Genomic DNA, 72089 nt, shown 5'->3' with positions numbered 1-72089 from the left:
TCTATTTCAATTCTTGTAAAGGTTTTTTACATCTCATAAATTAGTTGGCCCAGGAGTTCCAATTTCTGTTACCAGCCACACTATTTGAATTGACCGAATCGCAATAACCTAAGGTGATCGGTCATTTCATCTCAAATAATAACACAGAAGAAGAAGGGAGTCTTGTCAATATCCCCATTTATTAGGCAATACCTCAATCGCTCAAAAGATCAGAAACTAATGGACCTGACTTAAGACTGTTGCTGTTCTGGGTAAATTACATAAATCTCCAATAACTTAACAACTACTCAGTCCGTGCTCCAAGTCTGCCTAGATTCCTTTGAAATAAATATTCTCCTTGAATTTATTAGTTGGTTCCAAGGCAGACCGCTCAGATTCTCATGAGATTTTATTGCGTTTTGGACTTCAGTTTTTTCTACTCCTATACTTTTCCCTTTGACTGCGTATGATTTTTGTGGGTCATGGTCCTCATGGAGTTCATTTTACTTACTAGTACTAGATAAGAGTTGACTAACATGGATAAATTTAAGCTGAAAGGAAATTTATTTTTTATTTTTGCATGAATTTGTGCAGGTTGTCCGGGAATTGCAGTATTCAAAAAGTGGCGTTACGGTGAAAACGGAGGATGGTTGCGTTTACGAAGCCAATTACGTGATTCTGTCTGTTAGCATTGGTGTTCTCCAAAGCGACCTACTCTCCTTCAATCCACCCTTACCCGTACGTCTACTCTTTATTCTACTGTTCTCCTTTCCTTTTTGCCTCCACTCCCACGAGCCCCGAGTAATCAAGCATACCTAAGTAAAACTAGAAATGTTTTAAAGAGTTTTTCTAATGAAAAAAAAAACTATCTCTTTAAGAACACTTTCAACTTATATCTAAACAGATCCGTAGCTGTGTTCTGGTATATTATACTACTACATAGTAAATTTATAATATAAAATTATGTGGAACTTAGTAATTGGTCTAAAATATGTGGACGTGTTGTGCATCTCACTGATCTTTCTAAGGGCATTAATTTCAGAATCAAGGTCATTCTATTCTATAATAACGCATTTACTTGCTACCAACATGGTGGAAATGGAATCTCTAGTGTGTGGTTCTATCTATACGGGTCCCTACAGTAGTAGTAGTTTCCCTTCTTTTAACAGGTTGTGACCCCACAGTCTTAAATATCATTGGTTGGGAATGTAAAGAAAATATAGAGATAGCTAGTTTCGTATTAAATTGAGCTCTCTGGTTGATGACGCCAGAAGAAGTTTTTCGAGGTGTCTTCATATGTAGAAAACAGGGATCGCATGATCCACGGTATCAATGATCCACAGTCTCATCGTTGGTGGTCTATTAACCCTCTTGGTTAGGTCAACACGTGGAAAGAGAACACCAACTTGCATATGTAGTTGTGAATTCAAATAGCGCGCAGTCTTGTGTTGTCTTTAGAAAGATGCTACTTAATCTTTTAGTGGTTTGGAAATTATTGCATTCAAACTAAATAAAAAAGTTAATTCAAGCTATAGTTAATTAGCATGAATAAATGGCTATGTGGAACAGTTAGCTGTAACCTGATGAATAGAGCTTTACTTTTAAAATGGAAAGGAAAGGTTTAAAGTTAACTAAGTGGGGTAGGTGACACCATAGAAAACGTTAGTGGATTTTAACTTTGTTGCATATGCATATGGATTTTAGAAGCCTATGGATGGACTAATGCACTGTGTACTAGAAAATTGTAGTCTAACCTAAACCTCTCAAGTCTAACCTATGAGCATCTTGTGTGTTGTACAGCTAGACCAAGTCTTTATATGGGCGATTCTTTATTACTATAATCTTTCCCAACTTCAACACAAGATGAAGTTCTGAAAACATATGTATAGTACAACTTCTGAGAGTTCTATACCTATCATACGATACTGACTTTAATTTATCAGAGTTGATGATGTCTTAAGGACTCACTATTTTGTAAATTTAAATGTTGAACACGTAATGTATTTGATCAAACTGTGATTACCAGTGATGTGAGGTCATCAAATTAAATTATTAAGGGAAACTATGATTGAGGTACTTTGCCTTTTCCGTATACTACTTAGGTGGGCTTTAGTCGTCTAAACGTCCCCTCAGTTCTGTTTTTTTATTAGTTTATCAATTTTGTCTTCGTGAGCTAAATCTTGTCTGATTCAATATGTCCATGCTGAATAAAATAATGAAACAGAGATGGAAATTGGAAGCCATCGAGAAATGCGATGTGATGGTGTACACTAAAATCTTTCTGAAGTTTCCGTATAAGTTCTGGCCGAGTGGACCCGAAAAGGAATTCTTCATCTATGCTCACGAGCGGAGAGGCTACTACACATTTTGGCAGGTCTTTTTTAATTTTTCATTAATGGTTGTCTGTTCATTTCCCCTAATGTTTTTTCTACTAAGTTGTCTCTTTTGCTTTCTGTTTCTGTTTTGTTTCTATTCTCGACAAAGCTTGTAGTGTTTTCCATCTACTAATTAGGGTGAACATAGAACCAGCTCTATTATAAGCCAAATTCTGTGGGAAATTATTTATTATCTTAATGACAAAGACAATTAGAATCCGCTATCAATTTAATTTCCCGTGAAAGTACTAGCCTCTTACCTAACCTTCGGGACCAGGTTGAGCTTACGTGTCTACTTTGATATGATTTGAAGAGTATACACCAAATAAAATAGAGTGCCATTGGCATTCTGAGGATTTAAATAATACCTTCTTGTTATTATTTATGCGTTGTGCATGTGGGTCACATGGTTGATCTTAATCTCTAAACTTCTGGTTTATCTCTATTTACGATAAAATAACTTATGTTATCATACTTGTTATTAGGCCTACAAAATTATGTGTTTTGTTTTTATCCCCTTTCTGTGGTGAAACACTCTGGTCAATCATTAAATATTTGTAAAATAACAATCCCCTGAAAATGTCCAGTATCCTCACGTTCTATGAAATCAATGATTTTTGCATAAAACCCAGTGCTCTGGATTTCATCAATCTCATTAGCAAGCTCCACTTGAACTTCATAACGAGTTTATTTGCAATTAGCTTTCAACACCGTCTACTCTTGTCGCAATTCAACATAATAGACTTGATTGATAAAAAAACTAATCTTTTGTTTGATATGGAAAAATAGCTTTGCTTATATATTTCCCCCTTCCTTGATTTACGCAAGGTGGCTTAGGTGCATGTTTATTCACTTTTATTTTATGTTGTAATTTTGACCTTTATTACGTGCTCATGATAATAAACTTTTGCTTCTGCTATTTCCATTTGTCTTATTCGGTCATATTGATTATATCTTCTCAGGGAGAACAAAGAGATTAATATCTTTATCACTGTTAAATAATATTATATGGCTCATCATCTTTCTACGGATGTTTCTAATGTTAGTATTCTCTTGGAGTCATCTGTTATGAGTTTCGTATTGGGGACTACATCGGCTATGATGGGTTTCTTTCTCATATAGAATATAATGACATATTTCAAACTGTATTGTAGTATTATAATAGGCAAAAATTGAATTATACAATGGAGGATTTGGACACTATTGAACTTTAATACACGATATCTGTTCTATTCTTGTCAATATTAAAATCCTGTGCAATGATGCATTGATTTTGGATCTGAACTTCTATGATAAGTGAAAATAATTGAAGTCAGGATCAGAATATTTTTTAAATGACCTTGGGGATTGAATTGTCTAGTCTGTTTGCTAACCTGTCCATATCTTATTCTGAATCAGAATAGTTGTCTAGTTTGTAAGTTCATTCATCCAAATCTTTTTAGTTTATGTGTTGATTTGCTTAATTATGACCAGCACATGGAGAACGCCTATCCTGGCTCCAATATCCTAGTCGTAACATTGACTAACGAAGAATCAAAACGTGTGGAAGCTCAACCTGATGAAGAGACCTTGAGAGAAGCTATGGCAGTGCTTAGGGATATGTTTGGATCCGGCATCCCCAATGCCATTGATATACTCGTTCCTCGCTGGTGGAATAACAGGTTTCAGCGTGGCAGCTACAGCAACTACCCCATCATTTCCAATCATAAACTTTTTCATAATATTAAGGTTTGCTTTTCAAGTTCAACTTCTATATATTTTGTAAATGTGTCACAGTTCCTTTTTAATCTATTCTGTTTAAATATATCAATCGATGCTATATATTTGTCTTTTATATTTTTTTCTCTCTTCAATTCATTTACTTTTCTTTGTATTCTACACTACCTTGCATGAAAAACAAAACAATAGATGACGTGGAGCTTACAACTAGCTATTATAATTTATTGTCTCTCCTAACTATAATTCAATGCCAAGGAATTGTCTTTCTATTTTCTTTTTACTGAATCAGATAGCAATCCTACAGATTAATCCTACTCGATATATTGTGAATTGTGAGTGTCATTAACCCGATGAATCATATTTCCTTGACACTAACAAATTCATTTATTTGGCCTTAAATTTTGTATGAGTTTTTTTTAGTTTCATTCCAGAACCCCAAAAGAAAAAAGGTGTTCTGGGGAGTTATTATATACCTAATTTTCTTTCTTAACATAATTTATTGATTAATAAATTTTAAATAGAAAGTTTTTATCAAAATTTACATCGATAATGCTTTGGAAATCGTAGTAAAAACACATTAATGACGTATTTTAATGAATTTATTTATTTTGATTTTTCTATCTGTGATACATGAAGTTGATGTCATTTTGTTTTCTGGTATCCCTGCTCATTGCTGAACATGGAAGCAGAATCCAACAAAGCTTATCCTTTATATTTAATTTTTGAACTTTTGAACATTACAGATGGTGTTTGTGCCTTGTAGGGTAGAGATCCTGAGCTGTATTTTGTCCCTTATGTTATTTGTCTCTCTTGATATACTGCAGGCCCCAGTAGGTCGCATTTTCTTCACTGGAGAGCACACTAGTGAAAGATTTAATGGCTACGTACACGGTGGATACCTCTCAGGTATCGACACCAGCAAAGCGTTGCTAGAAGAAATGAGGAAGGAAAAAGAAAGAAAAAGTGAGAGCCAAAGTCTGTTGTTAGAGCCCTTGCTGGCACTGACAGAATCTTTAACAATGTCCAAAGCAGAAACTGTGTCCAATATCCACAAGTGTGATATTCCCACACAATTATACCTCAGTGGCAAGCTTGGGATACCAGAGGCCATTTTGTAACACATTGCAACTCTACACAGTCGCCTTCAACATGATGCATGCTTTATCAGAATCCTGCAGGTCAGAATGCCTCTAAATCTTAACATTTATATACAAATTATATTAACATAAAACAATTTTTAAAAATGGTTTATATTGCATTAACTTATAATAAAAATTATTTTATTTTTCTTAGGAATGTGTATGTAAAAGTTTAATCTAAACATGTCTCAAGACTGATTCAAGTCCATGATGCTGCTGCCACGGTTAATGTATATCCCACTGAGTGAAGTGTGAAGGTGAGGGGAAGAAGTGTTCCACACTACGCAGATGTTTCATTAGTGATGAAGTTTTTATGGTTTTGATCTTTGAAGGGAATTAATTAATTTCATTGGTATAAATTACGATTACTTTGTTCTTTATAGTCAGAAAGAAGCAAGATTACATTGTAAGCATAGTAACGGCTGATATGAGGATCCTAATTTTTTACTAGTTAATCATATCCATTAAATTGTATTGCCATGCAAAATTCATTATTGTCTGTGCATCAGTAATTATATTCACACTCAATTTTCTTTAAATTTTTGTCTGATACTTCTTAGTTTATCATTATTTTAAACCTTCTGTGTATAAGGTTGAGGAGTTTTTTTTTTTCTTAAAAAGCGTTATTAAAAAGGTTATTATGGACCATGTTAAGATGCTGTTACTATTTTTACTACCAAAGAAACTACACTGCAGAAATATAGTGAAGAAAGGTACAAGACAATTCCTAATTTTATAAGAATAATCCTACATATAGTGCTACAGGAGGATTGCACTAACAAGGCCATAACACACGGTCCATTAACAAAAACAATAAAATTCCTATTCTAAGATCAAATCTTGGCTGATTCTCCCTGAACCATATTAATATCAATTCAATAAGCACCATGCAATTTTCATTTTGTTTTTAATTTGTCTTTTAATGATTTAAAAATTTTGCCTTCCAAATCCGTAAATCAAATCATAAAGTTTCATATATACAAATTCGAGATTAATTTGTCACTTAATTTTGTTATCCAAAAATTTATTTGGACAACATAAATAACCTTTCAGATGTCAAAATTAGTAAGCAAACATAAATAAATTACCTATGGATCTTCAATACTATTTATAGCACATCATTTTGGATATGAAAATTTAGAACTCATAACTCACTTCCAGATATGGTCATTCTTTGAAATTTAGTACGAGAATGACTTTCTGAATATCGAATCTGGAATATATAACAATCACTTGCAAATTTCTGCATCTGTAAGAAAAATAAAATCAAAGATGACGTTGAATTTTAAATTTTGTGTTGTGTGCATGTTTTAAATGATATTATGGAAAATGATATTACGGAAGAGAAATTACCTAAAATCTTTTGTCCATACTAGTGTATATGAAAATTTTATGGCTTTTGCTTTCTGCACCCGTTAAATTTGAACCTGCACTCCATTACTGTTATGAAATAATAAAAACGGTCTCGCCAATTTTTAAATAAGAAATATGTTTTCCATCTCTTCTCTGTGTTTTTCCATTTTCATTGTTCCGGTGGTACCTGTGTTGTTTGATTGTGTCCATTTTTACTGGCTTTATAGTATCCTTGAGTTTGGGTTGTGATTTTGGTTACATTCTAGGTGGTTTCCCATGGTGATTCATAGATATTTGACACATAGTTAGGGGAGTTTCTTTTTTCACCCTTACATTCTTTAAAATACTGAAATTATCCTTTTACAATTTTATGAGATTCCGAAATAAGGGTTATGTAAGCAAAATGTGTTTTCAGAATAGGAATTCCATAAGAAAAGAGTGTTTTCAGAATAGAAAATTCGAGAGATAAAAAATTATTTTGAAATATCTTTTTCAAAATATAATTTTTTGATAAAAAAATCACTACCAAGGTTTTAACTATCAATTATTTAGATTCTAAATTTGGTAGCAAAAGTTTTGATCGTAAATTAGATACCAATTTAAAAATTATTTAATAATAATAGAAACTAATTTAGAAATATTTATTTATTTATTTTTAAAATAATTTCTAATTTAGTCAATATAAAATCTAATTATTTTTTGTCTTTAAAATTGGTTTTTATTTAAATATTTTCTTGTAGTAGTGACAATTTACATTATGATTTTCTTTGCACTTATCTTATTATTATGAAGTGAAATGTGTTTTTCATTCTCTAGTTTTTGCATGTTTTGATTTTCCTTTCTAATTTTTCTTTGTACTAGTTGAGATTCATTGACCATTAAAATTGAGTTTAATACATATTCACGAGATTTGATTATTGAGATTCAATGGTTAGTGATTCCTTATTATGTTTCTTTTATTTGCATAGAATAAAATATTATTTCTATTCGTTTCTATTATCCAATCATGTTGAATTGATCTACATGTGTTGAATTAGTCGAGAGATTGAGTGAAAAAAGTTTCATACCTATATATAGAGCTATCAAAACAAGTAAACGAATCAAGTCGACTCAACTTATCTTTTGACGAGTCTTAAAAATGACAATTGCTTCTTGCACCATAGCAATGCACCCAATTATAGTCGAAAAGACGAAAATACCTTTAAAAGATGGAGTACATATAAAATTATATTCTGGAACTCATTTTCTGGAATACAATAATCTTTCTCAGATAAATTTTTCTATAATGTATTATTTTTAATTCTGGATTTTTTTATCCGAAATGGGATTTTGATTTTTGTTTTTGGATTTTTATATCCATAACACAATAATCTCTTTCAGATCTACTTTTCTGTAATGCATTATTTTCAATTCCAAATTTCATTTCCGAAATAAAGGGTATTTTTGAATTTTTTAAATTGTGTTGAGTGCAGGTTCAAAAATGTTGGGTGCAGAAAGCAATTTCCCTTAAAAATGTTGGCTTACCTATTAATCCACTTAGTAAATGGGCTAAGTCCAGTCAACTTAACCCACCTTTTGATGAGTAATAAAAGATTAAATACATTGACGCACTTGATTTAAAATAAATAAATAACGTTATACAATAATATAAGTTATATTTAAATAAAAATTTCTCATTAAAATTATATATAATTTTCTAAAAATTTACTTTAAATTTATATTTTATATATTATGAAAATCATAAAAATAATTTAACTAAATTATATAAAATTCTATTGTAGTTACATAGTTACTTTTTACACTATAACCAAATTTATATGAGATTTTAAAATTACAATTAACATCTTTAAAATATTTAAATAATTATTATTTAGTTTAAACATTGTAGTAAATAATATAATTTAAATTTATGTGCCACGACAATTATAAGTTGCAGTGAAAAAAAAGACACTATGTGTTTTATATTTTTTTTAAGAAAAACAAAATTAAGAATGGTAGCTATATAAAAAATAGTAGATAATTTATATTGTGTTGTTGAAATATTTGAGTTACAATTATTTTTAATATAAAATAATTTATTTTATTTTTTAATTTCAAAATATAGTTAAACGTAAAACAACAATATAAATTAATGGTCCAAATCTTATAGATTATAGATAAATATGTTAAATAAACAAATATGATATATTATTATATAATTTAATATTAAAATTATGAAAAATATTTTTTTATAGTTATTTTTTCTTCAAATGTTATTTTTCTTTATTTTTTCTTCAACTCGGGTTTAGGGTTCAACTATGAAGTTGGCTAAAGATTGTGATTTTATGGGTTTTCTTGGTTCGTATGTCATCTTAAGATAATTTGATCATCCAGTTGATCATTTGTTTAGTAAGATCGGAGTTGATTTTTTCTTTTTGATTATTGGATAGTTGGTTTTGACAATTATGGGATAATTATAAAAGTATATTCCCTTTCTTTGGGTGAGGGTAGTTACTAGAGTCAGGTTAGCTTTTCAATCATTTGATATCAGGTTTCAACTTCTTTTAGAATTTGACTAATGAAGTACACCAATCTCATTTCCTTGTTCATCTCTTGTACAAATGTTGTGCTAATGAGTTTTTATAAGACTGAGAGATATACAATGACATGCTTTATTGGGAACAATTTTGGATAATTAGGGAAAAAGCAAAAAAAGTCTTTCATTTTTGCAAATATGTCTTTTCATTGGGGCTCCAATGGAATCTAGAGGCATTTTTCAGTAATTGAATGATTAGTTTCTTCTTCTTAGTAAATTTCGGTAAAAGTTGAGATACTGCAATGCTTCTTCCCATGAGTTTTGCACCTATTTCAGGCTTTTAGGGTTTTTCATCTCAATGATAACTTAACAATTGTTGGGATTTGTCTCTACCCCTCAATGAGTGAGCATGCAATCAAGGAACTTTCTACCTTTCACCCTGAATACACACTTTTCTCTATGTTATTTCTTTTAAGCGTGGAAAATACTTCATTGTGGTCCTCCACATGTCAGAAGCAAGATTTGAACTTCACATCCATGTCGTCGACACATACTTTGTCATTTCGTTCAATAACCCTTTAAGACCTTGTCCATTAGTTTTTGGTATGTTGCTTCGACGTTTTTTAGGCCAAAAGGCATGACCTCATAAAAGTAATTAGCATTATCCATCATAAAAATCGTCTTCTCCTTGTCTCTTAGATGCATGTGAATTTGTCATATCAAGAGTATGCATCAATAAAGTTTAAAATATTGTGCCCTACTACCCATGGACAAGTTGGTCTATGTTTGGTAAAGGATAAATATCCTTTGGACACATCTTTTTAAGGTTGGTGTAATATATGCACATTCTCCATTTATCATTTGCTTTCTTTACAATGACTACATTTGCAAGCCACGCGTATTGAGCTTCCTAGATGAATCTAACTTCGAGTAACTTAGTTTCTGCCTTGGCTACACTTTATTTTTCTTCTCCCAATTTTCTCTTCTTTTGTGACCTAGCTTCGTTGTAGATTGAGAATTTATGTGTGATAATATCGGGGTTGGCTCCCGACATATCAATCACCATATAATGGAAGGCCACCATTGAGCTTGGGTTTTAGATATTCAAAGCATGTTCCCGAACCTCTCTAGACTCTCCTTTCTCTTGTTAGATGTTGATGAGAGCAATCAACGCTAGATGGTATGACCAACTTGTTCCAAACCGCATTCTAGATTTGGTTACTAAGATTTCAAAGCAGTCGATAGAGAATGGTGGAAGACGGGTAAATCAGCTCAACGTTGCCCCTTTTAGAGATGTAGGGGAAACATGACTATGCACCATGTCATCCAAAGTGTAAAGGCCCATTTGGGTCACATATACATTAACATATTCATCGAAGTCGATTGTTTCATCATATTGGTCGATACTTAAACCTTTTCAATTAAGAGCAAGTTTGAAGTTCATTATTATGTCAATGAAAGAGTGTCGTCGAGCACCTCCCAATATTACTAAAGTGGTCGCCATGTGTGAAATTGTGATTTGCCTCCAATGTATGAGTTACCATAGTTGGGGGTGCTCGAGGTCGTGGGGACATATTTTTAGTCATCGATTTTTTGTATTTTTCCTCCTAGGGTTTTGACAAGTGAGTCCCTTCTAATCTCCTTGATTTCTTCTACATTCCTTTGCTTTATTTCGGTCATTTCCTTATAAAGAGCCAAAAGTAGAATCATGTGTTCGGTCTTGGTTACTCTTGCGTGTGCAGATCTTTGGTTGTTAGTCATATTCCTTGTAGTAGATACCATCAAATTCTTCATTATTCTTTCTTCCCTATCCCATGATTGGTGCCAATTTTTCTTGTAGGGATCGAGAATGTGTCTTTGTCTCTACCTTGTTGATTTAATTGTCCTACTTTTTGATTCCTTCTTAGGTCTCAGTCAAAATGGGGAGTACCTGCAAAATATTTTTTGACGCTCAAGTCAGTATTCAATGGTTAGACTATTTAATGCTATTGAAAACTTAAATTTTACTTGATAGTGTCAACCTATTTATAGAAGTGGATGAGGATATTGTTTGAAGTGTGTTGGATTAACATGACTTTCAAGATTAATTTTAGAAGTGGATGAAGATACAAATTGATTAGTGTATTTAATTTGTTTTAATTATTTTTATTTATTTATCGTTTTAGGTTTCCCACATATATTCGACAAGGTTTTCTAAAATCATTCTAAACTTATTGTTTCTTATATGATTTATCAAAATGATTTCGACCAAACATTATTTCGGTCATATTAATATGTTAATCACATACAATACAAATATTATATGTAAAAAAAAGAGAGGATATATCTTATTTTGTTTAATCTATATTTTTCTTCAAATAAAAAAATTAATTATATTATAATAACAATAATAACATAGGTAGCCAAATAACATTAGATTAATATATTAATGTGGATAAAGATTAAATATAGATGTAGACAATGTAGTTACATTTGTTGTTTAAATAATTATTTTTGTTTATTTGTGTGCGTGTCGACAATACCCACAGAGACCAATGTCAACGTAGTACCCATTTGGGTGTCTAAACCAAAAACCATGGCATAGGTATCAACACATTTTCCTTTGTCTTTGTGGGAAGAAGAAAAAATGTTGAAGTTGGGATTTGTGTTTCTGATTCTGATTCTTATCCCTTCACTGCCGGTGGCACTGTCTAAGTATGGAGTCATGGAGCCTTTGCTTCAACGCTTGGACTCCAAAAGGGCAGCTTCATCGGTGCAAGAAGCCGCAGCCGTTGGTCTTCTCAAAAGACTGCTTCCTACCCATTTGTCCAGTTTTGAGTTCAAAATAGTGTCCAAGGTCTTTTTCCTATGACCCTTTTATCTTTGTTAGTCTGCCAACTTGTTAGAGTCTGCATTTGCTCTCATTTTTTATGATTGAATGTTAGAATGTGATTTTTACAATTTTCAGGATGTCTGTGGCGGAGACAGTTGTTTTCTAATAAACAATCACAAGAAATCAAGCCAGAATGAGCCCGAGATTGTGTATGTGAGGAGAAATTTATGCTTAAGATTATGAGTGATTAATGTTGTTTTTTGTTCCTCCTGAGTTCCAAGTTTTTTAAACATTATGAGGTGGTTGTATTTCTTTTATTTACAAGTTGCAACTTGGTTTGATTCTTCTTTCTCTTTTCATTTCGTATATTTAAACTTGATTTTCATGTTATAATGCTAATGGGGTTCTTGATTTGTTCTACCTGTGGTAAAATTTCCTGCATTGTAATCATCTGCTCATGGATATGAACATTTAGTCTGTTTTGCTGTACTTCAATATTAATCTGATACTGTCATGTATTTGTATATTTGTCAGCATTAGAGGAACCACTGCTGTTGAGATTGCATCTGGTCTCCATTGGTATCTTAAGTATTGGTGCGGTGCTCATGTCTCATGGGATAAGACAGGTGGCATTCAGACAACTTCAGTCCCTGAACCAGGGTCACTACCCCGTTTAAAAGATGAGGGTGTGAAGATTAAACGCCCTGTTCCATGGAATTATTACCAAAATGTTGTTACCTCTAGTTGTGAGTATCAAAATCAACTTTCTGAGGACCAAGACATTTCTCTCATTTCCATTCTGAGAATTTGAATTGATGTAGTTGAGTAGCTAACAAGTGGCAATGTTTAAAACTTTGTTTCCAAAAAGGGTGATGATGATCTTGTTAGTCAGTTGTTCCAAAAGGGGATGAAGTTTGAGAAAAAGAGATAGAGAGGAGGACAAGAAATTCTGTTATTGTGTGAAAATGAATTCAACCCACCTACAACTGAATTGCAACATGTATTTATATCTCAAGATCTAAGTAACTGACAATTTTCAGTTGGTTGAAAGAAAAACACAAGCTACTTCTATACAAGAAAGTAAAATAAAAAGGAGGAAAACTATACCTCAACACTTGCAAAAAATAAAATTAGGTACGTTCTGAAGATCAGATCGGTAGCCTAACATATTTGTGCTAAAGAAAAATGCTGTTGAAGTTCCTATCAAGATTTATAAAAATCAGAAGGAAGTTTTAAGGTAATGCTAGATTCCCTTAGACATATAAATAACCATCTTATATTTCCTCCGATTGGTAAATGTAAGACTGTTAAGTTGGATGAGTTGGTCTTCCCATGTTTACCTTACAAATCCATTTGTGTGTAGCAAATATTGGATTTTCAACTGACATTATTTCCTCATATTAAGGCCGAATGTGCCTTTACAAGCAAAGATCAGAAGCTGACTATTCTTCTTGGTTCTTTGCAGATTCATATGTTTGGTGGGACTGGGAAAGGTGGGAAAAAGAGGTAGACTGGATGGCACTTCAGGGGGTGAACCTACCCTTGGCATTTACTGGGCAGGAAACAATTTGGCAAAAGGTTTTTAAGGTGAAGTGCTATTTACATGCTTGTTTGGAAACAATCTGGATACAGCTGGGTTTAAGAAAATGAACCCCTTAGTTTGAGGGTATTAACTGAGCCAAAGATGCTATATAAAGCTTTTTTCCCAATCAGATAGTATTTACTCATTAAATCATTTTGTACCTAGATACATGTTACCGTATTAGAAATTCAGTTTTTTTATTCAAATTATTATTAGTGATATCAGTTTTTTTGTTGCTTTTTTCCCAACCTCTCATTCTAACTTTTGCTGCATTGCATCAAGTATGATTTGTTGCTTGTTTTCATTTCGGTTTTGTTACTGTGATTGATTATGCGATATGTGCTTAAGCTTAGATGAATTATAGAGAACGGGTGTTTATTTGGCATGTCCTTAAGCATATGTTGTTGAAAATGATAAAACTGGACCAGAAATAGATTAATAGTATAGTGTTATAATGGAATTCTGCACCTTATGTACGAGGTAAGTCGGTACAGAGAATAGTAGAAACTCTCTTTTCACTTACTCTAAACCTAACATAAAAGAAAACTTCTGATAACCCAGACACTTTGGGAGGCCTGTATAAAATCAGTTCAGTAAATAATATTTGGTAAAGTTCTAGAAGTTTAAAGAGCAATGCTTACCAGCATCACATGTCCGGGGTAAAGTGGTACTCTTAGCTGCTTTGCTTGCTCTGCTCTTGGACTTTTTTCTTCCTTTACTATTAATGTTTTTCATACTTACTATTGTTACTATTATTGTTGTTAATGAGGGAGTATACCTGCTGTATAACATATAGGAATTATATGAAGCGGTGTGGGAAAACATGGCCACATTGAGATACACATGACTCTTAACACTATGTAATTATTGGAATCTTTACCTGATCGCCTACAAAAATTTAGATGCATTGCTTGAATCTTGTTGATATCATTTATTCTCATCAGAATAACTAATTATTATTTTGACCTCTTTTAATAGTTATTTGACTAGTGTCTTCTAATTGTAGGATTTTAACATTACTTCAGTCGACTTGAATAATTTCTTCGGTGGACCTGCTTTCCTTGCTTGGGCTCGCATGGGAAACTTACATGGGTAGGTGAAAACAGTATGTAAACCCCATCGTTGGTTTTCAATTGTATAGAAGCCTAGGAAATGGTCTAGCAAATTTAGTTGTTTTGAGTTTCATATTCATTTTTCATTCATATTTCATGTTGCAAAAAGGAGGACGCCCCTGCTGAAATTTTTATACATTGAAAAATATTAAGAAAATTATAATGGTTGGAGAAAAATTAACAAAAAGAAGTTATTGTTTGGTGGTACAGTTTCAAAATCATTGGAAGTTTGCAGACCTTGTTTCTGTTGTTCTTAAACTCAAGGTCTGGTGGGATTGCCTAGGTAGACTTGTTCTGCATCCATGTCACCATCAAGAAATGCTTTCTTCTAATGCGACAAATACCGAATACCCAATAGAGGAATGTTGAAGATCCCACATCGACTAGAAATAAGGTCAAATTATAATATATAAGTGAGGTGTGCCGATTTTGTGAGGTTGAGTTAGACATAAACCCATTTGCTAATATGGTTCAGAGCCTATCCTAGTCAAGTTTTTTGGGGCTATTATGCCACTGTTAGTAGAAATAAGTTGTTAGTTTTTGTACAACTGTCAGTTTTACAAAACAATAGCTAAATGTATCTAGATGTGTTTACAAGTAGCTGATATATGTACTCCTAATATTATATGTGTGAATGAAACTAAAAAAATTCTCAGTTCAATTCAGTTTCTCTTAGATGGCATCTAGAGTTTTTCTCAATGATCCATCTTCATCTCATGCGATCGTCTTCGATTAGAGTTCTGTGATTGTTTTTTTATTCGATGTTTTGTGATCATCCTTGTTGATTGCGGTTTTGTCAATTGTTCTTTGCTTTGCATCTTGAGCATTTTTTCTTCACAATTTGCTTGCTTCTGCGATTGTCAATTGTTCTTTGGTTCTTCATTTGTTCTCGTGATTCTGCAATTGTCTCTAATTTGTGGTTCTGTGGTCGTTGTTCTTGGTTTCGTCAATTGTTCCCTACTTTTTCATTCTCATGGTTCTATGATCGATTTTGATTCAATGTTATGTGATCATTTTTTATTCAATGTTATGTGATCGTCCTTGCTAATTGTAGTCTCATCAATTGTTCTTTGCTTCACATCTCGTGCATTGTTCCTCACAATTTGCTTGTTGCTCTTGTTAAGTTTCAGTTTCCATGGCTTCTACTTCACAGACGTTTCCAACTTCAATAGTTGAAAAACTTGATTATAACATATAAGTAGGATGCAATCCTTATCTTACAAGCCGATTTTGTGAAGTTGAGTTAGACGTAAACCCACTTACTAAGAAGGAATAGTCATTGTTGGAGATTCTACATCATTGAGAGATATGACTTAAATAAAGTATATAAGTGAGTACAAATCTTAGCTTACAAAACCATTTTTGTGGGGTTGAGTTAGGTCTAAAACTTGCATTCTAAGATGGTATTAGATTCAACCTTATCAAGGATTGTTGGTCCTGTTGGGGCACTTACAAAAGTCTTGTTCTACGCTCAAGATGTCTAGTCCTTGGTGTGAGAGAATATGTTGGAGATCCCACATCTTCCCAAGATATAAACCTCGCTTTACAAGCTGGTTTTGTGGATTGAGTTAGACTCAAAACTTACATTCTAAGAATCATAAGAAATGAAATTGTATATTGGATGCTACAACTATTGTCTATTTTCAAATTGGAAACATCCTTTTTAGCTATTGGGAGATTTGGATGACCTAGTCTATGCTGTGACAATTTTACACTTGGTTATCACATGGAGCTGAAATAACTGCAAGTGATACTTGCAACCTCAGCTTGTTCATCAGGACTGTTAGAACTGTAAAGATGTATTGCTTTGCACATTTCTTAGCATTGCTAATCATCTTCCTTGATTCCAAATCTGGAAATTTGCAGTACGAAAGAATATAACAATGGGTCTGGCACTGTTTTCTTTTATTTTAGCTTTAGAGAACCAAAATTAAAAAATAAACAGTTTAATGAAATTTTTGAAAACACCTACCCTAATGTCTTTTATTGAAAGGATGACTATCAAAAAATAGGAAACAGAGCCAAATGATCAAACTGCTAAAAAAACTACTAATAAATCATATATAATAACACTTCTGAACTGAATGTACTTTGGTTTCTAATGAGATCTATCATTTCACAGCTGGGGTGGGCCTTTATCTCAAAATTGGTTAGATCAACAATTGGTGTTACAGAAACAGATAATCTCTCGAATGCTGGAGTTGGGGATGACACCAGGTATATTTTCACCATAAAAGCTGAAGTTTTGTTTTCCGTTTCATTCTTTTTAATATTAACATGTATATGAGTGTGGCTTTGTGATTTTCACTGAGGCATCCAGATTCACTGAGGGAAAAGTGGTTTTGCTGTCTGGAAATGTTTTCCTCATTTTCTAAATTTGGTGCTCTGATTTAACATTGACTTTGTTCTAGTTCTTCCATCCTTCTCTGGGAATGTTCCAGCCGCTTTGAAAAGGATATTCCCTTCGGCAAAAATAACTAGACTTGGTGACTGGTATTTCACTTCTCTTTTATTTGCTTGTTCATTTTTCAATCATATTTTTCTGTTAATTTTTAGCTTGCATGATTTGCTGAAGAATTCCAAAGAAGTGTATTGAAATTGATTGAGTGCGCACTGTACAGTACTTAAGTCATGTAGAAAATCTATATATAGACTTTTAATAGACTAAGCCCTCCATTGTTTGGCTGAGAAGAGAGAAATAAGATGGATGAAAATAAAAAGGTTGAATGAAAATAAGCGAGAAATAAAGTGAAAGTTGAACGTGTTATTGAAATGAAATGAAATGAATAGGAGATAGAAAAGAGGTAGAGATTAATGCAAATAGGTGAGAAATAGTACAGTGGCTTTTCTAATTTTAAAATTATTTTCACTCCCTTCTCCCCCACCAAACAATAGAAATTAATTCCATTATCTTGCCTCCCTTCAATTTTATCACAACCTAAGAAACAAAAATGAGCACAATTTCGTAGGCAAAATGTAAATCTGGTGTGATTTCCTAAATAATAGTTCTTGTGAAACTATATGCAATTAACATTGATTTGTGAATCACTTTAACATACTTGTAATTTTAGGAGAAGAAAATGATCTTTGTTATTATTTATTGATCAAAATTCTTGAGTTATATAGCCAGAGATGGCAAGGAAATATTTGAGCACCCTAATTACAAAATAAATTTGAGGAAAAGATAGAGAGAAAATAGAGGAGAGTTAAATAAATCAGATTTGAATAATCTAAATTTTGGATTAGATTCAATTCCTCGTAATTGATTTCAATTTCATGTTGAAAGCCAAAGCAACGAGTGGTTACTTCTACTTTTTTAGTTTTTGGATGTGACTTTAGGAGTCAGAATCAATTTTGGTGGTTATCCAAACACGGACTAAATAGGGACTGATAATGTAAAAAAATATGGGTGGATGTCATCCTATATGTACCCGTGGGTATGTCATTCATGTTAAATATTTTTTTTATTAATATATATATATATATATATATATATGTCTATAGACAATTTATGTTTTGGAGTTTAGTTTTATTTGAATACATACTTTAGAGGGAGTGATTCTTAGATAATTTGAATAATTTTATTTTTGCAAAAATGTAAATCTTATACACTTATATTATCATAGAAAAATGATGTACAAATGTGTAAAATATTATCTCTCTTTTTTATATATTTTGGGAGATATCCATGGATATATGTGCGTTAGAGATCCCACATCGACTAGATATATGACTAAATTATAGATATAAGTGAGTGTAAACCTCATCTTACAAACTGATTTTGTAAAGTTTAGTTCGGTTTAAAGTTTAATTTCTAAGATGATATCACCTAGTGAGGTTTGTTAAGCTTATTGTGCTACCTGCTATCGGACCATTATAGGACAATATACAAATATCTAGTTCCATGATTGAGAAGTCCAGTCCTAGGTGTGATGAGGTGTGTTGAGGGTAATGGAGTGGTTATGGGTGGAATTTTCATCTAGGGCGGGTAGCTACAGTTCCCACCTCACATTAGTTTGATTCCTAATCTTAAGTATTTAAATTCCCTAGAATAATGGAGGATAAAATTAAACATATATGAATAATTTGATCTTGATCTTACCTACCTAAACCTTCTATCATTCTTATTTGAAATTTAAATTTAAAATAAAAGCACGTACAATTGTTGGCAATACAATGCATGAAGTAAACATTATTCTATCCTAGTGTATAATGCTTTTTTAGTAACTGGTTTGTTTTTATTTGTTGTTCATAAAGACCTTTTTTGAGTTTAAAAGCTTCATGTCTACCATGTAATTACCATTGGAGGCTTTTTATTATTGTCTTCCAGGAATACTGTTGACAGTGATCCTCGCTGGTGCTGTACTTACCTTCTTGATGCCTCTGATCCTTTATTTGTTGAAATAGGGGAGGCTTTCATAAGGAAACAGATTAAAGGTGTGTTTATTTTTTTTTTCTTTCCCCCACTTTTTCTTATATGGCTATTCATGTCATTTTTGGGATTCCTACACTACTGTTTACTTCAATCGTAATATAACCTCAATAAAAGCACAGTTGCTTAAAGGTTTTGTGATGAGACATGTAAATGTGTTGAAATCAGTTAAGGGGAATGGGAGGACTCTGAGACAACTGTCAGGTGGGCCTTTAAAGAAGTGAGTGTGGGAAGAATGGGAAGAGTTATGAGTATGGTGGAGGGAGGGGATGAAGGAGTATTGAATCTGTGAAAGTAATTCTAAGAGGCTTAGATCTTGAGGTAGAGTATAAGAGTTGTGAGTTTTTGTTTTCTTTTCAATCTCACCTCTACTCTCTCTTCTTACATTCCTATAATTAGAACATTGCTCTATACTGTTTACTTTTCTACTAGTGTGAATACTAGGATCTATCACTTTCTTTACTTCTTTTTAAATTTAAGGTGAATGTGTTTGCTATAAAAGGCTAGTCTTTGGGTGATGACTACAATGTTCTGTGCTTTTTTCTCTCCTCTTGTCCTTGGCACTGCCTACCTCAATCCTGACATTTTTTTTTTAATTTTACAGAATATGGGGATGTAACGGACATTTACAACTGGTAGACTCACTTATATTCCACACTTAACACTATTTTTTTTTCTCTTGGACAGTCTGGTTACAAGTTGATGATCTACCATGTCAATCTATTATTCCTTTTTTTCTAATTAGGATTTTCCATTTTTCAACATGCACTGTCACAAAGTAGTTGACATTTTTAAATTAGTCTTAACCACACATATGCAATGTTGTAACTTGCTGGAGTGTTTTTTTTATTCTCTTGGTTGCCAACATACATACTATATTTTTAACTGCAGTGACACATTTAACGAAAACACCCCGCCTACCAATGATCCGGAATATATATCAACTCTTGGAGCTGCAGTATATAAAGGGATTTCCAAAGGTGACAAGGATGCTGTCTGGTTAATGCAAGTATGCTTCAGGATCTTCTGGTTTCCCTTTTAATTCCTTATGTACCTGATAGAAGACTGAAATTTGGTATTTAGACTCACTAATTAAACAGAAAATTACATCAGGAACTGCCCTAGAGTTGTAACAATCCCTACAGAGAGTAACACTGATGGAAAAACTTTCACATGCACTTCTCTCCCCACTTCTTTCACACAGGGTATTTTCTATACAAATTTTACATAGTAACTTCTCCTAAAAACTTAATAACTACCTACCGTCTGACCTTGTATAAAATAACAGCTCTTAAAATACATAACTGAACTTAATTAAACAAAACAATCAATTAATAGACTTGAGAGTTTGAATTCCAAAGTTTAAGAGAAAGTAGTCAGTATATACAATAGGAAGTGATATTTTTCTAACACTTCCTCTTATACTAGAGCATATAAGTTACATGAAAGAGAGAATAGTACATTACAAGGAAAAGGTATACCCTATAACACTCAATTCTTGGGCTAGGTACATACACCCAAAAAAGCAGCTTTATCTAAGTTGTTCAATACAATAACAAAAGTACATTACAAGGAAAAGGTATATACCCTATAACACTCAATGCTTGGGCTAGGTACATACACCCAAAAAAAAAACAGCTTTATCTAAGTTGTACAATTCAATAACAATCATAATTTTAACACTCCCCTCAAGCTGGAGCATATAAATTGTATGCACTAAGCTTGGAACCTAACTGAATTCTAGGCTCTCAATTTCTTAGCGATAATATATGCAAGTTGGTCATTAGAGATTGTTGGAGATCCTACATCGACTAGATATTAGGACATTATTTCATAGTGGGTGCAAACTCACCTTATAAGCCGGTTTTATGAGGTTGAGTTAGGCTTAAAGTTCACTTCTTAATATGGTATCAAAGCCATTTAGAACCTATCCTAGTGAGAGTTTGTTGGCCTTATTAGGCCACCCCCCATCAGGCCGTTATCAGACCACCCATAATATATAGTCTCACGCACGAGTTGGTAGTCTCGGCACGAGGAGTGTGTTGGAGATCCCGCATTGACTAGAGATCAAGACAATTCAATCTCTTGAAGGAGTTGTTTAATCTACACAAGTAGTCACAGCCATATATTTATAAGCAGCTTCTGCACTGGATCAGACAATAACATTTTGTTTCTTGCCCTTCCAAAATACAATATGAATACATAATATCCTGTGTTAGGCCCTCTATCAATGGGATAGTTAGTCCAATCTGCATCACAATACCCTATAATTTGAGTATTTCCTATTGTCTGCCAAATAATTGTCATAACTGCTGCTAATCCCATCGACACCATGTGTTATTTAATTCTAATTTTATAGGCATCTCAATTCTAGGAACAACTGCTCTAAAATGATCTTGAATATAAAGTACACAAGAGCCTTATTCTCTAACCCTTAAAGATAAACTAGCTTGATACCTCCATTATCTTCAACGATATCCTTCTCATTACCCAGTTCAAATATGTTATTATAAATATTATTTTTGTTATTCTGTGTAAATTTCTTGTAAGTTTTTCTTGACAGTTTTATATTAAAGTCATTTTCACTTTTTTAAGATCCCAACTAGGCAAATAGCGGACAAAGAGGGTGAATACGTACAACATTGTTTCTAGGCAATAGGCCTTCGATCACACATATAGTTTCATTGATTTATAATTTCGTTAAATCCCATTTTTTTTCGTTTTCTCAGTATAGATTTATATTTCCAGTTTTCTGAAGTAGATTTATTTTTTACTAAGGTTTGTAGTTCTAGCTACTACGTGGAAAGTTACAAAATAAATATAGCACAGAGAACATAAATACTCTGTACTCCCTAATCACAGGCATGATGCATTTAATTTTTGTTTCTTCTTCTTTGGATGCTTTATATTATAGTTGCTCGCATTGCTGAAGAGTTACAATTATCTTATTTATCCAGTTTTTTGGTGAAATTTTTTATTTCCCTTATACAGTTATTTGTATCTAACAAATATATATGAATTTGCAGGGCTGGCTCTTCTACTCTGACTCTTCATTTTGGAAGCCACCTCAAATTAAAGTATGACATCAGAAACAGACAAGATACCTTCCCGTTTCCTTGAGTATATAAGCCCTACCAAAGAAGCTTAAGCCACTTGTCTTCTATATGAAATTCATTTGTGTAGCGTAATTAGGGTTCATAAATTTTCAGAGAATAGAGAGAAGAGAAAATGATTTCTTTACAAGTGAACAAATGATTACACACTTAACATTTGATGTTAGCTTTATATAGCTGAACTAGTTGTTAACTAACCTCTAACTAAATGACAATTGTTAGATAGTTGTAGAACCTAAACTAAAAAATACAATGGACCTGAGTGACTACAATGTAGACAAAGGGAAAATACAACACGAAGATGCAGAGTGAAACTCTATACTCTAGAGGGGTGAAATCTGTATATTGATAAATGTGTGAAAATGAAGGACTTGCAGGTGCTTGTTAAACACACAAACAAAGAAGAGATCCCATTTCTATATTATCACAGACAATTTGAGGAATAGTGTGAGGAACTTTTAGTGCAAAGAGTTAAGGAATCCACAGGACCTTAGAAGTAGCATGAGCAAGGTCATCACTGTCTTCTCCATGATTAAAGGAGGTCAGAACCAAAACTCTGATACCATTTAGGTTGAATTTTTTTTTTTTCTCTATTTGAAATCAGAATAGGGTTACAACCAGTATTTATGTAGATCAACTATGCTACAAATAAGGAAAATAAATCTCCCATAAATAGGGTGGAAAAAAAAAAGAAACAAGATATAGATAGAAAACTTCATAAAACATGTACAATCTGATTTGGTTCAGAATTATCCCTCTTAGAGTTTATCCTACAAATCTGGCCAGCTTCATCTACCAGAATCAATTGGAACAACCAGAGATAGTTTTACCCATTAAGCCGAAAAGAGGTGGTTTTGGCAGAATGAGAATCTCCCAAAAACTACCCTTTGTTCGTGTTTTGGAGGCTGCAAATATTGATCATAGCTAATAGCTGAGGAATTGTCAGTCACTGCTGTAAATCAGTGGAGAGAGATCGAGCTCTAATGCCAAGTAGAAAATGTGGAATATTATTGATGAATAACTGCAGTATTCCTTTTTTTTTTTAATAATGGGCATTTACATCAGGTGATTTCCTACTGGGAAAACTAAATCCTAAATTAGGAAAATAGAATAAGATGACAATGAATTATCTAAAAGACGCAAAAATAAAAAAAGAACAGAATAATTATACATGAAACTAAATAATTACTAGATATATTGGTAAACAAAATTATTACAGAATCAAACTTAGTTACAGAAATATATGAGGGAATCAAATAGACTCTTTTGACACTGTAAAAAATTAGCAATGGAGAAAATAAATTTTATACTTGTAAAACTTACAGCATTTGAAAGGAAGTACACATGGATTTAATCCTAAAGTTATTATGACAATAACACTTGAGAGCATGTAATGTGAAATTAAAGATTAGAGCCATGAAAGTAATAGTTGGTCTTGTTCCCGAGCAAGATATGAATTGGAGACATGATCTGCATCGTGATTAGGAATTGATTTGATACTTTAGAGGAATGTGGATTAGCAAGATGGTTGTGCAAATGCTGCACCGGTTCAAACTGTGGATACCAAAGGAGGATACTCTAATAAATTGAGTGTAAAAGTAGATCAAAAAATGGCACCTATCTCTTGATACCATATCAGGGTTCATAATTTTTCAAAGGATTGAGAACTTGATTCTTTACAAGTGAACGAATGGTTAGACACACTAAATAGTTGACGTCTTTTTATATGGCTGATCTAGTAGTTAACTAGCCTCTAATTAACTTACTATTTAACTATCATTTATCAGGCTAAACTGAAAAATATAATGAGTTGAAAGATTGCAAAGTAAATGAAGCGAAAATACAACATTACGATGCAATGTTAAACTCTATGCTCTAATAAGTCTGAAATGGTCAAAATATTACCCTTTCCAGATTGTAATTTTTGTGTAATTTCCCAAATAGAGTCAAGCAAAGCTGGAATATAAAGGCAGTGTTGGTTAGGAAAAAACCAAGTTATTGTAACCTCATCTCGGTGAAATCTTCTTATTTGTATTAATTATAAACTCACTGTTGGCAGAATGATTCTCATAAGATTAGAGAGATACCTCCATTACATATTTATTTCCCTTGAGAAAGTTAATATCATTAAAACTCAGTTAATCATCAGTGGGCTTTAACCTAATATAGATTAGTAAGATGTGCTTAGATATAGATTAATAAGATGAGCTCAGATGAATAAGGCTTCTCTTGTGAGTGTTATGAAATTTCAGAATAATATGATGATTAGTTTCTTCAGTTACTAAATCATTTTGGCAAAATGACCATTAACTTCTTATTTCTATGTGGTGGTAGTATCAAGATCCCGTAATACTGATGTATCAAATTCTTTATGCATTATAAATCTTTTGTTTGCATCTTCTATCTGGTTTCAGTCTGCAAGGTAATTCTGTTTAATGCCAACCCTCCATCTTCAAATTGATTTTTTTTATTGAGTGATAATATGTGCAGGCCCTTTTACATTCTGTTCCATTGGGAAAGATGGTTGTTCTTGATCTGTTTGCTGATGTAAAACCAATATGGAAATCTTCTTCTCAGTTTTATGGTACTCCTTATATCTGGTAATTAGTGCTTTGTTACCTCTTGTTACTGGTCTATACAGGATTACAATATTCCAAACAGTTAAGCTTTCTCAATCACACTCTGCATCAGGTGTATGCTTCATAATTTTGGTGGCAATATTGAAATGTATGGAACACTTGATGCAATTTCTTCTGGGCCTGTTGATGCTCGTTTCAGTGCAAACTCAACAATGGTACTGGCAATATTTCCCGTATCACATGAACATATTGGCATTTATGATATCAACATAACTTGAGATTTTATTTGTTAGAACCTAGAAGCCAAAATGGGACAAGCATGCCGGTAACTCTATCTTTGTTTTAGTATAAAATATCTTCAGATGTTATCTGAAAAAAGGAACATTGAGTGATTATGTTGATTTATGACTAGCACATTTTGTTTTAAAAATTTTGGTCATTTTTTGGCAGGTAGGTGTTGGTATGTGCATGGAAGGAATAGAGCATAATCCCATTGTTTATGAGTTGATGTCTGAAATGGCATTTCGTGACAAGAAAGTTGAAGTTCCGGTAATGTTCATAAGCTCTCTACTGCAGTTGTTTGAATTTGCTTGGAAAATTCTCTCAGCCATGTGAATTGGTATACTTTAAAATTGCAAAATAAAATCCCTCAATATTAGTTTCCTATGTTCTTATTTTATAGATTAGATTCTTCAAGTAATCATACAACAGCTAACGGTTGTAGTTGGAGAGTCCATTGCCTTAGAACTATAGGCCAAAAAATCCCATAATTCTAGTGTGGGGGTCAACTCCCATATGTAGCAATTGAGTGTAGCACAATACCTCCACTTACATACACTACTTTGGCGATGTGAGTTCTTCAATACGCCGAGGACTAGACAGCTTAAGCTTAGGACTAGGGGGGCTCTAATACCATCTTAAGAAATTGGAATTCAAACGAAACTCAACCTCTCAATACTGGCTTACAAGGTGAGTTTTACGCCTACTCATAAACTATAATTTGACCTTATCTCTAGTCGATGTGGGCTATTCAACAATTACATTAATTATACTTTGTTTTATTAGAAGATGTGTGTGTTAAAGCATTATGTTTTTTGGCTTCCCAACTATGTTGGCACCACAAATAACCATAGTCATTGGCATCACCCGAAGTAACATAAAAACAAGTAAAAAATTCATACAAACAAGTGGGGTGATTAGGATAAAACCCACTAAGAAAACCTATAGCGTGGCAGTGGAAATCTATCCCTAAAGAGTACAGGATTTAAGAAATCAGTCCCAGCAAGAGAAATCCTGGGATCTAGAACCAAAGTCAGTAAGCTTATCAACTCACTAATTCTCCCTCCCCAAAACTGAGTAAATTGAGGAGTCATATGTTTAGATGATTCAAAGCAATTCAACCACATATATCTAAGCTTCCAGGAACAATACTTTTGTTCTTTAACACCTAGACAATAAATTGAGAATCACATTTAGCCCAAAGAACATTCTAGCCTTTGCTAAATGCAATTTCCAGCTCTAAACTTCAACATTTAATCCCTTGTGTATAATGAACACAAGGTTATGTATTTATAGATAAGAAACATAGAAAAAGTATGGGTTGATACCACTGTTGTCTCTCGAGAGGAGATTCACTAGGGAGATTCAAACACCAATGAGACATGAGTCACACCCACATAAGGAATTGACACCACCTGCAACCCAAAACCTTAGAGGAGAGAGAAAAAGGCCAATCCAATTACAAAATATGTTCTCTAACCAATTCTGCTGATTTATGCCATCATTGCAATTTTCAACTCTCCATTAATAAATGAATAAGAAAATCATTATTTTCTCCTAAACTACACCAAGTTGATGCACATTTAAAATATAGGTTTGGATCATTTGTCGAAATTAATTTTGTACATATCATTGAAACCTTTGTACGTGGATTGAACTTTATTATCCTTGTAGGAGTGGATCAAGAGTTATTGCAATAGACGATATGGTAAAGTTGTTCATGAAGTTGAGGCTGCTTGGGAGATTCTTTATCATACAATTTACAATTGTACTGACGGAATTGCAGTATGTATTTCACGTACTAATTTCTGTTTAGTAATAATCTCGTATAATATCTTTATTGCATCTTATAGAGTATTTCAGAGTACCTTATATGATTTGTTTCCTTATTTAATTACAATAAGTCTTCTTGTATGTCAGTTGTCTTATGCTTGTTCTAGTAGTATAGTGCACTAGTATTTGACCAAGTATTTTAGTATACATAAGGCCATATATTTTTTACTGCATTATAACACCATATCAATATTGTTAGAATGTAATTATTCATTATCTCTTACAGATCCTAGGAAATTTGGATCAATGATTCTGATTAATAGGCAAGAGTTTATTGAGTTTGATTTTGTAAATTAGTATGAATACATACTCTGTGGTTTGCATTAGACACACAACATTCAGACAACTCTTCCTTGTATGGTATAAGAAATTTTAGGTTTTTTTTATCCCTTTCTTTTCCTCCCAAGGAACCGTTACCATAGAGATTCAAATCATGAATTGTTTTTCATGTATTTTGAATGGTCAATCAAATCTTATTATGAATTCTAAGATACCAGGTACATAACTTGTATAACCTAAAAGATAAAATAAACAAAATCCTTAAACAACCACTAATTTTGATAAAAAATTAAAGAATATAATAAATATTGTATATTAATTTTAACTTTTTTGCTTTTCAAAAAAATTAAATAAAAAGAAGCCTTAAATGACAACTAATTTTATATATAAAAAATAAGGTAAATAGTTGGTTCAATACAATAAATATTCATATATTTTGTTTTTAGTACAATAAGAAAAAAATAACAATCTTAGTACTAAGCATTAACAACCTTAGTACTAAGCATTAACAATCTTAGTACAAAAGCATTAACTAGTAAAAAAGACCATTGTGCTCAAATACCTCAACCATTAACGAAATTCAAACAAAACTAACTGAATTAAATTGTATTAAGATTATTCTTTTTTTCCTTACTATAGTAAAAATGAAATATGTCAATACTTGTTGTACTGAACCAACTTTTTACCCTAAAAATATAGTAAAAATAAACAAATGTAAGAATAAATATATACTAACTTAAATAATATTAAGAAATTTTTATGAATGAAATAAAAAAAAAAAAGAATCTCTAGACAACAACTAATTTTATATAAGAACACTAATATATATATATAGGGAAAGAGAGAGAGTGGTGGATCACGCCGGAGAAGCTGGTGACCGACTGGGTAGATATGAGGTACTGTGCAGAGAGCAGGGAGGGGATGAGAAGAGGAAGTGAAAAAAAACATAGAAATATGATACCATATTGAGAGTTGTTTGCAAAAGTCTTGTTTATAATGAAGAGACAATAATAAGGAACAAAATCAATACCTAATAATGAGAAATATTTGCTAAGATATTTTCCTATTAAATCATATGATATCTCCTTATTAATGTAATCAATGTTGAACCACCTCATTAAACAATGACTTGTCTTGATGTGTAAAACTTTTTGGTGAGATATTAGGTCCTTTGCTTACGTTGGACATTCTTGTTCAAGCAAATATTACCTTTTTGTGTGTTTGGATGTCTGTGCATGTTTGGGTGGTGGGAGATCTTAGGACCATAATGGGGAAGGAATAGAGTTGTATTGTAGTTCCTTTTGTTGAAATCAGTTTCTAATATGAATATTGATTGGGACAATTTGTCAATTATGTTATGTCAGGACCATAATCATGATTTCATTGTAATGTTTCCTGATTGGGACCCATCAAATTCTGAAACTGGCGTATCCAACAACCAGAAGAAGATTAACTTGTTGCGACCTGTAAATACAAGGTACTTATTGCAGGAAACACCTTCTGATAAGCCACGGGCTCATTTGTGGTACCCCTCTGATGATGTAATTAAGGCATTACAGCTATTCCTAGCAGGTGGGAAGAATCTTTCTACAAGTCTCACATATAGGTAATCTATTGAATTTAGTATATACTAAAAATTTAATTTCTGTTTAATCACTTATCAATTATTAATATGAAGCGTAATATAATGTTAAAATTTTCTTTGTAATAAATCACTTCTACTTTGTAAACATCCACATCATCCATATTTGACTAAGGTAGACCAATTTCTCTGCATGTCATGATACCAGATTAATCTTTTTAATTACTTTGTCAATAGTAGTGTTCAGGAAAACAATTTAAGAGCAATAGTTGGATAATGCACTACTTTAGACATCAAACTTATATTATAGAATTAGAGGTGTTGATTTTATTTGGTGGGAAGGAATTCTCCTTCATATTTCTTATGATTTGTTGAGATGGTCTTCCACATTTGAGATTTTCCTAGTGGGTCCCCCCACTTTTGTATTTCTTTTCCTTTATATATGCTATCAGGAATGCTGCAGATCATTGTTACAAGTTATAATGTTTGTTGGAGATCTTACATCAACTAGAGATACAACCAAATTATAGAATAAGTGTTTGTAAACCTCACCTTACGCTAGTTTCTGAGATTGAGTTAGCTTAATACTTTCTAAGATGGTCTTAGAGTCTATATTAGTTAGGTTTGTTTGGGCCTATGGTGTCATCTGCTACTGGGTCTCCCTCTATTCCCAGGCTTGTGATGTCCAATCCTTAACGTGAAGGGGTATATTAGAGATTGCACATGGACTAGAGATATGTCCAAATTATAGTATATGCAAACCTCACCTTAAAAGTCGGTATGTGAAGTTGAGTTAGACTTAAACTTCACTTTCTAAAAATGTTAACCTAATTAGGATTATACCCTGTGCATTGATGCTTTAACATCCTTATTTTCATTTAAAAAAGACATCAAACTTAGACCAACCTGCAAAAGTGATATGTTGCGTGAAAAAAATGTCATTAACAGAATAAATATTTTATAATCATATGGTCTTTTCTTGAGGTATAAAAATATACTATGCTAGCTTAAGGATCAAAACTTGTGCATTGATCTATATAGAAAATAGAAATCCATGTAAAGTAAGCAAGTCAATCACTTCTCATGAATGGAATGATTATAAGTTTGGTGCTGTTTTATGTTCATCAAAGGAAGGAATAAAGTTTCAGGTCTCACCTGACAAAATTTGGTGAATTCCCAGTTTGCTCTATATTGGGAAGAAGTCAAACTTTGCTTTGCACAAAACTTTGCCCATGCACACACAATGAACATGAGAGATAAAAAGAGAAAATGATTTGGTCAACTATATCAAAAGTGCTGTCATCTTTCTGACAGGTATGACCTGGTTGACTTGACACGGCAAGTATTATCAAAATTTGCAAACCAGTTATACTACAAGGCAGTTTCTTCGTTTCAGAAGAAGAACATTGAAGCTTTGCAATTTCACAGCAATAAGTTCCTTCAACTGATAAAAGATATTGATGTACTGCTTGCTTCGGATGATAACTTTCTTCTTGGAACTTGGCTTGAGAGTGCTAAGAAACTGGCAGTCAATCCAAGTGAGATAAAGCAGGTAAGAGACAGGTGTTTACCTACAAACAATCCTTCACAGTGACACCTGTTTTCAGCAAATCATTTGGATTTTGTTGAAATTAATGATTTCAATTTTATCTAGTTAGCATGTTCTACTCACTACTGTGATAATGTGGTTATTCAGATGAAGATTGGGTTGGATCTCCATCTGACAAGAGATCCACCTCCAGATATTGCGTTTTTACTGGGAACATTTTTGTTGTCCTTCAATACAAAGTTTCATTTTATTTCTCATTCATTGGTTGTTCATAAATTAAGTCATTCTCATCTTGCTTATCATTGAGGTATCAGTCCACTAAGAAAATGAGATGGTTTAATGCGTTTACCTTTTCTCCACAGTATGAATGGAATGCTAGGACACAAGTGACAATGTGGTTTGATACCAATGCCACTACTCAGAGCAAGCTCCATGATTATGGTAAAAGCTGCCCTTTTAAACTTTGCTACACTATTCCAATTTAATTCTTGTTTTTGATGTTTTCTATTTGTCTGGTTTCTGATTAGCCAACAAGTTTTGGAGTGGACTTGTGGAAAGCTACTATCTCCCTCGAGCTTCAACTTATTTTAGTCATTTGTTAGAGAGCTTGAGACAAAATGAGAAGTTCAAGCTGATTGAGTGGAGAAAACAATGGATTTCACAGTCAAACAAATGGCAGGAAGGTAATGAGCTCTACCCAGTAAAGGCCAAAGGAGATGCTCTAGCCATCTCTCAAGCTCTCTATGAAAAGTATTTTGCAAAATAAATTGATCAACTGTTAAATTGGAGAATATCATTGCAGAAACCTAAGTGTTCATGTGTTATTTTCCCATGCTTGGCACTGGTAATACAATATCTCAACAATTGAGTTTTGAGCTACATGTTTGTTCCAAATGAGTTGTTAAACAATAAAATAGAATAATTTGTGATGGCATTCCCCAAGTTTTTTTCAGATTGCATAGTCTCATGCTTCTTTAACATTTACAATGATCTCTTTGAGGTTGCACCATGTAATGTTTTTTCAAATAGTTGATACTTATATATAAGGAGTATGAGTGTAATATAATTTATAGTGTACAATTTGGAAAAAAAAATAGAAGGGATTTTAATATAATTTACTAAAAAATATATATACTTTTACCTTTTGTTTTGGTAAATAACTATTTGGATGTAAATAATAGATTATAATCTAGTGCTTGAAAAAACGCAAAGGCTGCGGCAAAACTTTCACATTTTGGATTAGGTGTTTTGGAGGTTTTTTTCTCCAGAGTGGGGCTTTTGTTTTGCCTAAAAATGGGGTCCGTTTCAAAAAAATTAGGGGTAAGTCGTGCCACAAGACTTCATATGCAGAAGTCGTGCTAAATCGGTACGACTTAGACACGTCAACCTGAAGTCGTTCCAATTTGGCACGACTTTGTCCACGTCATTTTTTTTTTATATTGAGTAGTGAGTTATGTAATATTTTAAATTAATTTGATACATAATTTTTCAAGGGTGTTAATTTTAAGCAATAAAAAAATATGATAATCGTGTATCGATCATGATTGACGGTAACGTAATATATTTATTTGAGAAGTGTTATTGTATTTAGAAAATAAATAGAGAATTATTTTTGTGGATAATTCAATTCCAAATAAGTTAAAAAGATGTTCACATTATAGATTATAGAACTGAATGTCACAATAGAAACAATTGTCCGACAGGTTTAATAATAAAATTTAATTCCAAGTTTGATTATTAATTTTCTAATTTTCTTTACCTATGTATTTATTTCTTCGTAAAAAATTTATTTATCAATTTAATTTCAAATATTACATAACTTATAATTCTAATTTTAATTAAATAATTATAATATATATTTATTTTAAAAAAATATGATGTGATCAAAGTCGTGTCAAATTTGCACGACTTCAGATTGACACGACTTACTCCATTTTTATAATTTTTTTAAACGTGCCCATTTTGGTGGTAAAAAAGGAAAAAAAAAAAAGCCCCCAATGGTAAAAGAACCTGTTTTGGAAATCAAATGTTTTCTTCAAGATTTACTTTTCTAGAAACTTGTATATTAGTTTTTACACTTTAAATTGTATTTTGTCGGATTAATTTCACATAAATAATTTTTTTTGTTAAAACATGGAGAGAGGAGGTGATACACTTAGAGAATGCACGGTCTTAAAAAAAATGTTACGAAAAGTAAATAAAACATTTCAAAATTATTAAAAATAATTTCTTCCAAAACCGTAATAAAATAACGTCAATTTTTTTTAAAAAAAATACAAAAAGTGTTGATATCTAAACAAAATGCCGATTAAAAAAAATCTATGAGATAAAGTGGTAGGAAAAAAGATTTTGTTTATGTAATAATGTTTTAGGAAGATGAAATAATTAATTTGTGTAAAAAATACAGAGAAACAGTAAAGTTGAATTATTAGCAATGATATATATGCAGGAAGAGGATATTTTAAAATGGAATCCCAATCATTGAATTCAATGGCTCTCTTCTGCAACTCCTTCTCCTTCTTTTCTCCCTCTCTTCTTCTCCATCCTCGCCCTCATTTTTCATCTCCCAAAGCTTCCTTAAGCTCTTCCTCCCACGAATCCAAATCACCGCAGACTGTTTCTTCTGCAACTTCCGCCGCCACTTCCGCCGCCACCGCTCCTTCTTCCTCTCGCCCCCCCGACCCCGACTTCAACTACGCGCTCGCCAGCCCCAACGGCAGCCCCCTCCTTAGGTTCGTTCGAGCCACCGAGTCTTCCATTGAAAGGGTATTTCTCCACCTTTCTCTCTTTCTCTCTTAGCCTTTTCATAGATACCAACAAAAACTACTCTAATTTATACCTAATCTTCTTAAATAACTTGGATCATGCTTTTTTATATCCTAATTAGATTCAAATTTTCTTTTAACACGTTATATATACAAACAAAATGTATTTTTACCTATTCCATTTTATTTGGTGCAAGAAGTAATTGTCATACAAAATTTATATCACTAAAAACGTGCTATTCGGTCTGATCCGGCTAAGTGCTGGTGGGCCAACGGAATTCGAGTTTGTGAGTTAAAAATAAGGTTTTTTCTTCCTGTACTCCATATTCTCATTATTGCATACCCCACACCCCGCTATTACTAATTGCACTTCCATACTAACATTAAGAAAAAGACAAAAATACACTCTTTCATTGTACCATTGCCATTGCATTTGAGGGTGGAGATTGAGAAAATAAGAATTATTATATTCTTCATATAAACCAACAATTTTTTAGTAATTTATATTTTTCAAAGAAACACATTATCCTATTTCGTAAAGGCAATTACTCCCTGCACCCAACACAAATTGAAAATTCCAAAATACCTTTATTTCGAAATGAAAATCCAAAATTAAAAATAATGCATTCTAGAAAAGTAGATCTAGAAAAGATTATTGTCTTCCAGAAACAAAAATCAAAATCTCATTCCGGATAAAAAAATTTAGAACTGAAAATAATACATTATGAAAAAAATTTATTCAGAAGAAATTATTGTGTTTTGAAAAAATTTTTGGAAGGTACTTTTTTAAGGATATTTTCGTCTTTTCGCCCATAATTGGGTGAGTGATTTGGTGGAGCAAGCAATTGCCCAAATTGTATTATGATTTTGACAAAACTCGGAACCTGGTGAATTAAAAATAACATTAATAAGTAGAAAAAAAAAATTAATTGAAAACCTAAAATAGTGAAAGAGAGAAAAGAACCATAATAAATTTAGAGATTTAGGGATTTTGATTTTGAGAGAAAGTAAATAATTTTAATTTTTTTTTCAACTATTTTTTATTTTTTTCAATATTTTTAGAATATCCTGACTCTAATTAATGCATGACCTTCAATTACATTAATTAATGGATTTCTTCGATATATGTTAAGTTAGTACCTTTTTTTTCTTATATAGGTTAATTTATATCCTGATACATACATGTATTTCAATATTTTAAAAGTTTCAATGTTGAACCATGTGTAACTAGAATTAATAAAATTATTGTAAATTTAAAAAGTATCTAAAATAATATTAAAAGAAGATGCTAAAAATGAATTATTATTATTTTCTTTTCATATATTTAATTATGTAAAATTAATTTTAGAAAATGATTATAATTAATGAGAAATATGATATTTTGTAATTAAAAGGTTTTTGATTATGTTGAGCAGGTGATTTTCGACTTCCGTTTCTTGGCCTTATTTGCTGTTGGAGGGTCCTTGGCAGGCTCACTCTTGTGCTTTCTAAATGTAAGCTCTCTCAATACCCTACATCTTTCTAATACCTAAATTATCTTTTGACATTTTTATTGAATATTTTTTTTTAAATTTCAGAATGTAAAATTTAAAAACATTCTCAATTATAAAATTTGGAAATTAAAATTTATAATTTGTTTATTCTAGATTCTATTCGAAATGAAATTTTGTATTTTAGATTCTATATTTTAAGATATAAATTATATTTTGTATTGTATATTTAGAAATTAATTAATTTATTAAAACTGAGGAACTGATAAAAAAAATGGGTAGGCTAAAATCAAATTTATATAAAATTTCAGATATTAAACATATAATTGAGTTTGCAGTTAATGATGATGACAAACATTACTGTATCATTTTAGGGTTGTATTTATATTATTGATGCATACAAAGTCTATTGGACAAGCTGTGTTAAAGGAGTTCACACTGGACAGATGGTTCTGCGCTTGGTTGAAGCAATTGGTAATTTATTGCTTTGTATTTACTCTATTTGGATCATCAAAACATCAAAGAAAAAGACAAATAAAGTATTATATTTTGCTTTAAATTATCAAACTTGTGTTAGCCACTTAAAGATTTTCTGGAACATTATCAGAGAAAAACATTTAAATCATCCTTAAACTACATAGTTCCAAATGTATAAAGGTGTTATACCTCATTCAAATTGTATAGTGAAATTATGTTTTCATGCCCTTTTTTGGTTCTGTGTTTGGTCTCAATTTCAGATAAGATTATGTTTACTACTTGCACTTAGCCATTTTGACTTGCTGCTGCAGATGTTTATCTTGCTGGTACAGTTATGTTGATTTTTGGTATGGGCTTATACGGTTTGTTCATAAGCAATATACCTCCTGATGTTCCACCTACTGTAGACCGTGCCCTTACAGGATCCTCTTTGTTTGGAATGTTTGCTATGAAGGTAATAACTATACCACACTTCTTTTATATTTTTATAATCAAGAACATCCAAATTACATTTATTTAGGAAATTTTAGCAACTTAGTATTTTCAGTGTAAGAAAAATAACATGGAGAAAAGTTATAGTCAGTGACCTTGTTGTTAATGTAAGGAAGTAAAGGCATAGGCCAAAACCTACCAAGAAAACTTATAATGTGGCAGAGAAAATCTATCTAGAGATTACAAGATTTAAGAAATCAGGTACATTATCTCACCAAGAGAAATCCTGGGATGTTTTCCCTCCCTTAAAATGTGAGTAAAAATTTCCTTGCTTAGATGATTTAAAGCTATTCAACCACTTATATCCAAAGAAGATTATAGCCTTTTCTCAGTTGCAATTTCAAAAATACTAAAATTGCACTCATTGCTTTAGCATACAACTGACTGTATCCAAGAGATCCAACAAAAAATTGAAAAATAGAATTCAAACTCTATGATTTTCATGATTTTCAGTCATGTATTATTTGTATACAGATACACTGTTATTATAGTATTTTACTCCTACAAGAGCTAGATAAGAAAATCTATAAATCAATATTAAATTAAGAAAGATTTGATCATACAAACCTATAATCTAGCCAATCAAATATCTTCATCTCAACACAAAACAACCAACATCAATAAACAAAATGAAGTTTTCTTAATCCACCATCTTTCATTTTTATGCATATTTATTGGCAAGCTTTCTTTCATTTTCTAGCATCATTCAATGCTAAATATTATCCAACTTCCATTTAATTAATTGACATGATTCTTATATATTGGAAAAGAAAGTGAATATATTATTTATCTTTTTTAGGAGAGGCCTAGGTGGATGAAAATATGCTCACTTGATGAATTGAAGACAAAGGTGGGACATGTTATTGTCATGATTCTTTTGGTAAAGATGTTTGAGAGAAGCAAAATGGTTACCATCGCAACAGGATTGGATTTACTAAGCTATTCAGTTTGTATTTTCTTATCATCTGCATCTTTGTATATCCTCCATAACCTACATAAGTCAGACTAGAATGTAATTGATAATGTTATATACTAAGTTCATATTTGTAAGAATAAGAGCTCCTTATCCAAACTGTTAGTGCTGAAATCTTCTATTCATCCTTCAGTTCATTTTCGAACTTATCTTTTCTGTGAATTAGGACAAGGATTAGAAAACTAGTCTTTGAAAACTGAAACATGAAACCATATTTGAGTTTGATTTAGCACTGTGAAGGGTGAAAACTAAAATGAATTTGAAACTTTGAACCAGTAAGTGTCTGTTGAGAAATTGTGAGATTGATAAAGGAGGGCTGCTATGTATTCTCTTTTTCTTACTCTTAACCTCTCACAGCTCTTCAACTTTTTTCTGTCACCTATTATTTTTTTTTTGGTTTAATGTGACATGCCAATTTTAATTATAAATTTTCTAGTGGTTCATTTTTTGCGGTTAAAAAATACTTTAATATATGTACAAAACCAATGATGATATCAAACCACATAAATTGTCTCAATTCATAAAAATATTAGATAGTTTGAGAAAAAAATAACTATATAAGCTTCTACAAGTCATTGAATTTACAAAGAAAATGCCTCCTACACACAAATTGCTCTCGGTATAGTTTTTAAAATAATTATTTTAAAAGTCAACAAAACTTATTATATATCTTGATCTATAATTTAATTATAGTATTAAACTAATTTTCAACGTTAACATTTTTTATTTCTTTTGAGAAACTTTTGAGAAACTAAAATATACTTAATCATTTATTTGATTTTAAGCTGCCATATTTTGGGAACAGAAGAGACAAATGTGATTATGAATAATTTGGCCTAGCATGGTAGCTATAGCACACTGCATAATTGTGTGAATGATATCCACAAAAGTAGATACTTTTTCATGCCTTTCATCTTGCCCCACACAGCAGAAACTAAATTTGAAATATCTGCCCCAGTTGTTCCATGGCCTAAGCTAGAATATGCTCATCCCCAACATGTCTCTTTCTTCCCTTCCCTCCTTTCCAATGCACCATTCTCTTCAACCTACTAAGTTTGCTACCAACAGTGATACATCAACAGAAGCAGTTACACTGGTCAATGCTTCTGTCCAGACAGAGGTGTCTGTTATTGGAAACAATGAGAATGGGAGCATAGTTGGGTTTAGAAAATCTTGGTATTTGAGCTCAAGGGAAGAAGCAGAACTTTGTTTAGATCTCAGGGTATCCTCGGATAAAACACAAACACCACAAGTAAGAACACTGTTTAGCAGCATAATTTTCTTTCTAAGATGTTTTTCTTCTGTTTATGTACCTATTCAATTTTATATAAACTCTACACTACACATCTGTGGTTGGAAAAACATATCTAAAATATGTATGAAAAGCTTTTTCATAAATGTTTTTAGATAAAAAAATAAAACAGTTTTTACAACTAGAAATTTTGATGGTGACTTTCATTTCAAAAGGAACCATAATGTTTGTGTGTATTGCATAATAACTAGCAGCAGGGAGCAAAGAGTGAAGTTGCTAAGCTAATAACCAAAGGGCTTGAAGAGCATTCTGCAATCCCAATAATGTCCTTACTTAGTCTGGATAAGGCATTGTGCAATGCAAGAGAGTCTAAAGAAAGATTAGCCAATGATTATCGCGGATTAGTTACCTCTATTGCAGCTGGGTATCTAGGCAAAGGTTTAAGCCTTCAAGACCTCATTCAGGTGCATGTTCATTTTTAGTATTTCACTATTTGTTATTGTTGGAGATCCCACATCGACTAGAATGAGAACATTTCATAGTATATAAGTAGGTGCAAACCTCATCTTATAAGCTAGTTTTATGAGGTTAAGTTAGACTTAAAGTTCATTTTTTAATAGTTACATTTCTTTATAATACAGTGTCAAAGAATAATTTTCAATATGATCTCTACACATGAATGGTTTTGATAAGTTTTTGTGTATTAGAACCAAATTCAGAATCTCCTACACATATGGGAACTAAATTAAATGAGTAAGCTAAATTATTTTTCCAGGAAGGAACCGTTGGACTTCTTAGAGGAGCAGAGAAATTTGAGCCAGAAAGAGGATATAAACTATCCACATATGTTTACTGGTGGATTAAGCAAGCCATGATAAAAGCTATAGCCAGAAAGTCCAGATTAGTGAGATTACCGGTGAGGCTTTGATTCATTTTGGTCTTATTCATCATCCAAAGTGTTTGAGTAACAAATTAGTTTATGAAGCATAACATGACATTTTTAAAGCAGCTCTTGACACAGTAAGACTTAAGAAGTGGACTAGTTATTGTGAATGGTTGGTTAGTTTGTGATTTACAGAGTGGAAAGAGTGAGATGGTGGCCAAAGTTGCTCAGGCCAACAATATCTTGAGCTCAAGACTGAGGAGAAAACCCACATACGATGAAACTGCTGAAGTGCTCAATGTGAAGGCTTCCACCATTAGGCTTGTTTCTGAAAAGAGCAGAAAACCAATTTCATTGGACAAAGTTGTAACTGATTGTGGCCACATGACACTTCAGGTCTAATAACTTGTTCACTTCATATGTAAGTTATATAACTTATTTGATCAACTACTGATTGGTTTTCCGTTTGGTGTTCCCAATCAGCTGGGGACCTAAACTCAGTTTTATGACATGTCTGAATATTCTCAAAAATATATTTGTTTCTTAAAATTTGTCTGAGTTGAAGATCACAGATAAAAATATTTCATAATATATAAATGGATGCAAAATTCGTCTTATAAGTTGGTTTTATAAGGTTAAGTTAGATTTAGAGTGCACATTTTACTAGTCTGAAATTTCAGTCTTGTAGTAGCTAGACTTAGAACATTTTTGCAGACTCAGATACAAACTTGGTTTACATTTCCACATTAAACTTTGTCCAAAAACATCTATTTTTAAAAGCTAGATTTGAATTAATTTTGCTAACTCAGTTTACAAATTTAAATTTAAGTCAAACTTAAATTTAAAAACTAGGATTGAAGAGTGTACTTATTTGTTTAACTTGTTCATCAAAACTCTGATCAGGAGATTATACCAGGGCCAGAGGACATGACTCCAGAGAAGATGGTTAAAAGGCAACTAATGAAGCAGGAAGTGATGAAGCTTCTTAACACACTTAGCAAGAGAGAAGCAGAGATTGTGACATTGTACTATGGACTCAATGGAGAGACCCCTCTGACTTTCAAGGAGATAGGAGGAATGATGCAGCTGTCAAGGGAGAGAATCAGACAGATTAATGGAATTGCATTGTCAAAATTGCGACAAACCAGTATCATAGATAATCTCAAGTTCTATCTTGTATAGAACAGCATTTTGGTCATAAACATTACTGAAAAAGAAGAAATTAAAATCAATGATTTAGGAAACATGCATGTGATATGTGCTAAACCAAGTGTTCAAGAACCAAAACAAGTATCACCCTTCACAGTCTTTTTTGTTTCTCTTCTCATATGAGTAGAGACTGATGACCAAAGTATCAACCTTTCAACATGGGAGTTACACTAATCAATCAACTCATCCCTTTAACCCACTCTCTCTTTTTTGGGGAAAAAACTACTCATTGGGACAATTCCACAAACACTTTCTGCAATGATTATGAAAAGTACTTTCCAGAAGAGAATCATAAATTGCTTTTTGAAGCTCTCTCCAAAAAGGACCATTCTAGAACATTGTGGGAGGGTATTTTTCTAGAATGACAAAAAATAACAAAACATACCTCAATTTTGAATACATAAAATCAAGAATCTGATAAAAATAGTTTATATAAACAATTAAGTTTAATAGAATTGCAATGCAATGAAATAAAGGTAAAATTTCCATATCTTTAATAAAGAAATATATAAAATTTGTAGAAGGGGTGGAGAGGACAACCAAAGTCTAGTGTAAAGATAGGACTTTGGGTTTACATTTTTTTAGATAAAAGGGCATTTTGGCAATAAAAGAATAAAGGAAAGAACAATGTAAATAGAAGTTTAGGAAGTGTGACTAGCAAATACTTTTCAATAATCACAACTAATAAAGATGTATCTATGGAATAGGACTTTTGCACCAATTGCTAAAATGAATATTGTAAGGATATTTTGTCCTTAAACTTCGACAATATCATGATAAAATGTCTTTCTCGTGGAAGAAGGAATCTACAAGAATATTTCACTTGGGGTTGAAGGAGTGAAAAAATAAAATGTGTAGACTGTGAAATGTTCTTTATGAACTAAAACAATCCCTAAAGCTTGGTTTGGAAGATTCACAAAAGGTACAAAGGGATTTGGCTACAAACAAAGTCAAGAAGATCACACATTGTTTACTAAATATTTAGAAAAAAAGGGTAACAATACTTTTCATTTATGTTGATGATATTATAATGACTCGAAATGATAAAAAATTATGGAAATTATGTTAAGTCTTAACCCATTCAGGAATCTGAGAACACAAAGGTCTAGATCTATCAATACTTGCAAACATAAATGAGTGACTTACAAATACATATTTTTTTGGATCCATTAATTGAAGGGTTAGTTTTCTAACTTGTATTTCTTTTAATTATGCTAATTTTATAACTAATTATTTATTATTCAATGTAGGCTTCATTGATAGATACTTCTAATTATACCCACGAATTAGGATTTAGGGTTAGTTTTCTAACTTGTATTTATTTTAATTATGCTAATTATATAAATAATTATTTATTATTCAATGTAGGCTTCATTGATAGATGCTTCTATTATATCCACGAATTACATAATAGTGTGATTTTGTTCACTTAAAAGAAAACCCAACTAGAAAATGAAAAACTTACAATGGTAACTTTATTATTTTTCATCACATTAGACAAGTATAAGTGTATTTCGATTTAACACATGTCATTATAACTAGAGTTGTGACACAAATATTTTACGTGGAGGGAGCAGAACAAGATCATTGCAATTCATGTACTTTAAAGGTTAGACAACTTTTAGTACATGCAATAATTATTTTATTTAAAAGTTCCATGTAAATAAAATTTTTCACTTGTTTCTCATTTCAGTGTAATGGACAAGCTGAGTTGTTCGACTGTAGTTACTACATCATGTACTAGACGAGAATCATCATTTGTGCGAGTATTATTGACTCTTGAATAAAGGTAACACATTTCAAAATTTTATAATTGTATCTTACTTTTATGTAGATGACTATTGCGTAATAACATGAATGAAATGTTTATTATGTATTCAATGATTAATCTCTATTGTTCTAATGACATCCAACAAGAAGAGAATAATGAGTAACATAAATAGAAGTTTAGGAAGTGTGACTAGCAAATACTTTTCAATAATCACAACTAAAAAATAGATATATGGATGAGAAATCCTAAGAAACTATTTTAGATGGCAAGAAAAAAAGTCTTTTGTTGATATAAATAGGTGTTAATCATCCACGAAGATGTATCTTTGGAACTCCAAATAAGGATGTATATATGGAACAGGACTTTTGCACCAATTGCTAAAATGAATATTGTAAGGATATTTTGTCCTTAAACTTCGACAATATCATGTTAAAATGTCTTTCTCCTGGAAGAAGGAATCTACAAGAATATTCCACTTGGAGTTGAAGGAGTGAAAAAATAAAATGTGTAGACTGTGAAATGCTCTTTATGGACAAAAACAATCCCTAAAGCTTGGTTTGGAAGATTCACAAAAGGTACAAAGTCAAGAAGATCACCCATTGTTTACTAAATATTTAGAAAAAAAGGGGTAGCATTACTTTTCATTTATATTGATGATATTATAATGACTCAAAATGATACAAAATTATAGAAATTATGTTAAGTCTTAACCCATTCTGGAATATGAGAACACAAAGGTCTAGATCTATCAATACTTGCAAACATAAATGAGTGACTCACAAAGACATTTTTTTGGATCTATTAATTGAAGGGTTAGTTTTCTAACTTGTATTTCTTTTAATTATGCTAATTATATAACTAATTATTTATTATTCAATGTAGGCTTCATTGATAGATGCTTCTAATTATATCCACGAATTACATAATAGTGTGATTTTGTTCACTTAAAAGAAAACCCAACTAGGAAATGAAAAACTTACAATGGTAACTTTATTATTTTTCGTCACATTGGACAAGTATAAGTGTATTTCGATTTAACACATGTCCTTATTATAACTAGAGTTGTGACACAAATATTTTAAGTGGAGGGAGCATAATAAGATCATTGCAATTCATGTACTCTAAGGTTAGACAACTTTTAGTACATGCAATAATTATTTTATTTAAAAGTTCCATGTAAATAAAATTTTTCACTTGTTTCTCATTTCAGTGTAATGGACAAGCTGAGTTATTCGACTGTAGTTACTACATACTAGATGAGAGTCATCATTTGTGCGAGTATTATTGATTCTTGAATAAAGGTAAACACATTTCAAAATTGTATAATTGTATCTTACTTTTGTGTAGATGACTATTGGATAATAACATGAATGAATGTTTATGTATTCAATTATTAATCTCTATTGTTCTAATGACATCCAACAAGAAGAGAATAATGAGTAACATTTTTTAGTGTAATTAGTTTTTTTTTTTTAGCCGAGTTAGATAAATTTTTTATTTATTGAACTTTTAATATAAATGTTAGGGTTATATATTATGTATATCTGGATTCCTGTGTCTTTTATTTATGTTGTACTATTAAGTTACATAATTAATCCTAAATGTCCTACTTATAAAACCTCTTTTGTAATATTTAATATTTTATATATTAAATGTTCTATATTTCTTATGCATTTAATTTTAACATATAACCCTTAAACAATTGTATTAATTAGAATATTATAATATTTTATTACTTGTACGAAACTAAATTGTAATGAACTAATAAACAATCAATGTAGAAACTTAAAAAGTACAAATGCCAGCTACAACAATAGAAGCTCTATTTTTTGTGATCATTAAGTAATACAATTACTGTAATATATAAAATTTATACTTTACCTTTTGTGTAAGTATTAATCAATGTAGTTATCTATATATTAACAATATTTTTGGCATGATATTACTTTTATGATTTCAAATAAACAAATAAATAGTAAGATATTTGACGAGAGAGATTAAAAGTAATTATAACAAAGTTTAGAGACTTTGTTCATTTGAAATTTAATTTCATGAAAAGACGAAGGACCAAGAAAATAAACATCGAGGAACTGAAATTAAATTTTTTGAAAAACATTTAAAACATAGGTTACGAAAAATATGAGGGGATTTTACGTTAGATAAATTAATTACATGTTAGATGACATAACTAAATGACTTGATAGCCACAGTATTACAACCAAAAAATGGAAAAAAAAATGCAGAATAAAACTAATGATATTTTTATTTATAAAAAACGTGCATAACTTTTTTATTTATTTTTATGTCTAATTAATATATATATATATGTATATATATGTTAAAGTAAAAAAATATAAATATAAAAAAACCAAACATTTTATGGTTCTTACTAGTAAAATCAAATTTAGTTGATTCTCTCTATCAATTCAAGTCTCATCCCCAAATAAAATGATGTAAAATATTTGTTTTTGTCTTTAATGGTTTAAAAAATTTTATTTTCTAAATATTTATATCGATAAATTAAATCATAAAATTTTAAACTTGCAAATCCGATTTAGTTATAGGAAAAACTTATATAAATAAAATAAATGATCATTCAGATATAAGATTTGTAGATAAATATAAATGAGTTATAAATTTCGATATTCAATATTATTTATAGCATATCGAACACAAAATTTAAAAACTCATAACTCACTTTTATCTAAATATACTCATATATAAGCTTAAATGAAAGACGAAAATTACAAATTACCTTTCAAATATCTAATTTTAGAATACATAACAATCAATTTTGGAATTTCTGCTTCATAAACAAAGATGAAGTTAAGAAGAATGTTGAATTTTAAATTTTATGTTGGATGGTGTGTTAAATGATATAGTGCAAGAAAAGAAAGCATCAAATTTATGTACTAGGTGGAAAATAAACGGGTAGAGAGTGATTGTTAGAGTGAGAGTGAGTTGAGTTTCTTATCCGTTATCCATGATTTTGGCGGTGTCGCCGTTGGGAAGATGGAGAGTTTGCAACAGCCAAATGTTTACGCTTCAGACTGCTGCTAATAATTTCGGAATCGGAATGCCAACCGCCAACGCCGCCACTCGCACCCGGAGTCAGGCTACCGGAGTCTCCGGAGTGAGGTTTGATGGACCGGTGCCTCTAAACGGCGACGTTCTGGAGAAGGAAGTGCTCTTCGAGCAGTGCGTGACGCGGACTCTCTCTCCGGCGTTGACATTGGAGGAAGGACTCGAGAAATTGAAGGACGCACTCCACACGTTGAAGTTGCAGAGGCCTCCTTCCTCTACTGGATTCCTCCGATTTCAGCTCGCCGTCCCTCCCAGTTCCAAGGCCTTCTCTCTCTTCTGCTCTCAACCTCTCTCCTCCTCCGTTTTCCCTCTCGTTTACCTCTCCAAGACCAACGCCGATTCTAAGTCGCTCTACGTCAATGGAACTCGCGGCGTTTGTGCCGTCGGTGCCGCTGTTTCATTTCTCCCTCCAACCTCAGACCACCGCACTTTCGTCAATAGGTATTTTTCTCTTAATATTCTCACTCACTCACTCACTCACTCACTGCATTGTTCTATTTGGTTAGAATTATGAAGCAATGAAGGACTGACACAGACTTTTCTTTCTGCAGATATGTGTCTTCTGATTCCGCCAATGTAATGGCCTATGGTTTTATGGATGTTAATTTGGATGATGGTAATGTGAGTCACCAGGAAGGTTCTTTTTGGTTTTTCATCCCTCAGGTATTAATCAACTCTTTAATAGCGCTTTTGAGTAATTCTTTATAATATATCGTCATTGTTACGGGCTTTGTTTGGAGAATCTTCTCCATAAGCCTTTTCAGAAAAAAAAGAAAAAGAAAAATGACATATTATACATGAGCTAATTTTAGCTTATACATGAGCTAGTTTGTAGAAGTTATTTCTGATTTACTTCTCCAAAATCTGAATTTTATCCCATGTATAAACTAGTCTTAGCTTATGGAGAAACTATTATAATTTTTCTCTTATAGAAGTGCTTACAGTGGAGTTTCCTCAAAACATGCCCATAATATTGTTTGCTGCTTCCGTTTCTGGCTGCAAATTTTGTCATGGCAGATTGAGTTGGATGAGCTGGAAAGTGTTTCCATTCTGTCAATGACGCTAGCATGGGATGACTTTTCTCACTCTACTTTTCAAGAAGCCTATTATTTGCTTGAAATTTCTCTAGACCAGGTGCCCGACTTGTCTTTATGATATCTTTTAGGTCTTTGTTTTGTATATTTACCTTTACCTTCATTATACTAATACTAACATAATATAGGCGAGCCTTCGGGGTTGTGTTAATAACCAACTAAAACTGTAAGCAATTAGGTATAGTTCATGAGTGGTTTTACATAACACATATTCACTGTTAATACCCTATGGACATGAAGTGCGAGTAATGCTAATGTAGGCCCGTTCTACCTTGTATTGAAATTGAACTTCTCTTCAGAAGAGTCTGACCACTTGTTCAGATAAGCTTTGCTAGTGTCAGTGACCAACACTCCTAAAAGAAGCTTTTAGCAAAAATGTTTCATTTTTTTTATCAGCTTTAGCAAAAGGTTTCATGAATAATTTTTACATATCAAAATCTTAGCATACCCAATTTAATGAACTATGTACCGAGATGAGACTAGACTGGGGGAAAATACCAACATTTAAGTATATAAATCCAAGATTGCATCGTTGTTGCTCATTAAATTTTGACAAGATTAGGAACCGGTTTTGATATTGGGAAATTGATAAAAGTGGATAGGATTGGGAACTGGTTTTACAGAGGAAGAAATTGTGCTCAATAACACAAAAATGAGCAAGAGAGTGGCAAAAGAACTCAGCAAAACCAATCGTCAAATCCTTTCATCCTCTTACTGTTTTCTCATTCTCTCCTCATCCATTTTCGTTCCTCTCTGTAATAATTCATTATCTTTGCATTTTGTATTTCAATATACAAACTTATATCACCATATATGTATTTTACATTGCTCCTTGCTTCTATCATTTTTCAAATAATTTGGAATTCTAAGGTAAACAGTGAATTATATTTTCTTTTTTTTGTCAGTTTCTTAAAACTGAACAGTGAATTATTTCTATTTTTCAATGAAAAAGAAACCTTTCATTATGGTTTCATTGGGCCTTTCACTTTGTTTCATTTAATTTAGTGGATCCTTTTCTTCTTGTGTTATGAAAAAAATGAAAATAAAAAAATAAGCTCCCATCTGTATTCATGCCTGATATTATATTTCTTATGGTTTAGGTTATGTGTCATGTCTGGTCTACTATTGACAAATGGAAATCCAAATGCATTAGAGGTGCTCTCAGAAAACTCAATTTGGTTGAAGATAGATCTATTCCAAGGGTATAAGCTCATTTCTTCCATAATGTGTAAGCTTTTCTTGAAACAACTAGTTGTTACTTAATTGCCAATATTTGAATCGAGTTTGTTGCAAATGTGTCAATATGAGAGTCCTTCAGGGATTTAGTGAACAAGTTTTCTAGTTGGTCATTGAGTTAAATAAGTTAGTGATAACTCAAAGCGACAATCAATTTCTGTGTTTAGTCATCTTGTGGAGAACTAAGTTGATGCAATGTGGAGAACAACTTGATTGTTGCTTTACTATAGTATCCTAATAGTCTCCAAATTTTTGTTATGGAAGTTGCTAATGTGTTGCATTTTACATCATACACATGACATTTAGAGTAGGAAAGTAATATGTTTTGCATATTTAGATTAGTTGCCTCAGCTATGTAATCTTGGACGTAGTTGCTGCCTAATATAGTATCATTTTTACTAATCAAAAGTTAGAATGCCATTTCATCATTATATTAACTGTAATTGTAACTAGGTTTGTACACCAGTTAGTATCAATCATTTGCAGTATTTGTAGAAAATATATATACGAAGGAAATCATATGAAATAAAGGGAGGAACACCTTCCTACCAAAAATAACCCCGATTTGTAATCCCAAAGGAGGTAGACTATCAAAACATCTATTTGTTTCTCTAAAAATATGTGATATATGAAAATATATATCTTTTAAAGTCTCCACTCAATTCATCCATATATTCTTCAATCTTCAAGGGAGCAATCTCAATTGCATGAATAATCTCCATAACCTCTGCCTCAAATGTCAAGCTAACATGAAGAGATATAGAAAACATCCCATATTTAGTGATAAGTTTAATAGAAGAACTTTTTATAAACTTTAGATTTAAATGTTTTTAGTCCTTCAAATTTGGGGCTATTTTTAGTTCCTCTTAAAAAAAATTATTTTTGAGTTCTTTGATTTTGTGTAAGGCTATTTTTAGAGTTTGGAATTAGACGATGTTAGTGACATTGATGATGTGGCAAATAAGGCCAACTCAACATTTGCCACGTGGATTTAATTGAATGACATGATTTTTTTGAAGGTTTATTAAAATTTAATTGTTTTTTGTCACTCAAATTCTATTAATTTTTTGTTTTAGTCCTCCTAATTAAATATTGCTTTTTTGGTCCTCAAATTTCAGAAAATGATCTTTCTGGTCCCTTGCCACTAACGGTGTCAAATTCGTTGTTGATGTAGCTATCAACATGCACGTCAACAATGACATATGTCACTAAAATAATGAAGTGGAAATGCACTTTTTAATTTTCTTTTGCTAAAGTATTTTTAATCTCTAAAATTTGGATCAAATTTTATTTTAGTGTGCCAAATTTTATTTATTTTTTTGGTTTCTTAAATCTTCTAATGTTGAAATAATTCATTTTGATTTTCAAAGTTGATATTATTGAAGTAATTAATAGTGTTTAATTTGAGAAAGTCAACTTTAACTATGTTTAAACATTCTTACTTCTACAACCACAATGTAGTCCCTTCTTATCTTCTATCTTTCTTGTTCTTTGTCACAGTGTCATGAATTGAATTTTGACTTAAGTTTTTATTTTGGGAAACAAAAGTTCCACACTAGTCTGGAATTAGAGATGCTAATTCACTTTTTCTTTTTTAATTTGAGGGACTACAAAAAATCAATTTTAAATTTGAGGGATTAAAAAATTATTTTTAAATTTGGAAGACTAATATAAAATTTGACCTAAATTCGAGGAATTAAAATGATATTTTAGCCAAAAAAATCTAAGAAATAAATTTCTTCACCATTATTTTAGTTAGATATGTAGTTGCTGACATGAATGTTGATAGCCATGTCAACAAGGAGTGTTAGTGTTTAGGGATCAAAAAGAGCATTTTTTGAAATTCTGGGACTAAAAAGTAATTTTTAGATTGGAGGACTACAATAAAAGTGACCCAAATTTGGGGAACAAAAAACATGTTTTAGCTTTTTTATTACTATCAATAATATATTATATAATAAAAATGTAATATAATTATGTTTTTAAACTGCGAAATTTAAGGTATTCCTAATCTTGGTCTTCAAAAATAAAAAAAAAGTTTATTTTAGTGTCTCAAAATTAAAAACAATACCATTTTAATCTATAAACATTAAATTTGAAGGACTAAAAATGAGTTTTTAATCCTCAAATTTAGTGTTTAAGAACTAAAACTATATATTACTAAATTGATATTTTTTTTTAAAATTTAAGGGACTATAGAAGGATGCGATGTTGTTAAACTCGAGGATCATAATTCGACTCGTAAGAGTCACTGATATATGAAAAATAATATTCAATACTTACACATAGGCTGATAATTCATTTAATAAACTATCCGAGGTAATCCATCCTATTATTAAACCTTCACCAATTCATGCCATTATAAAAAAAGGCACCTTCATGCCATTATAAAACAAGGCAGCATACAGAGAAAAACAGAGGAACAGTGGCTGTGAGAGTGAGCGGCAGCGGTCGAGGAGCAATAATTCGTGTTAGATATTATTAAATATCTTACACTGAAATTCAACATGGTATCAATATCTGAGTGTGAAAGTTAACGAGGTTTGAGTTAGTTTGAGTTAGAAATCTTTCTCTGAAATTCAATAGTATGTATATCCTTCCTTTCGTTAATTTTTTAAATTTAAAGTTGTTATTGGTTTATGTTTATTGTTGAGTGTTTACATTTATGAGCTCATGTTTTTTTTGTTAATTCATGTAATGCTCATATTCCAATATTTTTTTTAAGCGACAAACATTTCTTGATCTATCAAAAACTTTCTCCAAGTTGTTTATTTATGATCTACATAAATTACCAGGTCTACATGAACACTATTGCACCTGGAGGAAGAGAATGTCTGAGTGACATCATGGAACTGGTATTCTATTTTTCCAGTAAATTTTTCATCCTTTATATTTTCACTTTTTCTTTTATTAATATTAAATTTACTTTTTTCCTGCATAAGTGTATGTTTTTTTCACTCTTCTGCGTAATTGAACATTTCTAATTTCATTCACTTCTATTGCAGAAAGAGTCTCCATCTTCAAGTCAATTTTGTTTTAGGCTATCCGCAACCCTTGCTGTTTCAAATAATATGGTATTGTAATTTTATTGCAAATATATAATGCTTTATCTTTTATCCAGATATAGCCATATAATGCTAGAGTATAAAGGAAAAGTTAGTTAGCAAAAATCAATCAGTTTATTACTTACAAAAAGATAGAACGTAGAAATCTTGTGAGGATGGAAGAGGTAATGAGCCTAAGATAAACACTTGAACTATTTAGGGAAATAAAGAATTATTGTATTGATTACGATCACACCTATACCTATTACTTTCTCATCACCTTTGTTTGTAGCAACGATACCCTCTAAAATAAGGAAATAAGAATCTGCTGAAATAAAAAGAAGATCCTAAAGATATTTTCCTCCTAATTACTATGGAGATATTGAGGATATCTTTATCCTAATTTTACCCCACCAAGTCCACTTTCAAAATACTTTTCCCTTGAAGTTGAGTACTAACAAAGGATAGTTTTTAATGAAAGTTACATCTATTAGGACAAAAACTCGACAAACTTGAGGTGTAAAGCAATAAAGAACCATTTGACAACTCTTGAGTCTAATCATGAAGGGGACTATGAGAATGGTGAAATGTAACACACCAAAACACACGTGAGAGACTCAACATTAGGGGAGAAGAAGGGAAGAACTAATGTGTTCAATTGATGAGACATGTTATAGATTCTCACTGTACTAAATGCATTTGATCAAATTATTATAAGAGGTTTTTTTTAGTGCTTTATTACTTATAAAGCAATTAAGTTCAAATATTCTCTATATTAAATTGATGGAATAAAAGAGTTTGGAATTCAAGAAAGCCAAATTTGAGTTGGGATTTTTAAGAAAAAAAAATTATTCCTTATGTTCAATTATGATAATAACAAGTTTTTTGAAATTTAAATGATTACTGAATGATCTATATCTAAAAAGCTCCATATATCTAGCTATGATGGTTGCTAGACACTCTAGTTTATTTGGGAAATTTGATTTCTTTACCATAGAAAAAATAAATTATCCAATTTATTTCTTGTTCTGTAATGCTATTTAAGATTTATTTATTTTTCTACTTCGTGGTGCATTGGAGATTTATTTAATAATTGCTAGAATGAGTAAGTTTGTCTGAAATTTGTCCTTGCTATATTTCTCTCTTCTATTATCAGTTGGATCATGCCAATGAATTGCCGTACTCACTGAAAGAAAGTGCCAATATTAATGCTGTTTGGGCATCACTTATTGTTGAAGAATGCACAAGACTCGGTTTGATGGTGAGATGATCTGATAAATTGTTATAAATGTGCTAATATTAACACAATTATGATTTATTCTTTCTTTTAGTATTTCTGTATTGCTCCTGGTTCTAGATCTTCCCCTCTTGCTGTTGCTGCTGCAAGTCACAAATTGGTCACTTGTATTTCATGCTTCGATGAACGTTCACTTGCATTTCATGCTGTTGGATATGGAAGAGGATCTCACATTCCAGCAGTAGTCATAACATCATCAGGCACAGCAGTTTCTAACCTTCTTCCGGCTGTAAGTTTCATTAGTATTGCTTGTTTGACATGGTTTTCCTTATTGTCATGAATTCTGTTGAATGTATAATGATTTAATAATTTTTATGCCTGTGATTTGGTTTGTTTCCATTCTCTATGTTGTTGGTAATACACGCGTTATTGGAATTTAATGATAGATAATAACTTCTGGATTTTCGGGTATAATAATTGTACAAAAATTGTGCGTTTTAACACTGATTATTAGATAAAACGAACAAGAGGAACAAACTGAAATTTTTATTATTTTGGCACACTTGAAATAAGAGGAGTACAGGCTTATTTATAGACACCGCTTACAGCAAAGACTACATTCACTGCTTGCATAAAAAAGCTATGGCTAATAATAGCTGGAAGCTGTAACATCTAACAGCTGTTCACACAAACTATTATTTATTTAGACTAACACTGATGATTTTATTTTAACAATATAATAATATGAAGGCTATATTTTAGGATACAAGATTATACAGGATCCCTAAATAATGGATATGTAAGTTTCCCTATTTAATATATGATTAAATATTTGACACTTATTTTTTACTTTTATTTACATAAACTTGATTTGTAGTTTTATTTCTCTAGAGGGATATGTTAATCAAGTTTGTTATGACACAAGTAATATTTTTTATCTAATTAGATGACTGAAAATTTGCAGGTTGTGGAGGCAAGTCAAGATTTTGTGCCACTTGTTTTGCTTACTGCAGATCGACCTCCAGAGCTTTTGGATTGTGGAGCAAACCAAGCAATTGATCAGGTTAAAGCCATTATATTCTTAAATATCATTGTATAAGTAGACATGAGTACAGACACATGCATATTGTACAATGTTAAATTAGGATGAAGGGGGAGGAGTATAGGGTTCTTGGAATTTCTGAAAATTGAGAGGAATTATTTTCTTTACAAGTGAAAGAAAAATAATTACATACACTTAATAGTTGATGTCATCAGCTTTATGTAGCTGAGCAAGTAGTTAACTAACCTTTGGCTAACTGACCCATTTCATGTTTATTCGGGGACAAATCAATGTGGTTGCTCTTCCTGTTAATTTATCATCCACCTTGAGTTTGCCGGATGGTGGTGGTGTGAGTGTTGTATTAAGTTTGTTATAATATTGGTTATAGCTGTTTTATTAGTTGCATTTTTACGGCTATGTTCCTTTTCTTTCTCTATATAAAAGAGAACCCGTGATTTTTTCAGTAGTACCAGTTCTATTTGTGTTTCTCTTTTGTTCTCTCTCTCCCTCTGAAGAACTCTAATAATTCTTTCAACAATCACAGTGCAACAACCTCACCATTTTGTTAAAAGAGGGACTGTTTCTGTATATTTTTTAATATTATAATTCACTGTTACATCTACTGCATTAATTTGGAAAGCCTATGATGATTTTAAATCAAATATAGGTAGTTTCCATTACAAGTGATTAGCTGTTCTAAATAAAGGAATATTTTATATTCATGTTTTCCTTGGTTACTCAGGCAACACATTGAATTTCTGTTTCAGGTGAACCATTTTGGTTCTTTTGTGAGATTTTTCTTTAATCTCCCTGCACCCACAGATCAAATTCCTGCAAAGATGGTACTTACCACTCTTGATTCCGCTATACATCGGGCAACTTCTTCACCATGTGGTCCAGTGCATATCAACTGCTCTTTTAGAGAGCCTTTGGAAAGCAGTCCCTGCAAATGGTTGTCTAGCTGTTTAACAGGGTTAGATTTCTGGATGACTAATGCTGAACCATTTACCAAGTATCTTCATATGCGATTGTCTCATACTAGTAGTTCAAATGCTCCTGGTGAAATGTCTGAAGTCTTGGATCTGATTCAAAGATCCAAGAATAGTCTTCTATTATTTGGTGCAATCCACACAGAAGATGAGATGTGGGCTGCTCTGCTTTTGGCTAAACACCTTCAGTGGCCTGTTGTAGCAGATATCTTGTCAGGGTTGCGGTTGAGAACGCTTTTATGTTCTTTTCCTGATATTGAAAGAAACTTTATGTTTGTTGATAATCTTGATCATGTTCTTCTCTCAGATACTGTCAAGGGCTGGTTAGACGTTGATGTGGTTATTCAGGTATTACCACTTATTACAAAAAATTTCCAATTCCCCTTCTATTTCCTTCTACAATTTTCACTTTCCTTTTTTAAGTTATGTTTCTTCATATTCTTTTCTTGATATGATATTTTTGCCTTTTTCACTTGTTCCCATACTCCTTTTTTATTTGGAGCAGATAGGAAGCAGGTTAACTAGCAAAAGAGTCTGCCAAATTCTTGAGGATCGTGCTCCTTTTTCATATATTATGGTTGACACACATCCTCATCGTCATGATCCATCACATATTATAACTCACCGTCTACAAACTTCAATTTTTGAATTTGTGGGCTGCTTACTTAAAGCTTCAGTTTCACATACTAGGAGCATGTGGAGCATTTCCCTACAATTGTTGAGTAAAATGGTATTGATTCTAATATTGAAAAGTTACTTCTTGTTATGGTAATGTGGCAATGATTTCTTTTACATTTAATCTGATGTATTCCTGTGGTATCGTATCTAGCAGTTTGAAATCAGTTGAAAGCATTTCCACCATTGCCAATGTTCTCCTTTAAAATTTTTAGAATGGCATTGGACAACTACACTTCATGATTTCTGTTTGTGGCTGATAATTATTCCTTGATATTGGATACAGCTATGTCATTTTCTCATAACATTTTAATTTGTAGGTTGAATGGGAGATAAAATTTCAAATTACTGCAGAATGCTCCCTTACTGAACCTTATGTTGCTCATGTGATGTCAGAAGCTCTTACCTCCGAGTCTGCTCTATTTCTTGGTAACAGTATGCCTATCCGGGATGCAAATTTATATGGGCGCAGTTGGTCTATGTGCAATCAAAGTGTTTCATCAATAATGTTAAACTCAGACCTACCAATTAACTTGGTGAGGGTGGCTGCTAACAGGGGTGCTAGTGGTATAGATGGGTTACTTAGTACAGCCATTGGTTTTGCTGAAGGATGCAACAAAAAGGTAACTGTTATATTTTCAGAAATACCCATTTTAGATATAGCTGATGATTTCTGTTGTTAGCTGTCCCGTCGGATTATACTATTAGAGTTTAGAATAGGGATTTTTTTTTATGTTAAAAAGGAATTTTTCATAAGTAGCATTTCTTTGTTTGAGGATATTGTTAGCTCAATGTATGTCCATTGCTGCTTTCCTATATGAGAACCTTGAACAAAGGATTGATACTGAGGGTTGTGATGGTAATTTTAGAGGGTGGGGTACCTTGTTTGTAAGGGTGAGACAACTAATAGATAATAAGTTAAATGATGACCCATGAACATAAATAACATTATCAATAGATAAAGAAGGAAGAAGATGAATAGTACCAACACCTTGTGATGAGACCCTAGAGTCGTTGACCGTGGTAACAAAAGGTAAATAACCCGAAGTAGACAGAGAAGGAAAAAAGATTTGTTACTAGTAATGTGATATGTGGCACCTGAGTCTAAAACCTAAGGACCAAGAGGATTGGAGTGAGTGAGACCTACAAAAGATGTACCGGTGTGTGCAATACAAACAGTGGAACTAGATTTTTGGCGATCCTTATACCATTTTGAGAAATTCATTGGAAATAGCAGGCTGTCTTGAGGTATCAGATGAAGTAGGACCCAAAGTAGACAATTGTGAATGAGCAATTTGGACACTGCAGCAGATTGAGGAGGATGACCATGTAAGGCATAACACATGTCAATTCTATGGCCTAGCTTGTGACAATCTTCACACTTGTGACGTTCTTTGCTCGGCTTGTGAGGGCGATTACGATCATCGTGCTGAGATACCAAAACAGAAGAGTCATCAATGGAAGCAAGTATATTAGTTGTTGGCTTACTTAGCACACGGAAAAGGATGGAACAAGTTAAAGTAAATCTAAGCACAATATGGGATTCCAAAATCTGATCACGAACATGTGAATGCTCATCAGGAAGTCCATGTAAAGCTAAATACATTGAAAACTTTGACCTTTGCTCAAGTTCTCGAGAGAGAGCGGAGGCAAGAGGCAATAAATCATTGAAATCGTGAAGAAGAGCATGAACTTTACTTGAATATTCAGCCATTGTACCATTAAGACGTCTGAGAGCAACAATATTGAGGAGATTTTGATAAACACCATAAAGATGTTTAGTATCACTGGTGTACAATAATTTGGTCTGTTCCTAAACTTTTGAACATGTTTCATAAGCACAAAATTTTTGTTTTAAAGAAGAGTGAATCATAGACTTGAGAGCAATGCATAATTCAAATTGAGCATCAATTTTCAATCAACAACAAACCTCATTTTCAACAATATTGGCCACACTTTGGGAAAGATTACCAAACATAATCCTAACTCTTATGCCATTGTTTAATGTGTGATGCCCAAGTATTATAATTAGTTCCTTCCAATTTGTCAATGGATAGATGTACATTGACATAATTAATATAGATGAATAAATAAGGTATAATGTCATAGATTTAGAAGAGAGAGAAAAACCATAGAGGAGAGTGACAAACCCTAAAAAAACAAAGAAACTCCGATTAGGATGACAGGGGTAGATCCAAAACGAGAACAACAAAATGATCTTGACATTAGTGATCACTGCCGCGCGCGGCAGAAAGCAGTGGCAATGGGGAGGCTTGGAGAAGCGCTTGAGGGCATGTGGGAGCTTTGATTGGTGGTCACTTGGTCAGCATAATCTGAATGGAGGTGTCATCGAGCCAAACAACAACAATGAAGACAGGAGAAAAAGGTCACCGGTGAACAATGAGTTCACTAGGAAGGTAAGGATTTTACCCTAACTCTAGATACCATGTTAAAATAAAGTAAAAAGAGGCATAGGATTAATCCCTTGTATGTATTGAGCCCACAGGGTTATGTATTCATAGATAAGAAAAATACAAAATGTATGGGCTAAGCCCGTTACATCTAATAGTGGCTATGCTTGTGATGGTGGAGGTCGAGGCGACACAACCAATGGTCATGGTGGTGGTGGTGATCCTGGCAAAGGTTGTGGTGGACATTTTCCAATTTTCAATGCCAAATCTATTTAAAGTATATGGTCACACTCCCATCATTTGCTTCTAAAGGGCTAATACATTATCAACCCCATGAGTCTCTTCTTCTATATGATCCTTCAACACTACAACCTGCACGGTTCAATTCCTCTTAGTCCAACACCAGAACCTTTCACCTAGGTGAACCCCAATCTAAAGAATTTCAATCAGGATGCTAATGTAGCCCCTCCTTGTGCTATGCTTGCTAACACGTCTTCTCAAGGTGATAGTTCTACATGCATTTGTGATTCTGGTGCCTGTTTTTGTGTCTTTTATGAGAACATATTTCTTAAAAACTTCATCTTTTGTTGTTTTGTTTTCTCCATTTATTTTTTATTTCAATAGTTTACCATATTTTCCTTTCTAATGTTAATAGTTTATTTTAATTTCATTCAGGTGTTATGTGTAGTTGGAGATATTTCTTTATTGCATGATACAAATGGCCTGGCAATTTTGAACCAGCGGTAGGAAATTATCTACCAATTTTTCATTTCATACAATATTTATGTATTCTTTTGGTAATGCTTGTTACTAGTGTATTGTTGTGTACTTTTACTTGTTACTAGTCTCATCTTAAGTAGGGGAATTTGGATCCTTGTATTTATTTATTTTTATATTCAGGTTCCTTGGTGTAGTTGATACACATGGTTCTCTCCAAATCATGTGAGAACACATTTAGTGGTTTGGTGAAAGACTTAAGAAACAAAGTTATGGTACATTAGTAAAGACGGTCCAAGAACATTTCTTCTGTTAAGCTGGGCATGGGTTTAGGGTGGAATTTTAAAAATTCAATCCAAATCCAAGTAATTAGATAGAAAAACTAATAAATTCAGGTCAAAGACTGTATGCAATAAACAAGAGTTCTTATACTTTCCACAGAAGTTGTTCAAGTGTATATGCCAAACGGATATTTTCTGAGCCATATTAGAAAACCTTTTATGATTTCATGACAAAATAAAGATTTGTATTGTGTCAAGAGATCAAATTTATTCGAGGCTTGGCGTATTCAGTCAAACAAACCACATTTGCAGTAGCTCTAATCATGTCTGGACCACCAATGTCAATATTTTCAATTCCATCCTCAAATTCAATGCCACCAGCTAATGTGACTTTATCGTAAAATGGATACAAGTTCACCACCACAATATCAGAAGTCTTAAATGGGAAACTTGAAGCAAAAGAAAAAAAAATGTCAAAAACTAAATTGAACAGAAAACTAGCACCATGCACTTGTAGCAGTTAATAACATAACTGACCTATTCCATGTGTATTAAGAGCTTGAATATGATGTTTTAGATCCCTTCTAGCCAGGATACCCCATGTATGTTAGGGTGCAGAATTTTGACACCACAATCAATTTGTGAAAAATGCAAAAACATTCTTGTGATAGGCTTGTGCATGTTTAAGCTAACTTTAAAGAAATTAGTGAACATTCTGCTAGTAAGTAAACACTGAGAGTCTACCTGAGGACAATTGTAAAAGTTGTAACTTCGGGAATGGCTGGCCATGGGTTTGAATCCTAAATTTACAACATATTCTTTCTGTTCTGAAGGTGTCAACGTTTATAACATTGCCAAAGCGGGAAGATTAGCTATCAATCTAAACTCTAAAAGTTTGCAACTAGACCCCAAATTTCCATATTGGAAATGTCAGTTTAAAGTTAGATATATGAGCAACCGAGAGATGAGAAGTCATGATTCTAGTACAGTATAAAACTTTTGGACTTATGTACAGATGTGGCTACCGACATTCAATAAAAAGCATTAAAGTTACAATAAAAGAAACACCATAACAGCTAGTTCAGCACAAAACTAAAGTCCTGCAATCCAATAAAGACATTAAAAGCCGCATGACTAAGCAATTAAAACCACATGATTAAGGCCCTGCTTAAATGAAATTTTGCTTAAATAAGGTAAAATTTATTAAGTTTCTCTTAGAAGTTAAAATCGACTTATACACATTAGTTTTTGGAGAGGGTAGATTAGAGAGCTTCTATAATAGTTAAAGTGTGAAAGTTTATTTTAACTTGCTGGAGAAACTTAATTCATTTTTCATCCTTATTGTCTTTTTCTAAAAGTTCTCATAAAACTGTGTCAGCAATCACATTTTAATTGCAAGATAATGATCATAGATGATCAAGATCCCCTTGTAGGCATGCCTTATCTATCCTATCCACAATCAAATTTAACCAAAAAAATCTGTTGTCAACATTGATGATATCTAAACCCCTTTGCTTCTCCAAATCTTCTCTTTCTTACCAATATTTTTCCTGGACAGCTTGATGACAATAGCATCGTGCCAAGGTCTACACAAATATTTGAAAACAATGTCATCTAGATATACTTGGTTCAGTATAAGTAAGAGAAGTTATTGATTCATTTAGGAGGGCAGTAATTCATTTGAGTAACCTGTAGTTCAATGATGTATTTGTTTTGGGTTTGAATTCACCTCCCCGATCAGCTTTGACAAGTTTAAAATAGTGGCCATTCCACTATTTTTGAAGATGGTCACTTTGCTTCACTATATGGGATTAATAATTGTGCTGTAGGTTTAATAAACTTTTCTAGGTATATGACCTTTTGCATAATGGTATGAACATTTATCTTTAGAGATATCTTGATAGTGTCTATTTTTTTGTTATATATTTTTTATTATCTATTAAGGTACATATTGTTCAACAAAGCTATCCTATTGCAACTTTTACTTTCATGAACCATTGCTAATGTTCTGAAAATATGCTAACTAGGAAATTTCGGAAACCGATGACAATTCTTGTGGTTAATAATCATGGAGGAGCAATTTTCAGTAATCTTCCTTTGGCCGATAAAGTTGAAACAAGCATAATGCATGAATACTTCTACACCTCTCACAACATTTCAATACGTGAACTATGCATGGCACATGGGTATGATTCTTAACTTTGGGCATGAATTGTGTGGAAAATGTTTTTTATCGTTGATATTTTAGTTTTCTTTGTGCCATATCCAATTTAAAGGTGTGTTTGGGACAACTTCAATAATTAGATTATTTCAATAATCATTTATATGCATAATCAATTATTGTTATAATAGATTATAATCATAATTCGTTTTTCTTTAGGTAAATGTACTGAAAAGTAGTTTTAAGATAATTAATTTTGTTTGCATGCAAAAAAACAGATTTTACCTATGAAAGAGTATGTATGAAGCTGTAAGGGATTGGGAAATAATCATAAGTTACAAAATTCAAATTCATGAAAATAACTTATTTGGTGGAAAAGGTTTTGAATTTAGTTAAGTTCAGATCTTGGAGTGTTGGATTAAACCTATGGTCACACAATCGGCTTTCTTATTCTGCGATTGGCAAGGGCAACCACTGCTTTGTATTAAATCTACAGTCTAGTTGTTGGGGTTCATAAGGTCTGAAGCTACATCGTGAGTAATTGGTTGGTATACATGCTTAAGTTGGTTGGCAGGTGTGTTTGGGATGCTAAAAATGAAGTACTGTTGATGGAAATTGTTGTGAATATACTGCAAAGGTTGATGAGTTTGGGCCCTCGATTTGGTTAGGTAGAAATTAAACATGGGTCATTTGATTTGAAGAATTCTAATATGGGTACTGGTTTTGCTGGATGGTTTACTAATCTTAGGTGGAAGTGACGTTTTTGTTTTAGAATTCAATTGTTTTCTATGATCAAACTACACTATGGGAGGTGGGAAGTTATGCGTATTTCTAGAATTGCAGGTGCCTTTTGTTGGGGAGTTATTGATTGATGCTTCCATCTTGACTTTCCTCACGCAGTGAAAATTTATGTTGTTCCAATGTGGTTTTTCAGTGAGACAAAATGGGTTGTGTAATAATTAGTTCATCACTCTTAAGGTTTACAGTTTTTTAAAGCAAAGAAGGTATGCAAAAATATCTTATGTATATAGAAAATTCTCAGTTTTATTGCAATGTGAAAAATTTAATAGTACCATGAGCTGAGCCTCTGGTGATAGAGGGTCGGTAAAGTCATAAGGTAACTATACGTCAATATCAACTTATTCAAAGAGACACGAAGCCAAAATCTAAACAGAAAAAGGCAAAAGCTATGCTATATACAGTTGAATAGATGACTAGACCTAAAATGCATAGTTGTTTGGGTTGGTTCTCTCTAAGCAGAAATGTTATAATCTATCTATCTACACATACGCACACAATATTCAGTCTTTGCTTTAATAATGCTACATTTTGGCTAAGGAAAAAACAATACATTTGCAGCATCAAACATTTACATGTGACGACAAAGGAAGAACTTAAAGAAGCTTTGTGTGTAGGTCAGCATGAGCAAACAGACTGTATGATTGAAATTGAGAGTTCCATTGATGCCAATGCCAGTTTCCACAGGTTTATATAGGCTTTTGATTGTTTAATATTTTGACGTAATGGATTGTCAACTCTTTGCCGACAACTTTGTATCTTGATTCAGCATTTTGAAAAAATTCGCACTCCAAACTGCTCAAGACACCATGAGTTATCTCTCATGGGTTTTTAATGAAGGCTCTGTACATGATGAGTTTTGTTTATACAAAATTCGCAAAATACAATGTTCTAAATACAGGTGAGTGTTTGCATTACACAAATTGTAATGGCTAATTTATTTTAATGTTCCTTTCTATTAATTCTTTTCCTTGGATTGGATGAAATGGTGTTGTGGCAGGATTGCGCTTGAAGCTCCACCAACATCAGCATTTGTGGGTAATAGCAAAGAATTATATAAAGAAGGATTTATTCTTTCTTTAGAGCTTGAAGATGGAAGTGTTGGTTATGGTGAGGTTGGTAGTGATCTAATGTTATATCATCTCTTGTATTGGTTTGTAATATCAACCAGTTCTTAAGAAACTGAAGATGAGAGAAGAGCTTAATTTTTGTAACTAAAATGTTTTATCGATTTGATTAGTTACATATAAAATGTATTTACATAGTTAGAGTTCATAGCTTTGCTAAAGATATACAAATTGTTACTCTTAGAAAGTGAACTTTTAGCTTAACTCAACTCCACAATGCTGATTTGCAAGGTGACGTATCCACTCACTTATATATATATATATATATATATATATATATATAATTCGACCATATCTCTTGTGGATGTAGCATCTGCAGCATGCCCCTTCACATTGAAGACTAGACATCTCAAGCTTGGGACTAGATATTTATGGTTTAGCCTATGTGGATATTTATGGTTCACACTGTATAACTTCTCCCCTGGTTTCAAAATGTGTGGCAGTATCTGTTTTGTACATCTTCAAATTTTGGTATTGATCTAGTTCAATCCACAATCCATTCAAAAATCTATCATATTCCGATACAGGGAGAGAACCATGTTTGGTATTAAACACTCTGCTTTCAAGGGTTTCAACATATGTGGCTGCATCTGTTTTGCACATCTTCAAATTTTGGTATTGATCTAGTTCGATCCACAACCCATTCGAAAAGGTCATATTCCGATATAGGGAGTGTTGAATGTAACGGGCTTAGCCCATAGTTTATATTATTATGTTATTGATTCTTTTATTATTTTCATCTTTAAATAAACACCTCTATGTGTGTATTTTACACAAGGGATATCAATCCTATATTTATTTTCTTTACTTCTTAACATGGTATCCAGAGCTTAGGGTTAGGATTCAATTTTTTTTTTTTGGTGAACCCACTGTTCACCATCAACCGCCACCCATTGCCGCCGTTGTCGCCGGAGCTACCTTCGTCATTGCTAGAGCTACCTTCGCCGGAAACTTGTCGAAGCGAAAATCTCACCAAAAACTCGTCGGAGGTGTTGTCACCAATTGGATGGCAACTAGATTTATGGATCTGTGTCCTACCACTGGGCCCAATCCGTCTCCTGTCACTATGTCGCCGACAATTGGATCTATGGCTTCTTCGGCTGCCACTATGCCCAATCCATCTATCTATACTAATTATGTCAATGTTCATCTTTCTATTGACAAGTTGGATGGAACTAATTATGACACTTGGGCCTCCGATATTAAATTATGACTTAATAGTCAAGATTATGTTGATCATCGTACCTAATGGTTCGCAATGTTGTTGCAGATGAGGCTTCCCGTTTGTTTAAAATTAATGCTTAATTATGCATTGTTATTAATTCTACATTTCACTCATCTTTAAAACAATTTTTTTCGTGTTTTTGAGATGTGTTCATAAGTCTGGGAACAAACGAAATTATTATACACCAATGATACTCAACGTCTTTATGGTGTGTGTCAAAATCTCCTTACCGTCGTCTTGATGGTACAATGGTTGAATATTTGGGCAAACTACATGTTCTTCATGATTTTAATGAATTAATGCCTCCTGCATCTAGTCCTTTGCAAGAACTAGAGCAATGGTCCAATTTCTTCATGTTATTGGGCTTACGTGGCCTTCCTCTCATGTTCGTGATCAGATTTTGGAATCTCCTGTTGTTCCCAATTTTACTTCCACTCGTTCTACCTTTCTGCGTGTGCAGGTAAACACATCACTAATATACCTATTCCAGTTGGTGACTCTTCTGCCTTAATCTCTTAGCGTTATGATCACACTCGTCCTTCCAAGCCAGACAAAGGGCGTCACAAATGTGACCGTTGTGGCAAACTTGGCCACAAAATTGATTGATGTTATGCCTTACATGGTTGTCCTTTTAGATCTGATGCAATTGCCCAAAATGTTCCTATGCAACCTTCTACCATGGACCCTACTTCATTTGATATTTTAGGCCAACCTGCTATTTTCAACGAATTTCTTAAATGGTATAGGGATTGTCAGAACTCTGGTTCCATTGCTTCTGTTGCACATTCAAGTACACCTTTTGCTGGCCTTACTCCAATACTCTTGGTCCTTAGATTCTTGACTCAGGTGCCACCAATCATATTACTAGTAATAAATCTTTTTTTCTCTTGTTTGTCTAGCTCCGATTATTTACCATCCATTACCATGACCAATGGCTCTAGGGTCTCATCCCATGGTGTTGGTACTATTCATCTTCTTCCTTCTTTATCCATTGACAATGTTTTCTTTATGTTCCTAGGTCTCCCTTTAACTTTTTATCCATTAATCGTCTAACTCGTTCCCTTGATTGTGTTATTTCTTTTACCAAAGCTTCTATTTGTTTACAGGACTAGAGTTCGGGACGGATGATTGGCACCGGATGTGAGTCTCTTAGTCTTTACCACCTATGAACATCTACACATGTTGGCACGATTATGGATTCTCCATCTCTCATTTATGCTCTGCTAGGTCATCCTAGTCTTGCCAAGATGCAACACCTTGTTCCAAGTTTCTCCAAAGTCTCTATTTTGTCTTGTGAGTCATGTCATTTAGGTAAACAAAGTCGCAGTTCTTTTTATAGTAGTGTCTCACAACGTGCTTCATCCCCTTTTTCCTTAGTTCTCTCGGATGACTCTCATTAACTTCCAGTTATGCTGTTTCCATTGGTGATAACTTGATCTCTTGGAAGAGCAAGAAACAAGTGTTGTAGCGAGATCTAGTCCAGAAGAAGAATATAGAGCTATGGTCTTTGCTACTTGTGAGCTTATTTGGCTTAAACAATTACTTAAGAATTTCAATTTGGAGAGGTGACTCAAATGACTTTTATATGTGATAATCAGGCTGCTCTTCATATTAGCTCAAATCCATTTTTTCATGAAAGGACCAAACATATTGAGATTGATTGTCATTTCATTCGAGAAAAGATTATATCGGGAGATATTAAGACCGAGTTTGTTAATTCAAATGATCAATTAACAACTATTTTTACTAAACCCTTACAAGAACCTAGGATTTATTACATTTGTAACATGCTGGGTACATATGGTTTATATGCACCAGCTTGAGGGGAGTATTAGATATTATGAAATATTATGAGATATTATCATATATTGTTAGATATTTTTATTTATGTAATGGACTAGCCCATATGTTCATTTTTCTATATAAACATAACCCTATGTGTTCAATATACACAAGGGATTTATCCTATTGTTCTTTTCATATTTTAATACTCTTCATATATCTTGTTCTATACTTGATAAATTGGCCAGCATGCATATTGCCTCATTCAATATTCCATGAAAGGATGAAGCATATTGAAGTTGATTGTCACTTTGGTAGAGAGAAAGTGATGTTTGGGGAAGTATCTCCTAGTTTGCTAATTCCCATGATTAACTAGACAATATATTCACAAAATCACTAAGGCGTCCTCATATTAACTACATATTTCACATGCTTGGTGAATATGACCTTCTTGATATACTTGAGCTTGAGGGAGAATGTTAGAATCTTGTTGATATGTTCAAATCCTATAAATATAGTAATTTATGATGTTAGGATCAACTAAAATTAGATTGATTCTATATTTATGTTATTGGCCTAAACAATATAGTGTAACTCAAAATTTTGCAACTATGTTCTCCTTCTCAACAAACATATTCATTTTGAGTAAAGTTTCTTTCAAATTTACTTAATCTATCAAGTGTGATATGAACAGTCCTAAATATACATCTACAGTTGCAAGATCTATTAACCATGTGGTTCACTCAGGTCAAGAGTGACTGTTATTCACAATTGAACCTCATCTATGTTAACCAAATGAGTGGTTTGTGAGTCCTCAATTTTCAATTTTTTGTACACCTCCATTTTATTGTTATTTTATCTAATTCCTTTTTCAGTTTTCTTAATTTCTCTTAAACTTTCTTGAACAAATTCTTGTGTTACTGACACCAAACAGGTTGCACCAATTCACATCCACAGGGAAAATCTGGTAGATGCCGAATATCAACTTAGGTTTCTTATCCATGTTATGGAACATGTTGATGTTAGTTGCTTCCTCTCTCTATTGAAGGGTTCATTTTCATATTGGATATGGCATGAGTTGGGCATCATGGTAAGCTGTCTAATCTATGTTGTTTAGGAACAGCTAAATATATTATACAAATAAAAACCACTATTGGGGCTACACCTAAAAGTTTAGATGTTTTGTTAATGAGTTTTTTCATGTTGTATCAAATTCTTCTCTAACAAAGCGATTTTGTATGAAGAGTTTGATTATAGAATAAATATACAAATAAAATCTTTCCATATTGTGCCTTGTAACGTTTCAGCTAAAATGTTAGGGGAACTTCTTTCATGACATTAAGATATCAATTTGTGACGAACAGATTTAAGATCCTGCTGTTGTGATGCAGCCATCTTCAATTTTTCCAAGTGTTAGATGTGGTTTGGAAATGGCTATCCTCAATGCCATTGCTGATGCAAAAGGCTCCAACATGCTGAACGTACTCCATCCCTCAATAAATGAGAACAACAAATGTGAAAGGTCATTAAATGTTCAGATTTGTGCATTGATTGATTCAAATGGATCTCCAGCTGAAGTTGCTAATGTGGCCGCCAAACTAATTGAGGAAGGATTTTCTGCAATTAAGCTGAAGGTGATCTAGTATTCATTCTTTAGTTCATCTGCTTACACATATAAGCCCTCAACTATGTTTTATATATACCAACTGTTAGGGTATCTAGAGAAGGACAAAGGTTTATAATGCTCTTGATATGCAGGTTGCTCGCAGGGGTGATCCAATGCTTGATGCAGCAATAATACAAGAAGTGAGAAAGAAAGTGGGTTGCCAGATTATTATCCGTGCAGATGCTAATCGAAACTGGACTTATGAAGAAGCTATGAAATTCAGCTCTTTGGTTAAGGATTGCAACCTACAGTATATTGAGGTAGACTAAGAAAGTAGACATTTTTTTTTAGTTTATGCATTCACTCTTCAGCTTTTCTTTATATGGTTTCCACCAATTTATATGTTGGTGCATGTTTGTTTATAACTTGATTAAAATATCCCCTTTACAGGAGCCTGTTCAGGATGAAGATAATATTCTCAAGTTTTGTGAAGAAAGTGGCTTATCTATTGCCCTAGATGAAACCATAGATAGCATGCAAGAAAATCCCATGGAAAAGCTAGTGAAGTTTACTCATCCAGCAATATCTGCTGTTGTAAGTAAATAAAAATTTCTGTAAGATATTATGGGCAGACTAGGTTTACATCATGTAGGTATTGTTTGTTGTTGTGTCTTAACAAAATAAAAAAATATAATTATATTAACAAACTGCAATATTGTTTTTCTAAGGAATTGAGAGAATTTTATCCTATTTATTCAATATAAATTAACAAAGTAATTCTGCTATGGTATAGTTGAAAGAGGACTATCTTTTATTAATTTCTGCAACACTAATTACATTTTCCCATCTTTCTATTATTGAGAAAAGTTGTCCCTATAACAGAAAAAAAGGAAATTGTGAGAAATAGGGAATAAAGAAAGTACACTACCCTTTTGGATCTTCAAAGATATTTTATTATTTACGTGTATGCAATACTCTTTCCGTTTTATTCAAGCTATAGGATTAGAACAAACTAGAAAAATTGCTTAATTATTATTGAGGTCAAGTAGGACTGCATTAAATTTTTGATGCAATTGTTTTTAGGATGAATATCCACTGTTCTTGATTGTAGGAAATAATAATTATAAATAGGAAAGATCTGAAATTATTATATCAGATTTTGTTATTGACATATTTTTCCTTCTTTCTAGCCTAGAAAACTTCTAATTGAGGAAATTTCATATTTATTGGATTTCCTATTTTTCAGCCCTATGTGTAATTCCTTCTGATGATTGTCAATGGAGAAAATAAAGTTTTACTCTAAAACAAGCTAGAGTGGTGACATTTTCTTTTTATGTTGATATGTTCAATCATTATGACTCCAATTAGATGAAACAAAATATTCTTATCAGAATTGCATAATAGTTTGTGTCCTTGTCAATATGAAATGATAACTCTTTGTTTTATTAAGAATTTTGCAATGAATTTTCAGGTTATTAAACCAAGTGTTGTTGGTGGATTTGAGAATGCAGCATTAATTGCTCAATGGGCCTACCATATGGGGAAGATGGTTGTTGTAAGTTCTGCATTTGAAAGCAGTCTTAGTCTTTCTGCATATACTCAGTTTTCTAGTTATCTTGAAATACTGAGTTTAGGTAAACTCAAAGTGTTAGATAATGTGCCAGCACCTACTATAGCACATGGTCTTGGAACCTACCGTTGGCTTAAGGAAGATGTAACACCAAATCCTCTATCTATTTGTCGTAATCCACAAAGTGGTTTTGTTGAAGCGTCTGTGGCAAGTGCTAGTCGATATGTACGTGATTTTCAAGTCGACAAGAAAGTTGTCTCATATGTTATTGTTCAGGAGCAAGTTCGTCGGTACCAATGTAGAGTAGAGCTTAACAATGTATCTTGTTCTTTTGAAGTTCGTGAGACTGGCCATATAGCAAATGTAAGTATACAAGCCCAATGTTATGATTACAGTAATGAAGAGTATTATGGCTAGATTTTAGATGAAGTCTCCATGACTTTACAAGCAAATCTATTGTATATATGGGTAACATGCTCCGTCTTTGTATGTATATTCATGAAAGTAAAATTTTACTCCCTCATATAGATCTGATTTAATTTATTTAGCAAATTTAGGATAACGTGCTGGTATTTCTTCATGGATTTCTTGGAACTGGTGAAGACTGGATTAATATCATGAAGACCTTTTCTGGATCAGCAAAGTGCATTTCTGTTGACCTTCCTGGTCATGGAAAATCAATACTACATGGCTTAGAGGGTGTTGGTGAGGAGCCATGGCTGTCGCTGGAGACAATTGCTGATATATTGCATAAATTAATTCACCACATAGCTCCAGCAAAGGTTACACTAGTCGGGTATTCAATGGGCGCCAGGATTGCATTGTTTATGGCTCTCAAATTTGGCACCAAGGTATAGCGGTTATATTCAATGTTATTACTTCGTTTTAATGTTTTCAAGACCGTTGATAAACAATTTGAGCATATATGATGCAGATAAAGGGTGTCATATTAATATCTGGAAGCCCTGGATTAAATGATAAATTATCAAGAAAAATTCGTGCGGCTAAAGATGATTCTAGAGCATGCACATTCATTACACATGGCTTACAACTTTTTGTCAGTTCCTGGTATGCTGGAGAGCTGTGGAAAAGGTAACCCTTTTTTTCTAATCTTTAGACTATGTGGGATTTAAGTTCATCCTATTGTGATGTAATCCTTCTATTAGTATCTCAGTCAACTTTTGTATCATCAAACAGCTTAAGAAGTCATCCCCACTCCAATCGAATCATTGCTAGTCGCTTGCAGCATGATGATGTGCAGAGTCTTGCACAAATGTTGTCTGGATTAAGCATAGGAAGGCATCTGTAAGCAAATTAAGCTTAACTATTTTTTTCTTCCTTTGCTTCATTTATCTCTATCAGTGTCTTCTTCCCCATCCAGTTGAATATCTTTAGGATGTTTGGAGCAACAAAACCATATTCATTGACCCAATTTCTTCAATTTTGTACAGAGAAATTAATAAAAACATGAAATATGTAGTATATACATCATACTTTATACATGCCGATCACCATTAAAAAATGTACCCTCCATCCGGATACGATGATGGAATTAATAAAAAAGACATAACATACTACAAACGCAAGCAGAAAACAAATGGAGTTAGAACAAACTAAAGAGCTATTAGGGGAGTGGAGTACATGTTAAAAAGGAACACTACTACACATGTACAGAACAAAACTGAGAATAAAGAGCTGTGTTTGAATGCATGAACAGACTGTTGGCTGAAAACAATGTCCGCAAATTATGGTCAGTGGTTGAAAATAAAGCACAAGTCATTCAAAGCCTTCTTCAACTACACATCTCATTTTCTTCACTGAAAGTCAAATCTTGGGTGGATGTATCTCCATTCAGACTTCCTCTTTTAGGTCTCTATGCAGGAAAGCATTTCAAAATCAAACTAGTGAAGGTTCTATCCAAAGTAGGCGGTTAGGATGAAAGTGATTCATACTATAGTGTACTCATTGTTTGCCACACAAAGACATAGTTCTCCTCATAGCCAATCCCATAAGTTTATGAGTATCACTTTACCACTAGTCTTGCCTTGAATCACTTTTATTTCTCATTAGTGATATTTCACTATGTATATCAATCTACATCCTACAACTATTTTGTCTGAGTTTATCAACAACATTTCAAGTTGAGTTCCTTTCTATTACCTCCATTTCTTACTTCAAGGCCTGAACCCAAATTTTGTCATTTATAACGTCCTAAACTGATGCAGGTGCTTTGATTGCATTAGTGGTTTCAATAAAGTTTCTATGTTGAAAAGAGAGACGGTCATTTATTAGAGATATAAATGAAAACATTCAAGTATTCAACTTCCGTTGTTGGAACTGTTTCAAACTTACTTTCAATTACAAAAATCACCAAGCATATTCCTACGGGAGACCTTCTAGAATAGCGTCAACATATTCCTCATGATGGACGAGACTTCTAATTTGGGCAAGTTCATCAGCAATTGATTTAATATATCCCAGAGAGGTGGCACATAGATCGGAGCAAATTTGTCTAGCATGTGCCTTGGGTTGGGCAAAGAAGTTATCATGAATTTGTTCCCATACCTAGTACAAGTGGACAAATCAAAGAACGTGAGACAAGATCGACTTTGAAAGCGTCGATTGAAACCAACTAAGCAAGATTTGATCTTGCACTTCCCATTCTTCATAGGTTGGGTTTATAAGTCCAGAAGCAGGGTCATCATCATCTGAAAGAAAGCGTGGAGAAATCACTGGGTTTACACAACAAATCTGATAGATTCAACTTGTTATTTCCAATGAAAATAATTGGAAGTATCAAGTTTTTCAGCTATAGAATTGGGAAAATATTTGGATGCGGAACGGAGGGACCTTGAATTGGTATGAGAGAAAACAGAGAAAAGATTAACAAAAAGAAAAAGAATTATTATTGCATTGAATGAGAAAGAAGATTCGAGTTGAGCATATATTGGCTCAAGACGAGGTTGTTGCAGTAATATACTAATGATGGCAGAAAAACAGATAACTAACTAACTAAACCAGCTTAATAACTGAATGTTTACATTTATATCTCTAATATCAATACAAAGAAATTGAGAAATGGGATAGATGGGATACCTATAGTTCAAATGACTCTATTTGCTACGGGTCCAAAGTGGACTTCTATTTTGTATTTATATCCAATGTATGTAATGTGAAATAAGAAAGAATTTATTCTTTTTCAAACTTAAGAGGATTGAAGATATCTAAGGTTGTGAGATAAAGCCAATTATAAGAATCAGTAATTTGTATTATCTGCACCACTTAATTTATATATTTGAGTGATATACGGCCATCATTTAACTAACAATTTCTCGTTACCTGAGAGAGCAGGTCAATGTGGGAAGATTTGCCAAATTGTAGAGTACCTCTTGTTATCATTCATGGAGAAAAGGATACAAAATTTAGAAATATTGCTCAGAAAATGATGAAAGCATTGTGTTCTGGCTTGGGGAGTAAGCATGAAAATGGGAATGCTATACACGAGGTTGTTGAGATTCCCAACTCTGGCCATGCTGCTCATTTGGAGAATCCTCTGGCTATCATTGCTGCCATAGCACGATTCCTCACAAGACTGTGAAAGTTGTATTCTCCAATTAGAGGATCAAAATGGTAGGAAAGGTACATTGTATGTTTTTCTAAATAGAACTTCCCTTGTTCTTTCCTGTGTTTTCTTTTGATTTCTGTCATGACAAAGGGTTACCCTCTCTTTCGAAGGAACTTTTATCTCCATTATTTCTTCTCTCAGAATCGAGAGCTTTATTATGGATGTTATTCATTTGCCTTACATGTGTTGGATTTGACTCTTCTGAAATAAACAAAGCTAGCTAACACATGTATTATCTGCTTTGTACATTTATATGACATCAATTATTGATCTTCTTATTATTGATTGAGATTATTTATTTTATTCTCTGAAGTAAATTGTTCACTTTAGATGATTTAGATCTGTTATAAAAGTTTTTTTAGAACAATAGCTATACATGGATGTCTTAGATGAGTCAGATTCATTTTTTGCTAAGTGTTTCTTCTCTCAATCAACTCACTCTTTTATTTTCTATCTCTTGTCATGTCACTACTCAAATAGTGATATCTACATAATTTTGAGACAGATTATTTTTGAAGATTCTACTTTTTGCCAAATATAAATTTGTTATTACATGTATATTACTATCTACATGTTCAAATTGAAATTAAATTATTTCATTTTAAACTATAAGAATTACTATTGGTTAATGATATTTTAGTTCCTGAATTTTTTCTTAAATTCAGGTCCTATCTTTTAAAGCATTGATTTTAGTTCCTATTTCTTTTTAAATAGAAAAACTTTGGACCGGAAAAAGTTGGAGTATTTAAAAAATTGACTAAAATAATTGGTTTTAAAATTTAAAAGTAAGAGCAAGAACTAAAATTTAGAATTTTTTTCTAGGACTCAAAACATTATTATT

The 72089-nt window shown here is 32.5% G+C and overlaps 5 protein-coding genes across 28 annotated transcripts in view; all 5 read left to right on the top strand.

Annotated features, from left to right (window-relative positions):
* Positions 1-5751, top strand: part of PAO1 (polyamine oxidase 1) — an 8697-nt gene extending 2946 nt beyond the window's left edge. For 2 of the 3 annotated variants that reach the window (XM_090302429.1, XM_068642945.2), the window contains 5 exons: positions 574-717; positions 2204-2353; positions 3828-4082; positions 4898-5251; positions 5367-5751. In XM_090302429.1, coding sequence (XP_090158555.1) covers positions 574-668 — 95 coding nt within the window. In that variant the 3' untranslated portion in view covers positions 669-717; positions 2204-2353; positions 3828-4082; positions 4898-5251; positions 5367-5751. The remainder of the gene's footprint in view (positions 1-573; positions 718-2203; positions 2354-3827; positions 4083-4897; positions 5252-5366) is intronic. The other variant, XM_090302428.1, reaches the window with a different exon arrangement.
* A 5793-nt stretch (positions 5752-11544) lies between these two features.
* CYL1 (alpha-N-acetylglucosaminidase family / NAGLU family) lies at positions 11545-31111 on the top strand. Of its 2 annotated transcripts, none has more exons than XM_068642943.2 (19): positions 11545-11916; positions 12028-12101; positions 12427-12638; positions 13358-13479; positions 14481-14566; positions 16709-16803; positions 16998-17079; positions 18917-19023; positions 19623-19653; positions 19910-20027; positions 22045-22095; positions 24622-24731; positions 24823-24925; positions 25161-25259; positions 26664-26774; positions 28466-28707; positions 29998-30235; positions 30595-30673; positions 30760-31111. In XM_068642943.2, the coding sequence occupies exons 1-19, from the start codon at positions 11707-11709 to the stop codon at positions 30996-30998; spliced, it is 2409 nt and encodes an 802-aa protein (XP_068499044.1). In that variant the 5' UTR covers positions 11545-11706; the 3' UTR covers positions 30999-31111. The 2 variants fall into 2 exon arrangements, 1 of the variants encoding a protein (XP_068499044.1); XR_016521185.1 differs by having other exon boundaries at positions 11555-11916; positions 25161-25329.
* A 1569-nt stretch (positions 31112-32680) lies between these two features.
* Positions 32681-36528, top strand: LOC137834764 (uncharacterized). Its single transcript, XM_068642942.2, has 5 exons — positions 32681-32998; positions 34413-34490; positions 34862-34961; positions 35276-35418; positions 36256-36528. Exons 1-5 carry the CDS (start codon positions 32699-32701, stop codon positions 36463-36465), a joined length of 831 nt encoding a protein of 276 aa, XP_068499043.1. The 5' UTR covers positions 32681-32698; the 3' UTR covers positions 36466-36528.
* A 747-nt stretch (positions 36529-37275) lies between these two features.
* Positions 37276-39808, top strand: SIG4 (sigma factor 4). Of its 11 annotated transcripts, none has more exons than XR_016521183.1 (5): positions 37276-37681; positions 37933-38145; positions 38457-38597; positions 38746-38985; positions 39468-39808. XR_016521183.1 is itself a non-coding variant. In XM_068642938.2 (5 exons), the coding sequence occupies exons 1-5, from the start codon at positions 37412-37414 to the stop codon at positions 39744-39746; spliced, it is 1104 nt and encodes a 367-aa protein (XP_068499039.1). In that variant the 5' UTR covers positions 37286-37411; the 3' UTR covers positions 39747-39808. The 11 variants fall into 11 exon arrangements, 6 of the variants coding, with proteins under 6 accessions (XP_068499039.1, XP_090158884.1, XP_090158886.1 ...); XR_016521181.1 differs by having other exon boundaries at positions 37284-37681; positions 38746-38960; positions 39481-39808; XR_016521180.1 differs by having other exon boundaries at positions 37285-37681; positions 38746-38960.
* Positions 39809-44398: 4590 nt separating this feature from the next.
* On the top strand, positions 44399-71546 carry PHYLLO (2-oxoglutarate decarboxylase/hydro-lyase/magnesium ion-binding protein). 11 transcript variants are annotated; one of them, XR_016521174.1, is made up of 27 exons: positions 44430-45069; positions 45180-45291; positions 45646-45762; positions 46823-46924; positions 49754-49813; positions 49964-50032; positions 51159-51263; positions 51334-51528; positions 52204-52302; positions 53049-53618; positions 53776-54000; positions 54266-54568; positions 57032-57099; positions 59382-59540; positions 60875-61000; positions 61083-61214; positions 61314-61428; positions 65382-65537; positions 65839-66081; positions 66206-66373; positions 66504-66647; positions 67525-67608; positions 67700-67986; positions 68181-68474; positions 68558-68715; positions 68821-68928; positions 70975-71546. XR_016521174.1 is itself a non-coding variant. In XM_068642937.1 (26 exons), the coding sequence occupies exons 5-26, from the start codon at positions 49760-49762 to the stop codon at positions 71219-71221; spliced, it is 4200 nt and encodes a 1399-aa protein (XP_068499038.1). In that variant the 5' UTR covers positions 44399-45069; positions 45180-45291; positions 45646-45762; positions 46823-46950; positions 49754-49759; the 3' UTR covers positions 71222-71546. The 11 variants fall into 11 exon arrangements, 3 of the variants coding, with proteins under 3 accessions (XP_068499038.1, XP_068499037.1, XP_090158883.1); XM_068642937.1 differs by having other exon boundaries at positions 44399-45069; positions 46823-46950; positions 67525-67986; XM_068642936.2 differs by having other exon boundaries at positions 44425-45069; positions 67525-67986.
* The last annotated feature ends 543 nt before the right edge of the window (positions 71547-72089 follow it).

Source organism: Phaseolus vulgaris, chromosome 5 (genome assembly GCF_051622355.1).
Source record: "Phaseolus vulgaris cultivar YP4 chromosome 5, ASM5162235v1, whole genome shotgun sequence".
Lineage (NCBI taxonomy): Eukaryota > Viridiplantae > Streptophyta > Magnoliopsida > Fabales > Fabaceae > Phaseolus > Phaseolus vulgaris.
The sequence above is the reverse complement of the archived record's forward strand: the minus strand, read 5'-3'. Positions and strand labels throughout refer to the sequence as shown.

Bases quoted from the DNA above. Each gene is read 5' to 3' on its own strand.
- PHYLLO (XM_068642936.2), top strand. From the start codon at position 44,528: ATGATTTTGGCGGTGTCGCCGTTGGGAAGATGGAGAGTTTGCAACAGC. The intron at 46,925-49,753 runs GTATAAGCTCAT...ATAAATTACCAG, and splicing joins AAGATAGATCTATTCCAAGG to GTCTACATGAACACTATTGC. The intron at 61,215-61,313 runs GTGAGTGTTTGC...GTGTTGTGGCAG, and splicing joins ATACAATGTTCTAAATACAG to GATTGCGCTTGAAGCTCCAC.
- CYL1 (XM_068642943.2), top strand. From the start codon at position 11,707: ATGTTGAAGTTGGGATTTGTGTTTCTGATTCTGATTCTTATCCCTTCA. The intron at 24,732-24,822 runs GTAATTAGTGCT...ACTCTGCATCAG, and splicing joins TATGGTACTCCTTATATCTG to GTGTATGCTTCATAATTTTG. The intron at 30,674-30,759 runs GTAAAAGCTGCC...GTTTCTGATTAG, and splicing joins GAGCAAGCTCCATGATTATG to CCAACAAGTTTTGGAGTGGA.
- LOC137834764 (XM_068642942.2), top strand. From the start codon at position 32,699: ATGGAATCCCAATCATTGAATTCAATGGCTCTCTTCTGCAACTCCTTC. The intron at 34,491-34,861 runs GTAAGCTCTCTC...GTATCATTTTAG, and splicing joins CACTCTTGTGCTTTCTAAAT to GGTTGTATTTATATTATTGA. The intron at 35,419-36,255 runs GTAATAACTATA...TATCTTTTTTAG, and splicing joins TTGGAATGTTTGCTATGAAG to GAGAGGCCTAGGTGGATGAA.
- SIG4 (XM_068642938.2), top strand. From the start codon at position 37,412: ATGCTCATCCCCAACATGTCTCTTTCTTCCCTTCCCTCCTTTCCAATG. The intron at 38,146-38,456 runs GTGCATGTTCAT...TTATTTTTCCAG, and splicing joins GCCTTCAAGACCTCATTCAG to GAAGGAACCGTTGGACTTCT. The intron at 38,961-39,467 runs GTCTAATAACTT...AACTCTGATCAG, and splicing joins GTGGCCACATGACACTTCAG to GAGATTATACCAGGGCCAGA.